A 67,046-nucleotide genomic window follows, 5' to 3' on the forward strand; every position below is an offset into this window, starting at 1 on the left:
CTGGGTGGCAGGGGCGGCCGGGGAAGGCGCGGGGACAGTCCCCCCACAGGCTCCCCGTCCCAGGGCCCGGGCGGTGCGCAGTGCTCCTGGAGCCTCTCCTCGCTGCGCGGGAAGCCGCAGGCCTCTTCCCGAGTCGGCCTGAACGCGAGAGGAAGAGGCCAGGCCCCGGCGAGCCCGGGAGAAGGCCGTCTGCGCAGAGGAGCCACCCCGGGCGACACACGCTGCTGCAAGGAGGAGGCCGCGGCTCCCGACATCGGCGAGGCCCTGGGAGCCCAGGGTCCGCACCTGGGCCCCGGGAAGCGAGGCCCCAGAAGCACCGACTCTCCCGCAACACTTCTCCCCTGTCGCGAGAGAGCGAACGCCCAAACCCGGAGCGAGGAAGCAGCAGCGAGGCGCGGTCCGCTTCGTGCGGAAAACCTAGGCGAAAGCTCTGCCTTCGCTGGGGAATCAGGGTCGGGTCTGTGAGCTGCTGCTGGGTGCCGCAGCCGAGTGCTCAGCAGCGCTCTGGCAGAAACTACCCCGGAGTGAACGCCTCCTTGCCGGGACATCCCGCCTGCCCCAGACAGGAGCCCGGTCGCGCCTGGGGGAACGGCCTTCAGAAAAGGGACACGCCTGTCCCCTCGGTCCCCAGGAGCATGTCTGGGGAGAGCGCAGCACGCCGCCCCGGGAGGGCAGCCGAGCCGTTGGCATTGCGCTGGGGCAAGTGAGGCCAAGCAGGAGAGCCTGCCGTCTGAGCCCGAGTGGGTCGGGGGGTGGGGACAAGTGTCACCCACTCACGGGGCCCGGCGCCGGAAGCCTGGCTGCTAAGGAGACACGGGGGGACGACGAGGGCAGGGGCGCGTGCTCCGGTCTGAGCCAGCAGTCTGGGCAGAAGGCAGGCCTGTCCTGGGCCTCGAGGCCCAGGTCGACAGCAGGGCCTCGGCCAGCAGTCCCTGGGGCAGCCTTGGGGGGGCTCCCAGGCGCCAGCCCCTGAACGCGCAGAAACCGCTCCCTGGAGCAGCGGGCCGTCGGCCCCCGTCTCCCTCCAGGGTGGGGCAGCGTTCTGGGTGGCAGGCGCGGCCGGGGACGGCGCGGGGACAGTCCCCCCACAGGCTCCCCGTCCCAGGGCCCGGGCGGTGCGCAGTGCTCCTGGAGCCTCTCCTCTCTGCGCGGGACGCCGCAGGCCTCTTCCCGAGTCGGCCTGAACGCGAGAGGAAGAGGCCAGGCCCCGGCGAGCCCGGGAGAAGGCCGTCTGCGCAGAGGGGCCACCCCGGGCGACACACGCTGCTGCAAGGAGGAGGCCGCGTCTCCCGACATCGGCGAGGCCCTGGGAGCCCAGGGTCTGCACCTGGGCCCCGGGAAGCGAGGCCCCAGAAGCACCGACTCTCCCGCAACACTTCTCCCCTGTCGCGAGAGAGCGAACGCCCAAAGCCGGAGCGAGGAAGCAGCAGCGAGGCGCGGTCGGCTTCGTGCGGAAAACCTAGGCGAAAGCTCTGCCTTCGCTGGGGAATCAGGGTCGGGTCTGTGGGCTGCTGCTGGGTGCCGCAGCCGAGTGCTCTGCAGCGCTCTGGCAGAAACTACCCCGGAGTGAACGCCTCCTTGCCGGGACATCCCGCCTGCCCCAGACAGGAGCCCGGTCGCGCCTGGGGGACCGGCCTTCAGAAAAGGGACACGCCTGTCCCCTCGGTCCCCAGGAGCATGTCTGGGGAGAGCGCAGCACGCCGCCCCGGCAGGGCAGCCGAGCCGTTGGCATTGCGCTGGTGCAAGTGAGGCCAAGCAGGAGAGCCTGCCGTCTGAGCCCGAGTGGGTCGGGGGGTGGGGACAAGTGTCACCCACTCACGGGGCCCGGCGCCGGAAGCCTGGCTGCTAAGGAGACACGGGGGGACGACGAGGGCAGGGGCGCGTGCTCCGGTCTGAGCCAGCAGTCTGGGCAGAAGGCAGGCCTGTCCTGGGCCTCGAGGCCCAGGGCGACAGCAGGGCCTCGGCCACCAGTCCCTGGGGCAGCCTTGGGGGGGCTCCCAGGCGCCAGCCCCTGAACGCGCAGAAACCGCTCCGTGGAGCAGCCGGCCGTCGGCCCCCGTCTCCCTCCAGGGTGGGGCAGCGTTCTGGGTGGCAGGGGCGGCCGGGGAAGGCGCGGGGACAGTCCCCCCACAGGCTCCCCGTCCCAGGGCCCGGGCGGTGCGCAGTGCTCCTGGAGCCTCTCCTCGCTGCGCGGGAAGCCGCAGGCCTCTTCCCGAGTCGGCCTGAACGCGAGAGGAAGAGGCCAGGCCCCGGCGAGCCCGGGAGAAGGCCGTCTGCGCAGAGGGGCCACCCCGGGCGACACACGCTGCTGCAAGGAGGAGGCCGCGTCTCCCGACATCGGCGAGGCCCTGGGAGCCCAGGGTCCGCACCTGGGCCCCGGGAAGCGAGGCCCCAGAAGCACCGACTCTCCCGCAGCACTTCTCCCCTGAAGCGAGAGAGCGAACGCCCAAAGCCGGAGCGGGGAAGCAGCAGCGAGGCGCGGTCCGCTTCGTGCGGAAAACCTAGGCGAAAGCTCTGCCTTCGCTGGGGAATCAGGGTCGGGTCTGTGGGCTGCTGCTGGGTGCCGCAGCCGAGTGCTCTGCAGCGCTCTGGCAGAAACTACCCCGGAGTGAACGCCTCCTTGCCGGGACATCCCGCCTGCCCCAGACAGGAGCCCGGTCGCGCCTGGGGGACCGGCCTTCAGAAAAGGGACACGCCTGTCCCCTCGGTCCCCAGGAGCATGTCTGGGGAGAGCGCAGCACGCCAACCCGGCAGGGCAGCCGAGCCATTGGCATTGCGCTGGGGCAAGTGAGGCCAAGCAGGAGAGCCTGCCGTCTGAGCCCGAGTGGGTCGGGGGGTGGGGACAAGTGTCACCCACTCACGGGGCCCGGCGCCGGAAGCCTGGCTGCCAAGGAGACACGGGGGGATGATGAGGGCAGGGGCGCGTGCTCCGGTCTGAGCCAGCAGTCTGGGCAGAAGGCAGGCCCGTCCTGGGCCTCGAGGCCCAGGGCGACAGCAGGGCCTCGGCCAGCAGTCCCTGGGGCAGCCTTGGGGGGGCTCCCAGGCGCCAGCACCTGAAAGCGCAGAAACCACTCCCTGGAGCAGCGGGCCGTCGGCCCCCGTCTCCCTCCAGGGTGGGGCAGCGTTCTGGGTGGCAGGGGCGGCCGGGGAAGGCGCGGGGACAGTCCCCCCACAGGCTCCCCGTCCCAGGGCCCGGGCGGTGCGCAGTGCTCCTGGAGCCTCTCCTCGCTGCGCGGGAAGCCGCAGGCCTCTTCCCGAGTCGGCCTGAACGCGAGAGGAAGAGGCCAGGCCCCGGCGAGCCCGGGAGAAGGCCGTCTGCGCAGAGGGGCCACCCCGGGCGACACACGCTGCTGCACGGAGGAGGCCACGTCTCCCGACATCGGCGAGGCCCTGGGAGCCCAGGGTCCGCACCTGGGCCCCGGGAAGCGAGGCCCCAGAAGCACCGACTCTCCCGCAACACTTCTCCCCTGTCGCGAGAGAGCGAACGCCCAAACCCGGAGCGAGGAAGCAGCAGCGAGGCGCGGTCCGCTTCGTGCGGAAAACCTAGGCGAAAGCTCTGCCTTCGCTGGGGAATCAGGGTCGTGTCTGTGAGCTACTGCTGGGTGCCGCAGCCGAGTGCTCAGCAGCGCTCTGGCAGAAACTACCCCGGAGTGAACGCCTCCTTGCCGTGACATCCCGCCTGCCCCAGACAGGAGCCCGGTCGCGCCTGGGGGACCGGCCTTCAGAAAAGGGACACGCCTGTCCCCTCGGTCCCCAGGAGCATGTCTGGGGAGAGGGCAGCACGCCAACCCGGCAGGGCAGCCGAGCCGTTGGCATTGCGCTGGGGCAAGTGAGGCCAAGCAGGAGAGCCTGCCGTCTGAGCCCGAGTGGGTCGGGGGGTGGGGACAAGTGTCAACAACTCATGGGGCCCGGCGCCGGAAGCCTGGCTGCCAAGGAGACACGGGGGGATGATGAGGGCAGGGGAGCGTGCTCCGGTCTGAGCCAGCAGTCTGGGCAGAAGGCAGGCCTGTCCTGGGCCTCGAGGCCCAGGGCGACAGCAGGGCCTCGGCCAGCAGTCCCTGGGGCAGCCTTGGGGGGGGCTCCCAGGCGCCAGCCCCTGAACGCGCAGAAACCGCTCCCTGGAGCAGCCGGCCGTCGGCCCCCGTCTCCCTCCAGGGTGGGGCAGCGTTCTGGGTGGCAGGGGCGGCCGGGGAAGGCGCGGGGACAGTCCCCCCACAGGCTCCCCGTCCCAGGGCCCGGGCGGTGCGCAGTGCTCCTGGAGCCTCTCCTCGCTGCGCGGGACGCCGCAGGCCTCTTCCCGAGTCGGCCTGAACGCGAGAGGAAGAGGCCAGGCCCCGGCGAGCCCGGGAGAAGGCCGTCTGCGCAGAGGGGCCACCCCGGGCGACACACGCTGCTGCAAGGAGGAGGCCGCGTCTCCCGACATCGGCGAGGCCCTGGGAGCCCAGGGTCCGCACCTGGGCCCCGGGAAGCGAGGCCCCAGAAGCACCGACTCTCCCGCAACACTTCTCCCCTGTCGCGAGAGAGCGAACGCCCAAAGCCGGAGCGAGGAAGCAGCAGCGAGGCGCGGTCCGCTTCGTGCGGAAAACCTAGGCGAAAGCTCTGCCTTCGCTGGGGAATCAGGGTCGGGTCTGTGGGCTGCTGCTGGGTGCCGCAGCCGAGTGCTCTGCAGCGCTCTGGCAGAAACTACCCCGGAGTGAACGCCTCCTTGCTGGGACATCCCGCCTGCCCCAGACAGGAGCCCGGTCGCGCCTGGGGGACCGGCCTTCAGAAAAGGGACACGCCTGTCCCCTCGGTCCCCAGGAGCATGTCTGGGGAGAGCGCAGCACGCCAACCCGGCAGGGCAGCCGAGCCGTTGGCATTGCGCTGGGGCAAGTGAGGCCAAGCAGGAGAGCCTGCCGTCTGAGCCCGAGTGGGTCGGGGGGTGGGGACAAGTGTCACCCACTCACGGGGCCCGGCGCCGGAAGCCTGGCTGCTAAGGAGACACGGGGGGACGACGAGGGCAGGGGCGCGTGCTCCGGTCTGAGCCAGCAGTCTGGGCAGAAGGCAGGCCCGTCCTGGTCCTCGAGGCCCAGGGCGACAGCAGGGCCTCGGCCACCAGTCCCTGGGGCAGCCTTGGGGGGGCTCCCAGGCGCCAGCCCCTGAACGCGCAGAAACCGCTCCCTGGAGCAGCCGGCCGTCGGCCCCCGTCTCCCTCCAGGGTGGGGCAGCGTTCTGGGTGGCAGGGGCGGCCGGGGAAGGCGCGGGGACAGTCCCCCCACAGGCTCCCCGTCCCAGGGCCCGGGCGGTGCGCAGTGCTCCTGGAGCCTCTCCTCGCTGCGCGGGAAGCCGCAGGCCTCTTCCCGAGTCGGCCTGAACGCGAGAGGAAGAGGCCAGGCCCCGGCGAGCCCGGGAGAAGGCCGTCTGCGCAGAGGGGCCACCCCGGGCGACACACGCTGCTGCAAGGAGGAGGCCGCGTCTCCCGACATCGGCGAGGCCCTGGGAGCCCAGGGTCCGCACCTGGGCCCCGGGAAGCGAGGCCCCAGAAGCACCGACTCTCCCGCAACACTTCTCCCCTGTCGCGAGAGAGCGAACGCCCAAACCCGGAGCGAGGAAGCAGCAGCGAGGCGCGGTCCGCTTCGTGCGGAAAACCTAGGCGAAAGCTCTGCCTTCGCTGGGGAATTAGGGTCGTGTATGTGAGCTACTGCTGGGTACCGCAGCCGAGTGCTCAGCAGCGCTCTGGCAGAAACTACCCCGGAGTGAACGCCTCCTTGCCGGGACATCCCGCCTGCCCCAGACAGGAGCCCGGTCGCGCCTGGGGGACCGGCCTTCAGAAAAGGGACACGCCTGTCCCCTCGGTCCCCAGGAGCATGTCTGGGGAGAGCGCAGCACGCCGCCCCGGCAGGGCAGCCGAGCCGTTGGCATTGCGCTGGGGCAAGTGAGGCCAAGCAGGAGAGCCTGCCGTCTGAGCCCGAGTGGGTCGGGGGGTGGGGACAAGTGTCACCCACTCATGGTGCCCGGTGCCGGAAGCCTGGCTGCCAAGGAGACACGGGGGGATGATGAGGGCAGGGGCGCGTGCTCCGGTCTGAGCCAGCAGTCTGGGCAGAAGGCAGGCCTGTCCTGGGCCTCGAGGCCCAGGGCGACAGCAGGGCCTCGGCCACCAGTCCCTGGGGCAGCCTTGGGGGGGCTCCCAGGCGCCAGCCCCGAACGCGCAGAAACCGCTCCCTGGAGCAGCGGGCCGTCGGCCCCCGTCTCCCTCCAGGGTGGGGCAGCGTTCTGGGTGGCAGGCGCGGCCGGGGACGGCGCGGGGACAGTCCCCCCACAGGCTCCCCGTCCCAGGGCCCGGGCGGTGCGCAGTGCTCCTGGAGCCTCTCCTCTCTGCGCGGGACGCCGCAGGCCTCTTCCCGAGTCGGCCTGAACGCGAGAGGAAGAGGCCAGGCCCCGGCGAGCCCGGGAGAAGGCCGTCTGCGCAGAGGGGCCACCCCGGGCGACACACGCTGCTGCAAGGAGGAGGCCGCGTCTCCCGACATCGGCGAGGCCCTGGGAGCCCAGGGTCCGCACCTGGGCCCCGGGAAGCGAGGCCCCAGAAGCACCGACTCTCCCGCAACACTTCTCCCCTGTCGCGAGAGAGCGAACGCCCAAAGCCGGAGCGCAAGTAGCAGCGAGGCGCGGTCCGCTTCGTGCGGAAAACCTAGGCGAAAGCTCTGCCTTCGCTGGGGAATCAGGGTCGGGTCTGTGGGCTGCTGCTGGGTGCCGCAGCCGAGTGCTCTGCAGCGCTCTGGCAGAAACTACCCCGGAGTGAACGCCTCCTTGCCGGGACATCCCGCCTGCCCCAGACAGGAGCCCGGTCGCGCCTGGGGGACCGGCCTTCAGAAAAGGGACACGCCTGTCCCCTCGGTCCCCAGGAGCATGTCTGGGGAGAGCGCAGCACGCCGCCCCGGCAGGGCAGCCGAGCCGTTGGCATTGCGCTGGGGCAAGTGAGGCCAAGCAGGAGAGCCTGCCGTCTGAGCCCGAGTGGGTCGGGGGGTGGGGACAAGTGTCACCCACTCACGGGGCCCGGCGCCGGAAGCCTGGCTGCTAAGGAGACACGGGGGGACGACGAGGGCAGGGGCGCGTGCTCCGGTCTGAGCCAGCAGTCTGGGCAGAAGGCAGGCCTGTCCTGGGCCTCGAGGCCCAGGGCGACAGCAGGGCCTCGGCCAGCAGTCCCTGGGGCAGCCTTGGGGGGGCTCCCAGGCGCCAGCCCCTGAACGCGCAGAAACCGCTCCCTGGAGCAGCGGGCCGTCGGCCCCCGTCTCCCTCCAGGGTGGGGCAGCGTTCTGGGTGGCAGGCGCGGCCGGGGACGGCGCGGGGACAGTCCCCCCACAGGCTCCCCGTCCCAGGGCCCGGGCGGTGCGCAGTGCTCCTGGAGCCTCTCCTCTCTGCGCGGGACGCCGCAGGCCTCTTCCCGAGTCGGCCTGAACGCGAGAGGAAGAGGCCAGGCCCCGGCGAGCCCGGGAGAAGGCCGTCTGCGCAGAGGGGCCACCCCGGGCGACACACGCTGCTGCAAGGAGGAGGCCGCGTCTCCCGACATCGGCGAGGCCCTGGGAGCCCAGGGTCCGCACCTGGGCCCCGGGAAGCGAGGCCCCAGAAGCACCGATCTCCCGCAACACTTCTCCCCTGTCGCGAGAGAGCGAACGCCCAAAGCCGGAGCGAGGAAGCAGCAGCGAGGCGCGGTCCGCTTCGTGCGGAAAACCTAGGCGAAAGCTCTGCCTTCGCTGGGGAATCAGGGTCGGGTCTGTGGGCTGCTGCTGGGTGCCGCAGCCGAGTGCTCTGCAGCGCTCTGGCAGAAACTACCCCGGAGTGAACGCCTCCTTGCCGGGACATCCCGCCTGCCCCAGACAGGAGCCCGGTCGCGCCTGGGGGACCGGCCTTCAGAAAAGGGACACGCCTGTCCCCTCGGTCCCCAGGAGCATGTCTGGGGAGAGCGCAGCACGCCAACCCGGCAGGGCAGCCGAGCCGTTGGCATTGCGCTGGGGCAAGTGAGGCCAAGCAGGAGAGCCTGCCGTCTGAGCCCGAGTGGGTCGGGGGGTGGGGACAAGTGTCACCCACTCATGGGGCCCGGCGCCGGAAGCCTGGCTGCCAAGGAGACACGGGGGGATGATGAGGACAGGGGCGCGTGCTCCGGTCTGAGCCAGCAGTCTGGGCAGAAGGCAGGCCTGTCCTGGGCCTCGAGGCCCAGGGCGACAGCAGGGCCTCGGCCACCAGTCCCTGGGGCAGCCTTGGGGGGGGCTCCCAGGCGCCAGCCCCTGAACGCGCAGAAACCGCTCCCTGGAGCAGCCGGCCGTCGGCCCCCGTCTCCCTCCAGGGTGGGGCAGCGTTCTGGGTGGCAGGGGCGGCCGGGGAAGGCGCGGGGACAGTCCCCCCACAGGCTCCCCGTCCCAGGGCCCGGGCGGTGCGCAGTGCTCCTGGAGCCTCTCCTCGCTGCGCGGGAAGCCGCAGGCCTCTTCCCGAGTCGGCCTGAACGCGAGAGGAAGAGGCCAGGCCCCGGCGAGCCCGGGAGAAGGCCGTCTGCGCAGAGGAGCCACCCCGGGCGACACACGCTGCTGCAAGGAGGAGGCCGCGGCTCCCGACATCGGCGAGGCCCTGGGAGCCCAGGGTCCGCACCTGGGCCCCGGGAAGCGAGGCCCCAGAAGCACCGACTCTCCCGCAACACTTCTCCCCTGTCGCGAGAGAGCGAACGCCCAAACCCGGAGCGAGGAAGCAGCAGCGAGGCGCGGTCCGCTTCGTGCGGAAAACCTAGGCGAAAGCTCTGCCTTCGCTGGGGAATCAGGGTCGGGTCTGTGAGCTGCTGCTGGGTGCCGCAGCCGAGTGCTCAGCAGCGCTCTGGCAGAAACTACCCCGGAGTGAACGCCTCCTTGCCGGGACATCCCGCCTGCCCCAGACAGGAGCCCGGTCGCGCCTGGGGGAACGGCCTTCAGAAAAGGGACACGCCTGTCCCCTCGGTCCCCAGGAGCATGTCTGGGTAGAGCGCAGCACGCCGCCCCGGGAGGGCAGCCGAGCCGTTGGCATTGCGCTGGGGCAAGTGAGGCCAAGCAGGAGAGCCTGCCGTCTGAGCCCGAGTGGGTCGGGGGGTGGGGACAAGTGTCACCCACTCACGGGGCCCGGCGCCGGAAGCCTGGCTGCTAAGGAGACACGGGGGGACGACGAGGGCAGGGGCGCGTGCTCCGGTCTGAGCCAGCAGTCTGGGCAGAAGGCAGGCCTGTCCTGGGCCTCGAGGCCCAGGGCGACAGCAGGGCCTCGGCCAGCAGTCCCTGGGGCAGCCTTGGGGGGGCTCCCAGGCGCCAGCCCCTGAACGCGCAGAAACCGCTCCCTGGAGCAGCGGGCCGTCGGCCCCCGTCTCCCTCCAGGGTGGGGCAGCGTTCTGGGTGGCAGGCGCGGCCGGGGACGGCGCGGGGACAGTCCCCCCACAGGCTCCCCGTCCCAGGGCCCGGGCGGTGCGCAGTGCTCCTGGAGCCTCTCCTCTCTGCGCGGGACGCCGCAGGCCTCTTCCCGAGTCGGCCTGAACGCGAGAGGAAGAGGCCAGGCCCCGGCGAGCCCGGGAGAAGGCCGTCTGCGCAGAGGGGCCACCCCGGGCGACACACGCTGCTGCAAGGAGGAGGCCGCGTCTCCCGACATCGGCGAGGCCCTGGGAGCCCAGGGTCTGCACCTGGGCCCCGGGAAGCGAGGCCCCAGAAGCACCGACTCTCCCGCAACACTTCTCCCCTGTCGCGAGAGAGCGAACGCCCAAAGCCGGAGCGAGGAAGCAGCAGCGAGGCGCGGTCGGCTTCGTGCGGAAAACCTAGGCGAAAGCTCTGCCTTCGCTGGGGAATCAGGGTCGGGTCTGTGGGCTGCTGCTGGGTGCCGCAGCCGAGTGCTCTGCAGCGCTCTGGCAGAAACTACCCCGGAGTGAACGCCTCCTTGCCGGGACATCCCGCCTGCCCCAGACAGGAGCCCGGTCGCGCCTGGGGGACCGGCCTTCAGAAAAGGGACACGCCTGTCCCCTCGGTCCCCAGGAGCATGTCTGGGGAGAGCGCAGCACGCCAACCCGGCAGGGCAGCCGAGCCATTGGCATTGCGCTGGGGCAAGTGAGGCCAAGCAGGAGAGCCTGCCGTCTGAGCCCGAGTGGGTCGGGGGGTGGGGACAAGTGTCACCCACTCACGGGGCCCGGCGCCGGAAGCCTGGCTGCCAAGGAGACACGGGGGGATGATGAGGGCAGGGGCGCGTGCTCCGGTCTGAGCCAGCAGTCTGGGCAGAAGGCAGGCCCGTCCTGGGCCTCGAGGCCCAGGGCGACAGCAGGGCCTCGGCCAGCAGTCCCTGGGGCAGCCTTGGGGGGGCTCCCAGGCGCCAGCACCTGAAAGCGCAGAAACCACTCCCTGGAGCAGCGGGCCGTCGGCCCCCGTCTCCCTCCAGGGTGGGGCAGCGTTCTGGGTGGCAGGGGCGGCCGGGGAAGGCGCGGGGACAGTCCCCCCACAGGCTCCCCGTCCCAGGGCCCGGGCGGTGCGCAGTGCTCCTGGAGCCTCTCCTCGCTGCGCGGGAAGCCGCAGGCCTCTTCCCGAGTCGGCCTGAACGAGAGAGGAAGAGGCCAGGCCCCGGTGAGCCCAGGAGAAGGCCGTCTGCGCAGAGGGGCCACCCCGGGCGACACACGCTGCTGCACGGAGGAGGCCACGTCTCCCGACATCGGCGAGGCCCTGGGAGCCCAGGGTCCGCACCTGGGCCCCGGGAAGCGAGGCCCCAGAAGCACCGACTCTCCCGCAACACTTCTCCCCTGTCGCGAGAGAGCGAACGCCCAAACCCGGAGCGAGGAAGCAGCAGCGAGGCGCGGTCCGCTTCGTGCGGAAAACCTAGGCGAAAGCTCTGCCTTCGCTGGGGAATCAGGGTCGTGTCTGTGAGCTACTGCTGGGTGCCGCAGCCGAGTGCTCAGCAGCGCTCTGGCAGAAACTACCCCGGAGTGAACGCCTCCTTGCCGTGACATCCCGCCTGCCCCAGACAGGAGCCCGGTCGCGCCTGGGGGACCGGCCTTCAGAAAAGGGACACGCCTGTCCCCTCGGTCCGCAGGAGCATGTCTGGGGAGAGGGCAGCACGCCAACCCGGCAGGGCAGCCGAGCCGTTGGCATTGCGCTGGGGCAAGTGAGGCCAAGCAGGAGAGCCTGCCGTCTGAGCCCGAGTGGGTCGGGGGGTGGGGACAAGTGTCAACCACTCATGGGGCCCGGCGCCGGAAGCCTGGCTGCCAAGGAGACACGGGGGGATGATGAGGGCAGGGGAGCGTGCTCCGGTCTGAGCCAGCAGTCTGGGCAGAAGGCAGGCCTGTCCTTGGCCTCGAGGCCCAGGGCGACAGCAGGGCCTCGGCCAGCAGTCCCTGGGGCAGCCTTGGGGGGGGCTCCCAGGCGCCAGCCCCTGAACGCGCAGAAACCGCTCCCTGGAGCAGCCGGCAGTCGGCCCCCGTCTCCCTCCAGGGTGGGGCAGCGTTCTGGGTGGCAGGGGCGGCCGGGGAAGGCGCGGGGACAGTCCCCCCACAGGCTCCCCGTCCCAGGGCCCGGGCGGTGCGCAGTGCTCCTGGAGCCTCTCCTCGCTGCGCGGGAAGCCGCAGGCCTCTTCCCGAGTCGGCCTGAACGCGAGAGGAAGAGGCCAGGCCCCGGCGAGCCCGGGAGAAGGCCGTCTGCGCAGAGGGGCCACCCCGGGCGACACACGCTGCTGCAAGGAGGAGGCCGCGTCTCCCGACATCGGCGAGGCCCTGGGAGCCCAGGGTCCGCACCTGGGCCCCGGGAAGCGAGGCCCCAGAAGCACCGACTCTCCCGCAACACTTCTCCCCTGTCGCGAGAGAGCGAACGCCCAAAGCCGGAGCGAGGAAGCAGCAGCGAGGCGCGATCCGCTTCGTGCGGAAAACCTAGGCGAAAGCTCTGCCTTCGCTGGGGAATCAGGGTCGGGTCTGTGGGCTGCTGCTGGGTGCCGCAGCCGAGTGCTCTGCAGCGCTCTGGCAGAAACTACCCCGGAGTGAACGCCTCCTTGCCGGGACATCCCGCCTGCCCCAGACAGGAGCCCGGTCGCGCCTGGGGGACCGGCCTTCAGAAAAGGGACACGCCTGTCCCCTCGGTCCCCAGGAGCATGTCTGGGGAGAGCGCAGCACGCCAACCCGGCAGGGCAGCCGAGCCGTTGGCATTGCGCTGGGGCAAGTGAGGCCAAGCAGGAGAGCCTGCCGTCTGAGCCCGAGTGGGTCGGGGGGTGGGGACAAGTGTCACCCACTCACGGGGCCCGGCGCCGGAAGCCTGGCTGCTAAGGAGACACGGGGGGACGACGAGGGCAGGGGCGCGTGCTCCGGTCTGAGCCAGCAGTCTGGGCAGAAGGCAGGCCCGTCCTGGTCCTCGAGGCCCAGGGCGACAGCAGGGCCTCGGCCACCAGTCCCTGGGGCAGCCTTGGGGGGGCTCCCAGGCGCCAGCCCCTGAACGCGCAGAAACCGCTCCCTGGAGCAGCCGGCCGTCGGCCCCCGTCTCCCTCCAGGGTGGGGCAGCGTTCTGGGTGGCAGGGGCGGCCGGGGAAGGCGCGGGGACAGTCCCCCCACAGGCTCCCCGTCCCAGGGCCCGGGCGGTGCGCAGTGCTCCTGGAGCCTCTCCTCGCTGCGCGGGAAGCCGCAGGCCTCTTCCCGAGTCGGCCTGAACGCGAGAGGAAGAGGCCAGGCCCCGGCGAGCCCGGGAGAAGGCCGTCTGCGCAGAGGAGCCACCCCGGGCGACACACGCTGCTGCAAGGAGGAGGCCGCGGCTCCCGACATCGGCGAGGCCCTGGGAGCCCAGGGTCCGCACCTGGGCCCCGGGAAGCGAGGCCCCAGAAGCACCGACTCTCCCGCAACACTTCTCCCCTGTCGCGAGAGAGCGAACGCCCAAACCCGGAGCGAGGAAGCAGCAGCGAGGCGCGGTCCGCTTCGTGCGGAAAACCTAGGCGAAAGCTCTGCCTTCGCTGGGGAATCAGGGTCGGGTCTGTGAGCTGCTGCTGGGTGCCGCAGCCGAGTGCTCAGCAGCGCTCTGGCAGAAACTACCCCGGAGTGAACGCCTCCTTGCCGGGACATCCCGCCTGCCCCAGACAGGAGCCCGGTCGCGCCTGGGGGAACGGCCTTCAGAAAAGGGACACGCCTGTCCCCTCGGTCCCCAGGAGCATGTCTGGGTAGAGCGCAGCACGCCGCCCCGGGAGGGCAGCCGAGCCGTTGGCATTGCGCTGGGGCAAGTGAGGCCAAGCAGGAGAGCCTGCCGTCTGAGCCCGAGTGGGTCGGGGGGTGGGGACAAGTGTCACCCACTCACGGGGCCCGGCGCCGGAAGCCTGGCTGCTAAGGAGACACGGGGGGACGACGAGGGCAGGGGCGCGTGCTCCGGTCTGAGCCAGCAGTCTGGGCAGAAGGCAGGCCTGTCCTGGGCCTCGAGGCCCAGGGCGACAGCAGGGCCTCGGCCAGCAGTCCCTGGGGCAGCCTTGGGGGGGCTCCCAGGCGCCAGCCCCTGAACGCGCAGAAACCGCTCCCTGGAGCAGCGGGCCGTCGGCCCCCGTCTCCCTCCAGGGTGGGGCAGCGTTCTGGGTGGCAGGCGCGGCCGGGGACGGCGCGGGGACAGTCCCCCCACAGGCTCCCCGTCCCAGGGCCCGGGCGGTGCGCAGTGCTCCTGGAGCCTCTCCTCTCTGCGCGGGACGCCGCAGGCCTCTTCCCGAGTCGGCCTGAACGCGAGAGGAAGAGGCCAGGCCCCGGCGAGCCCGGGAGAAGGCCGTCTGCGCAGAGGGGCCACCCCGGGCGACACACGCTGCTGCAAGGAGGAGGCCGCGTCTCCCGACATCGGCGAGGCCCTGGGAGCCCAGGGTCTGCACCTGGGCCCCGGGAAGCGAGGCCCCAGAAGCACCGACTCTCCCGCAACACTTCTCCCCTGTCGCGAGAGAGCGAACGCCCAAAGCCGGAGCGAGGAAGCAGCAGCGAGGCGCGGTCGGCTTCGTGCGGAAAACCTAGGCGAAAGCTCTGCCTTCGCTGGGGAATCAGGGTCGGGTCTGTGGGCTGCTGCTGGGTGCCGCAGCCGAGTGCTCTGCAGCGCTCTGGCAGAAACTACCCCGGAGTGAACGCCTCCTTGCCGGGACATCCCGCCTGCCCCAGACAGGAGCCCGGTCGCGCCTGGGGGACCGGCCTTCAGAAAAGGGACACGCCTGTCCCCTCGGTCCCCAGGAGCATGTCTGGGGAGAGCGCAGCACGCCAACCCGGCAGGGCAGCCGAGCCATTGGCATTGCGCTGGGGCAAGTGAGGCCAAGCAGGAGAGCCTGCCGTCTGAGCCCGAGTGGGTCGGGGGGTGGGGACAAGTGTCACCCACTCACGGGGCCCGGCGCCGGAAGCCTGGCTGCCAAGGAGACACGGGGGGATGATGAGGGCAGGGGCGCGTGCTCCGGTCTGAGCCAGCAGTCTGGGCAGAAGGCAGGCCCGTCCTGGGCCTCGAGGCCCAGGGCGACAGCAGGGCCTCGGCCAGCAGTCCCTGGGGCAGCCTTGGGGGGGCTCCCAGGCGCCAGCACCTGAAAGCGCAGAAACCACTCCCTGGAGCAGCGGGCCGTCGGCCCCCGTCTCCCTCCAGGGTGGGGCAGCGTTCTGGGTGGCAGGGGCGGCCGGGGAAGGCGCGGGGACAGTCCCCCCACAGGCTCCCCGTCCCAGGGCCCGGGCGGTGCGCAGTGCTCCTGGAGCCTCTCCTCGCTGCGCGGGAAGCCGCAGGCCTCTTCCCGAGTCGGCCTGAACGAGAGAGGAAGAGGCCAGGCCCCGGTGAGCCCAGGAGAAGGCCGTCTGCGCAGAGGGGCCACCCCGGGCGACACACGCTGCTGCACGGAGGAGGCCACGTCTCCCGACATCGGCGAGGCCCTGGGAGCCCAGGGTCCGCACCTGGGCCCCGGGAAGCGAGGCCCCAGAAGCACCGACTCTCCCGCAACACTTCTCCCCTGTCGCGAGAGAGCGAACGCCCAAACCCGGAGCGAGGAAGCAGCAGCGAGGCGCGGTCCGCTTCGTGCGGAAAACCTAGGCGAAAGCTCTGCCTTCGCTGGGGAATCAGGGTCGTGTCTGTGAGCTACTGCTGGGTGCCGCAGCCGAGTGCTCAGCAGCGCTCTGGCAGAAACTACCCCGGAGTGAACGCCTCCTTGCCGTGACATCCCGCCTGCCCCAGACAGGAGCCCGGTCGCGCCTGGGGGACCGGCCTTCAGAAAAGGGACACGCCTGTCCCCTCGGTCCGCAGGAGCATGTCTGGGGAGAGGGCAGCACGCCAACCCGGCAGGGCAGCCGAGCCGTTGGCATTGCGCTGGGGCAAGTGAGGCCAAGCAGGAGAGCCTGCCGTCTGAGCCCGAGTGGGTCGGGGGGTGGGGACAAGTGTCAACCACTCATGGGGCCCGGCGCCGGAAGCCTGGCTGCCAAGGAGACACGGGGGGATGATGAGGGCAGGGGAGCGTGCTCCGGTCTGAGCCAGCAGTCTGGGCAGAAGGCAGGCCTGTCCTTGGCCTCGAGGCCCAGGGCGACAGCAGGGCCTCGGCCAGCAGTCCCTGGGGCAGCCTTGGGGGGGGCTCCCAGGCGCCAGCCCCTGAACGCGCAGAAACCGCTCCCTGGAGCAGCCGGCAGTCGGCCCCCGTCTCCCTCCAGGGTGGGGCAGCGTTCTGGGTGGCAGGGGCGGCCGGGGAAGGCGCGGGGACAGTCCCCCCACAGGCTCCCCGTCCCAGGGCCCGGGCGGTGCGCAGTGCTCCTGGAGCCTCTCCTCGCTGCGCGGGAAGCCGCAGGCCTCTTCCCGAGTCGGCCTGAACGCGAGAGGAAGAGGCCAGGCCCCGGCGAGCCCGGGAGAAGGCCGTCTGCGCAGAGGGGCCACCCCGGGCGACACACGCTGCTGCAAGGAGGAGGCCGCGTCTCCCGACATCGGCGAGGCCCTGGGAGCCCAGGGTCCGCACCTGGGCCCCGGGAAGCGAGGCCCCAGAAGCACCGACTCTCCCGCAACACTTCTCCCCTGTCGCGAGAGAGCGAACGCCCAAAGCCGGAGCGAGGAAGCAGCAGCGAGGCGCGATCCGCTTCGTGCGGAAAACCTAGGCGAAAGCTTTGCCTTCGCTGGGGAATCAGGGTCGGGTCTGTGGGCTGCTGCTGGGTGCCGCAGCCGAGTGCTCTGCAGCGCTCTGGCAGAAACTACCCCGGAGTGAACGCCTCCTTGCCGGGACATCCCGCCTGCCCCAGACAGGAGCCCGGTCGCGCCTGGGGGACCGGCCTTCAGAAAAGGGACACGCCTGTCCCCTCGGTCCCCAGGAGCATGTCTGGGGAGAGCGCAGCACGCCAACCCGGCAGGGCAGCCGAGCCGTTGGCATTGCGCTGGGGCAAGTGAGGCCAAGCAGGAGAGCCTGCCGTCTGAGCCCGAGTGGGTCGGGGGGTGGGGACAAGTGTCACCCACTCACGGGGCCCGGCGCCGGAAGCCTGGCTGCTAAGGAGACACGGGGGGACGACGAGGGCAGGGGCGCGTGCTCCGGTCTGAGCCAGCAGTCTGGGCAGAAGGCAGGCCCGTCCTGGTCCTCGAGGCCCAGGGCGACAGCAGGGCCTCGGCCACCAGTCCCTGGGGCAGCCTTGGGGGGGCTCCCAGGCGCCAGCCCCTGAACGCGCAGAAACCGCTCCCTGGAGCAGCCGGCCGTCGGCCCCCGTCTCCCTCCAGGGTGGGGCAGCGTTCTGGGTGGCAGGGGCGGCCGGGGAAGGCGCGGGGACAGTCCCCCCACAGGCTCCCCGTCCCAGGGCCCGGGCGGTGCGCAGTGCTCCTGGAGCCTCTCCTCGCTGCGCGGGAAGCCGCAGGCCTCTTCCCGAGTCGGCCTGAACGCGAGAGGAAGAGGCCAGGCCCCGGCGAGCCCGGGAGAAGGCCGTCTGCGCAGAGGGGCCACCCCGGGCGACACACGCTGCTGCAAGGAGGAGGCCGCGTCTCCCGACATCGGCGAGGCCCTGGGAGCCCAGGGTCCGCACCTGGGCCCCGGGAAGCGAGGCCCCAGAAGCACCGACTCTCCCGCAACACTTCTCCCCTGTCGCGAGAGAGCGAACGCCCAAACCCGGAGCGAGGAAGCAGCAGCGAGGCGCGGTCCGCTTCGTGCGGAAAACCTAGGCGAAAGCTCTGCCTTCGCTGGGGAATTAGGGTCGTGTATGTGAGCTACTGCTGGGTGCCGCAGCCGAGTGCTCAGCAGCGCTCTGGCAGAAACTACCCCGGAGTGAACGCCTCCTTGCCGGGACATCCCGCCTGCCCCAGACAGGAGCCCGGTCGCGCCTGGGGGACCGGCCTTCAGAAAAGGGACACGCCTGTCCCCTCGGTCCCCAGGAGCATGTCTGGGGAGAGCGCAGCACGCCGCCCCGGCAGGGCAGCCGAGCCGTTGGCATTGCGCTGGGGCAAGTGAGGCCAAGCAGGAGAGCCTGCCGTCTGAGCCCGAGTGGGTCGGGGGGTGGGGACAAGTGTCACCCACTCACGGGGCCCGGCGCCGGAAGCCTGGATGCTAAGGAGACACGGGGGGACGACGAGGGCAGGGGCGCGTGCTCCGGTCTGAGCCAGCAGTCTGGGCAGAAGGCAGGCCTGTCCTGGGCCTCGAGGCCCAGGGCGACAGCAGGGCCTCGGCCACCAGTCCCTGGGGCAGCCTTGGGGGGGCTCCCAGGCGCCAGCCCCGAACGCGCAGAAACCGCTCCCTGGAGCAGCGGGCCGTCGGCCCCCGTCTCCCTCCAGGGTGGGGCAGCGTTCTGGGTGGCAGGCGCGGCCGGGGACGGCGCGGGGACAGTCCCCCCACAGGCTCCCCGTCCCAGGGCCCGGGCGGTGCGCAGTGCTCCTGGAGCCTCTCCTCTCTGCGCGGGACGCCGCAGGCCTCTTCCCGAGTCGGCCTGAACGCGAGAGGAAGAGGCCAGGCCCCGGCGAGCCCGGGAGAAGGCCGTCTGCGCAGAGGGGCCACCCCGGGCGACACACGCTGCTGCAAGGAGGAGGCCGCGTCTCCCGACATCGGCGAGGCCCTGGGAGCCCAGGGTCCGCACCTGGGCCCCGGGAAGCGAGGCCCCAGAAGCACCGACTCTCCCGCAACACTTCTCCCCTGTCGCGAGAGAGCGAACGCCCAAAGCCGGAGCGCAAGTAGCAGCGAGGCGCGGTCCGCTTCGTGCGGAAAACCTAGGCGAAAGCTCTGCCTTCGCTGGGGAATCAGGGTCGGCTCTGTGGGCTGCTGCTGGGTGCCGCAGCCGAGTGCTCTGCAGCGCTCTGGCAGAAACTACCCCGGAGTGAACGCCTCCTTGCCGGGACATCCCGCCTGCCCCAGACAGGAGCCCGGTCGCGCCTGGGGGACCGGCCTTCAGAAAAGGGACACGCCTGTCCCCTCGGTCCCCAGGAGCATGTCTGGGGAGAGCGCAGCACGCCGCCCCGGCAGGGCAGCCGAGCCGTTGGCATTGCGCTGGGGCAAGTGAGGCCAAGCAGGAGAGCCTGCCGTCTGAGCCCGAGTGGGTCGGGGGGTGGGGACAAGTGTCACCCACTCACGGGGCCCGGCGCCGGAAGCCTGGCTGCTAAGGAGACACGGGGGGACGACGAGGGCAGGGGCGCGTGCTCCGGTCTGAGCCAGCAGTCTGGGCAGAAGGCAGGCCTGTCCTGGGCCTCGAGGCCCAGGGCGACAGCAGGGCCTCGGCCAGCAGTCCCTGGGGCAGCCTTGGGGGGGCTCCCAGGCGCCAGCCCCTGAACGCGCAGAAACCGCTCCCTGGAGCAGCGGGCCGTCGGCCCCCGTCTCCCTCCAGGGTGGGGCAGCGTTCTGGGTGGCAGGCGCGGCCGGGGACGGCGCGGGGACAGTCCCCCCACAGGCTCCCCGTCCCAGGGCCCGGGCGGTGCGCAGTGCTCCTGGAGCCTCTCCTCTCTGCGCGGGACGCCGCAGGCCTCTTCCCGAGTCGGCCTGAACGCGAGAGGAAGAGGCCAGGCCCCGGCGAGCCCGGGAGAAGGCCGTCTGCGCAGAGGGGCCACCCCGGGCGACACACGCTGCTGCAAGGAGGAGGCCGCGTCTCCCGACATCGGCGAGGCCCTGGGAGCCCAGGGTCCGCACCTGGGCCCCGGGAAGCGAGGCCCCAGAAGCACCGATCTCCCGCAACACTTCTCCCCTGTCGCGAGAGAGCGAACGCCCAAAGCCGGAGCGAGGAAGCAGCAGCGAGGCGCGGTCCGCTTCGTGCGGAAAACCTAGGCGAAAGCTCTGCCTTCGCTGGGGAATCAGGGTCGGGTCTGTGGGCTGCTGCTGGGTGCCGCAGCCGAGTGCTCTGCAGCGCTAGGGCAGAAACTACCCCGGAGTGAACGCCTCCTTGCCGGGACATCCCGCCTGCCCCAGACAGGAGCCCGGTCGCGCCTGGGGGACCGGCCTTCAGAAAAGGGACACGCCTGTCCCCTCGGTCCCCAGGAGCATGTCTGGGGAGAGCGCAGCACGCCGCCCCGGCAGGGCAGCCGAGCCGTTGGCATTGCGCTGGGGCAAGTGAGGCCAAGCAGGAGAGCCTGCCGTCTGAGCCCGAGTGGGTCGGGGGGTGGGGACAAGTGTCACCCACTCACGGGGCCCGGCGCCGGAAGCCTGGATGCTAAGGAGACACGGGGGGACGACGAGGGCAGGGGCGCGTGCTCCGGTCTGAGCCAGCAGTCTGGGCAGAAGGCAGGCCTGTCCTGGGCCTCGAGGCCCAGGGCGACAGCAGGGCCTCGGCCACCAGTCCCTGGGGCAGCCTTGGGGGGGCTCCCAGGCGCCAGCCCCGAACGCGCAGAAACCGCTCCCTGGAGCAGCGGGCCGTCGGCCCCCGTCTCCCTCCAGGGTGGGGCAGCGTTCTGGGTGGCAGGCGCGGCCGGGGACGGCGCGGGGACAGTCCCCCCACAGGCTCCCCGTCCCAGGGCCCGGGCGGTGCGCAGTGCTCCTGGAGCCTCTCCTCTCTGCGCGGGACGCCGCAGGCCTCTTCCCGAGTCGGCCTGAACGCGAGAGGAAGAGGCCAGGCCCCGGCGAGCCCGGGAGAAGGCCGTCTGCGCAGAGGGGCCACCCCGGGCGACACACGCTGCTGCAAGGAGGAGGCCGCGTCTCCCGACATCGGCGAGGCCCTGGGAGCCCAGGGTCCGCACCTGGGCCCCGGGAAGCGAGGCCCCAGAAGCACCGACTCTCCCGCAACACTTCTCCCCTGTCGCGAGAGAGCGAACGCCCAAAGCCGGAGCGAGGAAGCAGCAGCGAGGCGCGGTCCGCTTCGTGCGGAAAACCTAGGCGAAAGCTCTGCCTTCGCTGGGGAATCAGGGTCGGCTCTGTGGGCTGCTGCTGGGTGCCGCAGCCGAGTGCTCTGCAGCGCTCTGGCAGAAACTACCCCGGAGTGAACGCCTCCTTGCCGGGACATCCCGCCTGCCCCAGACAGGAGCCCGGTCGCGCCTGGGGGACCGGCCTTCAGAAAAGGGACACGCCTGTCCCCTCGGTCCCCAGGAGCATGTCTGGGGAGAGCGCAGCACGCCGCCCCGGCAGGGCAGCCGAGCCGTTGGCATTGCGCTGGGGCAAGTGAGGCCAAGCAGGAGAGCCTGCCGTCTGAGCCCGAGTGGGTCGGGGGGTGGGGACAAGTGTCACCCACTCACGGGGCCCGGCGCCGGAAGCCTGGCTGCTAAGGAGACACGGGGGGACGACGAGGGCAGGGGCGCGTGCTCCGGTCTGAGCCAGCAGTCTGGGCAGAAGGCAGGCCTGTCCTGGGCCTCGAGGCCCAGGGCGACAGCAGGGCCTCGGCCAGCAGTCCCTGGGGCAGCCTTGGGGGGGCTCCCAGGCGCCAGCCCCTGAACGCGCAGAAACCGCTCCCTGGAGCAGCGGGCCGTCGGCCCCCGTCTCCCTCCAGGGTGGGGCAGCGTTCTGGGTGGCAGGCGCGGCCGGGGACGGCGCGGGGACAGTCCCCCCACAGGCTCCCCGTCCCAGGGCCCGGGCGGTGCGCAGTGCTCCTGGAGCCTCTCCTCTCTGCGCGGGACGCCGCAGGCCTCTTCCCGAGTCGGCCTGAACGCGAGAGGAAGAGGCCAGGCCCCGGCGAGCCCGGGAGAAGGCCGTCTGCGCAGAGGGGCCACCCCGGGCGACACACGCTGCTGCAAGGAGGAGGCCGCGTCTCCCGACATCGGCGAGGCCCTGGGAGCCCAGGGTCCGCACCTGGGCCCCGGGAAGCGAGGCCCCAGAAGCACCGACTCTCCCGCAACACTTCTCCCCTGTCGCGAGAGAGCGAACGCCCAAACCCGGAGCGAGGAAGCAGCAGCGAGGCGCGGTCCGCTTCGTGCGGAAAACCTAGGCGAAAGCTCTGCCTTCGCTGGGGAATCAGGGTCGTGTCTGTGAGCTGCTGCTGGGTGCCGCAGCCGAGTGCTCAGCAGCGCTCTGGCAGAAACTACCCCGGAGTGAACGCCTCCTTGCCGGGACATCCCGCCTGCCCCAGACAGGAGCCCGGTCGCGCCTGGGGGACCGGCCTTCAGAAAAGGGACACGCCTGTCCCCTCGGTCCCCAGGAGCATGTCTGGGGAGAGCGCAGCACGCCAACCCGGCAGGGCAGCCGAGCCATTGGCATTGCGCTGGGGCAAGTGAGGCCAAGCAGGAGAGCCTGCCGTCTGAGCCCGAGTGGGTCGGGGGGTGGGGACAAGTGTCACCCACTCACGGGGCCCGGCGCCGGAAGCCTGGCTGCCAAGGAGACACGGGGGGATGATGAGGGCAGGGGAGCGTGCTCCGGTCTGAGCCAGCAGTCTGGGCAGAAGGCAGGCCCGTCCTGGGCCTCGAGGCCCAGGGCGACAGCAGGGCCTCGGCCAGCAGTCCCTGGGGCAGCCTTGGGGGGGCTCCCAGGCGCCAGCCCCTGAAAGCGCAGAAACCGCTCCCTGGAGCAGCCGGCCGTCGGCCCCCGTCTCCCTCCAGGGTGGGGCAGCGTTCTGGGTGGCAGGGGCGGCCGGGGAAGGCGCGGGGACAGTCCCCCCACAGGCTCCCCGTCCCAGGGCCCGGGCGGTGCGCAGTGCTCCTGGAGCCTCTCCTCGCTGCGCGGGAAGCCGCAGGCCTCTTCCCGAGTCGGCCTGAACGCGAGAGGAAGAGGCCAGGCCCCGGCGAGCCCGGGAGAAGGCCGTCTGCGCAGAGGGGCCACCCCGGGCGACACACGCTGCTGCAAGGAGGAGGCCGCGTCTCCCGACATCGGCGAGGCCCTGGGAGCCCAGGGTCCGCACCTGGGCCCCGGGAAGCGAGGCCCCAGAAGCACCGACTCTCCCGCAGCACTTCTCCCCTGACGCGAGAGAGCGAACGCCCAAAGCCGGAGCGAGGAAGCAGCAGCGAGGCGCGGTCCGCTTCGTGCGGAAAACCTAGGCGAAAGCTCTGCCTTCGCTGGGGAATCAGGGTCGGGTCTGTGGGCTGCTGCTGGGTGCCGCAGCCGAGTGCTCTGCAGCGCTCTGGCAGAAACTACCCCGGAGTGAACGCCTCCTTGCCGGGACATCCCGCCTGCCCCAGACAGGAGCCCGGTCGCGCCTGGGGGACCGGCCTTCAGAAAAGGGACACGCCTGTCCCCTCGGTCCCCAGGAGCATGTCTGGGAGAGCGCAGCACGCCGCCCCGGCAGGGCAGCCGAGCCGTTGGCATTGCGCTGGGGCAAGTGAGGCCAAGCAGGAGAGCCTGCCGTCTGAGCCCGAGTGGGTCGGGGGGTGGGGACAAGTGTCACCCACTCACGGGGCCCGGCGCCGGAAGCCTGGCTGCTAAGGAGACACGGGGGGACGACGAGGGCAGGGGCGCGTGCTCCGGTCTGAGCCAGCAGTCTGGGCAGAAGGCAGGCCTGTCCTGGGCCTCGAGGCCCAGGGCGACAGCAGGGCCTCGGCCAGCAGTCCCTGGGGCAGCCTTGGGGGGGCTCCCAAGCGCCAGCCCCTGAACGCGCAGAAACCGCTCCCTGGAGCAGCGGGCCGTCGGCCCCCGTCTCCCTCCAGGGTGGGGCAGCGTTCTGGGTGGCAGGGGCGGCCGGGGAAGGCGCGGGGACAGTCCCCCCACAGGCTCCCCGTCCCAGGGCCCGGGCGGTGCGCAGTGCTCCTGGAGCCTCTCCTCGCTGCGCGGGAAGCCGCAGGCCTCTTCCCGAGTCGGCCTGAACGCGAGAGGGAGAGGCCAGGCCCCGGCGAGCCCGGGAGAAGGCCGTCTGCGCAGAGGGGCCACCCCGGGCGACACACGCTGCTGCACGGAGGAGGCCACGTCTCCCGACATCGTCGAGGCCCTGGGAGCCCAGGGTCTGCACCTGGGCCCCGGGAAGCGAGGCCCCAGAAGCACCGACTCTCCCGCAACTCTTCTCCCCTGTCGCGAGAGAGCGAACGCCCAAACCCGGAGCGAGGAAGCAGCAGCGAGGCGCGGTCCGCTTCGTGCGGAAAACCTAGGCGAAAGCTCTGCCTTCGCTGGGGAATCAGGGTCGTGTCTGTGAGCTGCTGCTGGGTGCCGCAGCCGAGTGCTCAGCAGCGCTCTGGCAGAAACTACCCCGGAGTGAACGCCTCCTTGCCGGGACATCCCGCCTGCCCCAGACAGGAGCCCGGTCGCGCCTGGGGGACCGGCCTTCAGAAAAGGGACACGCCTGTCCCCTCGGTCCCCAGGAGCATGTCTGGGGAGAGCGCAGCACGCCAACCCGGCAGGGCAGCCGAGCCGTTGGCATTGCGCTGGGGCAAGTGAGGCCAAGCAGGAGAGCCTGCCGTCTGAGCCCGAGTGGGTCGGGGGGTGGGGACAAGTGTCACCCACTCATGGGGCCCGGCGCCGGAAGCCTGGCTGCCAAGGAGACACGGGGGGATGATGAGGGCAGGGGCGCGTGCTCCGGTCTGAGCCAGCAGTCTGGGCAGAAGGCAGGCCTGTCCTGGGCCTCGAGGCCCAGGGCGACAGCAGGGCCTCAGCCACCAGTCCCTGGGGCAGCCTTGGGGGGGCTCCCAGGCGCCAGCCCCTGAACGCGCAGAAACCGCTCCCTGGAGCAGCGGGCCGTCGGCCCCCGTCTCCCTCCAGGGTGGGGCAGCGTTCTGGGTGGCAGGCGCGGCCGGGGACGGCGCGGGGACAGTCCCCCCACAGGCTCCCCGTCCCAGGGCCCGGGCGGTGCGCAGTGCTCCTGGAGCCTCTCCTCTCTGCGCGGGACGCCGCAGGCCTCTTCCCGAGTCGGCCTGAACGCGAGAGGAAGAGGCCAGGCCCCGGCGAGCCCGGGAGAAGGCCGTCTGCGCAGAGGGGCCACCCCGGGCGACACACGCTGCTGCAAGGAGGAGGCCGCGTCTCCCGACATCGGCGAGGCCCTGGGAGCCCAGGGTCCGCACCTGGGCCCCGGGAAGCGAGGCCCCAGAAGCACCGACTCTCCCGCAGCACTTCTCCCCTGACGCGAGAGAGCGAACGCCCAAAGCCGGAGCGGGGAAGCAGCAGCGAGGCGCGGTCCGCTTCGTGCGGAAAACCTAGGCGAAAGCTCTGCCTTCGCTGGGGAATCAGGGTCGGGTCTGTGGGCTGCTGCTGGGTGCCGCAGCCGAGTGCTCTGCAGCGCTCTGGCAGAAACTACCCCGGAGTGAACGCCTCCTTGCCGGGACATCCCGCCTGCCCCAGACAGGAGCCCGGTCGCGCCTGGGGGACCGGCCTTCAGAAAAGGGACACGCCTGTCCCCTCGGTCCCCAGGAGCATGTCTGGGAGAGCGCAGCACGCCGCCCCGGCAGGGCAGCCGAGCCGTTGGCATTGCGCTGGGGCAAGTGAGGCCAAGCAGGAGAGCCTGCCGTCTGAGCCCGAGTGGGTCGGGGGGTGGGGACAAGTGTCACCCACTCACGGGGCCCGGCGCCGGAAGCCTGGCTGCTAAGGAGACACGGGGGGACGACGAGGGCAGGGGCGCGTGCTCCGGTCTGAGCCAGCAGTCTGGGCAGAAGGCAGGCCTGTCCTGGGCCTCGAGGCCCAGGGCGACAGCAGGGCCTCGGCCAGCAGTCCCTGGGGCAGCCTTGGGGGGGCTCCCAGGCGCCAGCCCCTGAACGCGCAGAAACCGCTCCCTGGAGCAGCGGGCCGTCGGCCCCCGTCTCCCTCCAGGGTGGGGCAGCGTTCTGGGTGGCAGGGGCGGCCGGGGACGGCGCGGGGACAGTCCCCCCACAGGCTCCCCGTCCCAGGGCCCGGGCGGTGCGCAGTGCTCCTGGAGCCTCTCCTCGCTGCGCGGGAAGCCGCAGGCCTCTTCCCGAGTCGGCCTGAACGCGAGAGGAAGAGGCCAGGCCCGGGCGAGCCCGGGAGAAGGCCATCTCTGCAGAGGGGCCACCACGGGCGACACACGCTGCTGCACGGAGGAGGCCGCGTCTCCCGACATCGGCGAGGCCCTGGGAGCCCAGGGTCCGCACCTGGGCCCCAGGAAGCGAGGCCCCAGAAGCACCGACTCTCCCGCAACACTTCTCCCCTGACGCGAGAGAGCGAACGCCCAAAGCCGGAGCGAGGAAGCAGCAGCGAGGCGCGGTCCGCTTCGTGCGGAAAACCTAGGCGAAGGCTCTGCCTTCGCTGGGGAATCAGGGTCGGGTCTGTGGGCTGCTGCTGGGTGCCGCAGCCGAGTGCTCTGCAGCGCTCTGGCAGAAACTACCCCGGAGTGAACGCCTCCTTGCCGGGACATCCCGCCGGCCGCAGACAGGAGCCCGGTCGCGCCTGGGGGACCGGCCTTCAGAAAAGGGACACGCCTGTCCCCTCGGTCCCCAGGAGCATGTCTGGGGAGAGCGCAGCACGCCAACCCGGCAGGGCAGCCGAGCCGTTGGCATTGCGCTGGGGCAAGTGAGGCCAAGCAGGAGAGCCTGCCGTCTGAGCCCGAGTGGGTCGGGGGGTGGGGACAAGTGTCACCCACTCACGGGGCCCGGCGCCGGAAGCCTGGCTGCTAAGGAGACACGGGGGGACGACGAGGGCAGGGTCGCGTGCTCCGGTCTGAGCCAGCAGTCTGGGCAGAAGGCAGGCCTGTCCTGGGCCTCGAGGCCCAGGGCGACAGCAGGGCCTCGGCCACCAGTCCCTGGGGCAGCCTTGGGGGGGCTCCCAGGCGCCAGCCCCTGAACGCGCAGAAACCGCTCCCTGGAGCAGCGGGCCGTCGGCCCCCGTCTCCCTCCAGGGTGGGGCAGCGTTCTGGGTGGCAGGCGCGGCCGGGGCGGCGCGGGGACAGTCCCCCCACAGGCTCCCCGTCCCAGGGCCCGGGCGGTGCGCAGTGCTCCTGGAGCCTCTCCTCTCTGCGCGGGACGCCGCAGGCCTCTTCCCGAGTCGGCCTGAACGCGAGAGGAAGAGGCCAGGCCCCGGCGAGCCCGGGAGAAGGCCGTCTGCGCAGAGGGGCCACCCCGGGCGACACACGCTGCTGCAAGGAGGAGGCCGCGTCTCCCGACATCAGCGAGGCCCTGGGAGCCCAGGGTCCGCACCTGGGCCCCGGGAAGCGAGGCCCCAGAAGCACCGACTCTCCCGCAACACTTCTCCCCTGACGCGAGAGAGCGAACGCCCAAAGCCGGAGCGAGGAAGCAGCAGCGAGGCGCGGTCCGCTTCGTGCGGAAAACCTAGGCGAAAGCTCTGCCTTCGCTGGGGAATCAGGGTCGTGTCTGTGCGCTGCTGCTGGGTGCCGCAGCCGAGTGCTCAGCAGCGCTCTGGCAGAAACTACCCCGGAGTGAACGCCTCCTTGCCGGGACATCCCGCCTGCCCCAGACAGGAGCCCGGTCGCGCCTGGGGGACCGGCCTTCAGAAAAGGGACACGCCTGTCCCCTCGGTCCCCAGGAGCATGTCTGGGGAGAGCGCAGCACGCCGCCCCGGCAGGGCAGCCGAGCCGTTGGCATTGCGCTGGGGCAAGTGAGGCCAAGCAGGAGAGCCTGCCGTCTGAGCCCGAGTGGGTCGGGGGGTGGGGACAAGTGTCACCCACTCACGGGGCCCGGCGCCGGAAGCCTGGCTGCTAAGGAGACACGGGGGGACGACGAGGGCAGGGTCGCGTGCTCCGGTCTGAGCCAGCAGTCTGGGCAGAAGGCAGCCCTGTCCTGGGCCTCGAGGCCCAGGGCGACAGCAGGGCCTCGGCCAGCAGTCCCTGGGGCAGCCTTGGGGGGGCTCCCAGGCGCCAGGCCCTGAACGCGCAGAAACCGCTCCCTGGAGCAGCGGGCCGTCGGCCCCCGTCTCCCTCCAGGGTGGGGCAGCGTTCTGGGTGGCAGGCGCGGCCGGGGACGGCGCGGGGACAGTCCCCCCACAGGCTCCCCGTCCCAGGGCCCGGGCGGTGCGCAGTGCTCCTGGAGCCTCTCCTCGCTGCGCGGGAAGCCGCAGGCCTCTTCCCGAGTCGGCCTGAACGCGAGAGGAAGAGGCCAGGCCCCGGCGAGCCCGGGAGAAGGCCGTCTGCGCACAGGGGCCACCCCGGGCGACACACGCTGCTGCAAGGAGGAGGCCGCGTCTCCCGACATCGGCGAGGCCCTGGGAGCCCAGGGTCCGCACCTGGGCCCCGGGAAGCGAGGCCCCAGAAGCACCGACTCTCCCGCAACTCTTCTCCCCTGTCGCGAGAGAGCGAACGCCCAAACCCGGAGCGAGGAAGCAGCAGCGAGGCGCGGTCCGCTTCGTGCGGAAAACCTAGGCGAAAGCTCTGCCTTCGCTGGGGAATCAGGGTCGGGTCTGTGGGCTGCTGCTGGGTGCCGCAGCCGAGTGCTCTGCAGCGCTCTGGCAGAAACTACCCCGGAGTGAACGCCTCCTTGCCGGGACATCCCGCCTGCCCCAGACAGGAGCCCGGTCGCGCCTGGGGGACCGGCCTTCAGAAAAGGGACACGCCTGTCCCCTCGGTCCCCAGGAGCATGTCTGGGGAGAGCGCAGCACGCCGCCCCGGCAGGGCAGCCGAGCCGTTGGCATTGCGCTGGGGCAAGTGAGGCCAAGCAGGAGAGCCTGCCGTCTGAGCCCGAGTGGGTCGGGGGGTGGGGACAAGTGTCACCCACTCACGGGGCCCGGCGCCGGAAGCCTGGCTGCTAAGGAGACACGGGGGGACGACGAGGGCAGGGTCGCGTGCTCCGGTCTGAGCCAGCAGTCTGGGCAGAAGGCAGGCCTGTCCTGGGCCTCGAGGCCCAGGGCGACAGCAGGGCCTCGGCCACCAGTCCCTGGGGCAGCCTTGGGGGGGCTCCCAGGCGCCAGCCCCTGAACGCGCAGAAACCGCTCCCTGGAGCAGCGGGCCGTCGGCCCCCGTCTCCCTCCAGGGTGGGGCAGCGTTCTGGGTGGCAGGCGCGGCCGGGGCGGCGCGGGGACAGTCCCCCCACAGGCTCCCCGTCCCAGGGCCCGGGCGGTGCGCAGTGCTCCTGGAGCCTCTCCTCTCTGCGCGGGACGCCGCAGGCCTCTTCCCGAGTCGGCCTGAACGCGAGAGGAAGAGGCCAGGCCCCGGCGAGCCCGGGAGAAGGCCGTCTGCGCAGAGGGGCCACCCCGGGCGACACACGCTGCTGCAAGGAGGAGGCCGCGTCTCCCGACATCGGCGAGGCCCTGGGAGCCCAGGGTCCGCACCTGGGCCCCGGGAAGCGAGGCCCCAGAAGCACCGACTCTCCCGCAACACTTCTCCCCTGACGCGAGAGAGCGAACGCCCAAAGCCGGAGCGAGGAAGCAGCAGCGAGGCGCGGTCCGCTTCGTGCGGAAAACCTAGGCGAAAGCTCTGCCTTCGCTGGGGAATCAGGGTCGTGTCTGTGCGCTGCTGCTGGGTGCCGCAGCCGAGTGCTCAGCAGCGCTCTGGCAGAAACTACCCCGGAGTGAACGCCTCCTTGCCGGGACATCCCGCCTGCCCCAGACAGGAGCCCGGTCGCGCCTGGGGGACCGGCCTTCAGAAAAGGGACACGCCTGTCCCCTCGGTCCCCAGGAGCATGTCTGGGGAGAGCGCAGCACGCCGCCCCGGCAGGGCAGCCGAGCCGTTGGCATTGCGCTGGGGCAAGTGAGGCCAAGCAGGAGAGCCTGCCGTCTGAGCCCGAGTGGGTCGGGGGGTGGGGACAAGTGTCACCCACTCACGGGGCCCGGCGCCGGAAGCCTGGCTGCTAAGGAGACACGGGGGGACGACGAGGGCAGGGTCGCGTGCTCCGGTCTGAGCCAGCAGTCTGGGCAGAAGGCAGCCCTGTCCTGGGCCTCGAGGCCCAGGGCGACAGCAGGGCCTCGGCCAGCAGTCCCTGGGGCAGCCTTGGGGGGGCTCCCAGGCGCCAGGCCCTGAACGCGCAGAAACCGCTCCCTGGAGCAGCGGGCCGTCGGCCCCCGTCTCCCTCCAGGGTGGGGCAGCGTTCTGGGTGGCAGGCGCGGCCGGGGACGGCGCGGGGACAGTCCCCCCACAGGCTCCCCGTCCCAGGGCCCGGGCGGTGCGCAGTGCTCCTGGAGCCTCTCCTCGCTGCGCGGGAAGCCGCAGGCCTCTTCCCGAGTCGGCCTGAACGCGAGAGGAAGAGGCCAGGCCCCGGCGAGCCCGGGAGAAGGCCGTCTGCGCACAGGGGCCACCCCGGGCGACACACGCTGCTGCAAGGAGGAGGCCGCGTCTCCCGACATCGGCGAGGCCCTGGGAGCCCAGGGTCCGCACCTGGGCCCCGGGAAGCGAGGCCCCAGAAGCACCGACTCTCCCGCAACTCTTCTCCCCTGTCGCGAGAGAGCGAACGCCCAAACCCGGAGCGAGGAAGCAGCAGCGAGGCGCGGTCCGCTTCGTGCGGAAAACCTAGGCGAAAGCTCTGCCTTCGCTGGGGAATCAGGGTCGGGTCTGTGGGCTGCTGCTGGGTGCCGCAGCCGAGTGCTCTGCAGCGCTCTGGCAGAAACTACCCCGGAGTGAACGCCTCCTTGCCGGGACATCCCGCCTGCCCCAGACAGGAGCCCGGTCGCGCCTGGGGGACCGGCCTTCAGAAAAGGGACACGCCTGTCCCCTCGGTCCCCAGGAGCATGTCTGGGGAGAGCGCAGCACGCCGCCCCGGCAGGGCAGCCGAGCCGTTGGCATTGCGCTGGGGCAAGTGAGGCCAAGCAGGAGAGCCTGCCGTCTGAGCCCGAGTGGGTCGGGGGGTGGGGACAAGTGTCACCCACTCACGGGGCCCGGCGCCGGAAGCCTGGCTGCTAAGGAGACACGGGGGGACGACGAGGGCAGGGTCGCGTGCTCCGGTCTGAGCCAGCAGTCTGGGCAGAAGGCAGGCCTGTCCTGGGCCTCGAGGCCCAGGGCGACAGCAGGGCCTCGGCCACCAGTCCCTGGGGCAGCATTGGGGGGGCTCCCAGGCGCCAGCCCCTGAACGCGCAGAAACCGCTCCCTGGAGCAGCGGGCCGTCGGCCCCCGTCTCCCTCCAGGGTGGGGCAGCGTTCTGGGTGGCAGGCGCGGCCGGGGCGGCGCGGGGACAGTCCCCCCACAGGCTCCCCGTCCCAGGGCCCGGGCGGTGCGCAGTGCTCCTGGAGCCTCTCCTCTCTGCGCGGGACGCCGCAGGCCTCTTCCCGAGTCGGCCTGAACGCGAGAGGAAGAGGCCAGGCCCCGGCGAGCCCGGGAGAAGGCCGTCTGCGCAGAGGGGCCACCCCGGGCGACACACGCTGCTGCAAGGAGGAGGCCGCGTCTCCCGACATCGGCGAGGCCCTGGGAGCCCAGGGTCCGCACCTGGGCCCCGGGAAGCGAGGCCCCAGAAGCACCGACTCTCCCGCAACACTTCTCCCCTGACGCGAGAGAGCGAACGCCCAAAGCCGGAGCGAGGAAGCAGCAGCGAGGCGCGGTCCGCTTCGTGCGGAAAACCTAGGCGAAAGCTCTGCCTTCGCTGGGGAATCAGGGTCGTGTCTGTGGGCTGCTGCTGGGTGCCGCAGCCGAGTGCTCTGCAGCGCTCTGGCAGAAACTACCCCGGAGTGAACGCCTCCTTGCCGGGACATCCCGCCTGCCCCAGACAGGAGCCCGGTCGCGCCTGGGGGACCGGCCTTCAGAAAAGGGACACGCCTGTCCCCTTGGTCCCCAGGAGCATGTCTGGGGAGAGCGCAGCACGCCGCCCCGGCAGGGCAGCCGAGCCGTTGGCATTGCGCTGGGGCAAGTGAGGCCAAGCAGGAGAGCCTGCCGTCTGAGCCCGAGTGGGTCGGGGGGTGGGGACAAGTGTCACCCACTCACGGGGCCCGGCGCCGGAAGCCTGGATGCTAAGGAGACACGGGGGGACGACGAGGGCAGGGGCGCGTGCTCCGGTCTGAGCCAGCAGTCTGGGCAGAAGGCAGGCCTGTCCTGGGCCTCGAGGCCCAGGGCGACAGCAGGGCCTCGGCCAGCAGTCCCTGGGGCAGCCTTGGGGGGGCTCCCAGGCGCCAGCCCCTGAACGCGCAGAAACCGCTCCCTGGAGCAGCGGGCCGTCGGCCCCCGTCTCCCTCCTGGGTGGGGCAGCGTTCTGGGTGGCAGGGGCGGCCGGGGACGGCGCGGGGACAGTCCCCCCACAGGCTCCCCGTCCCAGGGCCCGGGCGGTGCGCAGTGCTCCTGGAGCCTCTCCTCGCTGCGCGGGAAGCCGCAGGCCTCTTCCCGAGTCGGCCTGAACGCGAGAGGAAGAGGCCAGGCCCCGGCGAGCCCGGGAGAAGGCCGTCTGCGCACAGGGGCCACCCCGGGCGACACACGCTGCTGCAAGGAGGAGGCCGCGTCTCCCGACATCGGCGAGGCCCTGGGAGCCCAGGGTCCGCACCTGGGCCCCGGGAAGCGAGGCCCCAGAAGCACCGACTCTCCCGCAACACTTCTCCCCTGTCGCGAGAGAGCGAACGCCCAAAGCCGGAGCGAGGAAGCAGCAGCGAGGCGCGGTCCGCTTCGTGCGGAAAACCTCGGGGAAAGCTCTGCCTTCGCTGGGGAATCAGGGTCGGGTCTGTGGGCTGCTGCTGGGTGCCGCAGCCGAGTGCTCTGCAGCGCTCTGGCAGAAACTACCCCGGAGTGAACGCCTCCTTGCCGGGACATCCCGCCTGCCCCAGACAGGAGCCCGGTCGCGCCTGGGGGACCGGCCTTCAGAAAAGGGACACGCCTGTCCCCTCGGTCCCCAGGAGCATGTCTGGGGAGAGCGCAGCACGCCGCCCCGGCAGGGCAGCCGAGCCGTTGGCATTGCGCTGGGGCAAGTGAGGCCAAGCAGGAGAGCCTGCCGTCTGAGCCCGAGTGGGTCGGGGGGTGGGGACAAGTGTCACCCACTCACGGGGCCCGGCGCCGGAAGCCTGGCTGCTAAGGAGACACGGGGGGACGACGAGGGCAGGGTCGCGTGCTCCGGTCTGAGCCAGCAGTCTGGGCAGAAGGCAGGCCTGTCCTGGGCCTCGAGGCCCAGGGCGACAGCAGGGCCTCGGCCACCAGTCCCTGGGGCAGCCTTGGGGGGGCTCCCAGGCGCCAGCCCCTGAACGCGCAGAAACCGCTCCCTGGAGCAGCGGGCCGTCGGCCCCCGTCTCCCTCCAGGGTGGGGCAGCGTTCTGGGTGGCAGGCGCGGCCGGGGCGGCGCGGGGACAGTCCCCCCACAGGCTCCCCGTCCCAGGGCCCGGGCGGTGCGCAGTGCTCCTGGAGCCTCTCCTCGCTGCGCGGGAAGCCGCAGGCCTCTTCCCGAGTCGGCCTGAACGCGAGAGGAAGAGGCCAGGCCCCGGCGAGCCCGGGAGAAGGCCGTCTGCGCAGAGGGGCCACCCCGGGCGACACACGCTGCTGCAAGGAGGAGGCCGCGTCTCCCGACATCGGCGAGGCTCTGGGAGCCCAGGGTCCGCACCTGGGCCCCGGGAAGCGAGGCCCCAGAAGCACCGACTCTCCCGCAACTCTTCTCCCCTGTCGCGAGAGAGCGAACGCCCAAACCCGGAGCGAGGAAGCAGCAGCGAGGCGCGGTCCGCTTCGTGCGGAAAACCTAGGCGAAAGCTCTGCCTTCGCTGGGGAATCAGGGTCGGGTCTGTGGGCTGCTGCTGGGTGCCGCAGCCGAGTGCTCTGCAGCGCTCTGGCAGAAACTACCCCGGAGTGAACGCCTCCTTGCCGGGACATCCCGCCTGCCCCAGACAGGAGCCCGGTCGCGCCTGGGGGACCGGCCTTCAGAAAAGGGACACGCCTGTCCCCTCGGTCCCCAGGAGCATGTCTGGGGAGAGCGCAGCACGCCGCCCCGGCAGGGCAGCCGAGCCGTTGGCATTGCGCTGGGGCAAGTGAGGCCAAGCAGGAGAGCCTGCCGTCTGAGCCCGAGTGGGTCGGGGGGTGGGGACAAGTGTCACCCACTCACGGGGCCCGGCGCCGGAAGCCTGGCTGCTAAGGAGACACGGGGGGACGACGAGGGCAGGGTCGCGTGCTCCGGTCTGAGCCAGCAGTCTGGGCAGAAGGCAGGCCTGTCCTGGGCCTCGAGGCCCAGGGCGACAGCAGGGCCTCGGCCACCAGTCCCTGGGGCAGCCTTGGGGGGGCTCCCAGGCGCCAGCCCCTGAACGCGCAGAAACCGCTCCCTGGAGCAGCGGGCCGTCGGCCCCCGTCTCCCTCCAGGGTGGGGCAGCGTTCTGGGTGGCAGGCGCGGCCGGGGCGGCGCGGGGACAGTCCCCCCACAGGCTCCCCGTCCCAGGGCCCGGGCGGTGCGCAGTGCTCCTGGAGCCTCTCCTCTCTGCGCGGGACGCCGCAGGCCTCTTCCCGAGTCGGCCTGAACGCGAGAGGAAGAGGCCAGGCCCCGGCGAGCCCGGGAGAAGGCCGTCTGCGCAGAGGGGCCACCCCGGGCGACACACGCTGCTGCAAGGAGGAGGCCGCGTCTCCCGACATCGGCGAGGCCCTGGGAGCCCAGGGTCCGCACCTGGGCCCCGGGAAGCGAGGCCCCAGAAGCACCGACTCTCCCGCAACACTTCTCCCCTGACGCGAGAGAGCGAACGCCCAAAGCCGGAGCGAGGAAGCAGCAGCGAGGCGCGGTCCGCTTCGTGCGGAAAACCTAGGCGAAAGCTCTGCCTTCGCTGGGGAATCAGGGTCGTGTCTGTGGGCTGCTGCTGGGTGCCGCAGCCGAGTGCTCTGCAGCGCTCTGGCAGAAACTACCCCGGAGTGAACGCCTCCTTGCCGGGACATCCCGCCTGCCCCAGACAGGAGCCCGGTCGCGCCTGGGGGACCGGCCTTCAGAAAAGGGACACGCCTGTCCCCTTGGTCCCCAGGAGCATGTCTGGGGAGAGCGCAGCACGCCGCCCCGGCAGGGCAGCCGAGCCGTTGGCATTGCGCTGGGGCAAGTGAGGCCAAGCAGGAGAGCCTGCCGTCTGAGCCCGAGTGGGTCGGGGGGTGGGGACAAGTGTCACCCACTCACGGGGCCCGGCGCCGGAAGCCTGGATGCTAAGGAGACACGGGGGGACGACGAGGGCAGGGGCGCGTGCTCCGGTCTGAGCCAGCAGTCTGGGCAGAAGGCAGGCCTGTCCTGGGCCTCGAGGCCCAGGGTGACAGCAGGGCCTCGGCCAGCAGTCCCTGGGGCAGCCTTGGGGGGGCTCCCAGGCGCCAGCCCCTGAACGCGCAGAAACCGCTCCCTGGAGCAGCGGGCCGTCGGCCCCCGTCTCCCTCCTGGGTGGGGCAGCGTTCTGGGTGGCAGGGGCGGCCGGGGACGGCGCGGGGACAGTCCCCCCACAGGCTCCCCGTCCCAGGGCCCGGGCGGTGCGCAGTGCTCCTGGAGCCTCTCCTCGCTGCGCGGGAAGCCGCAGGCCTCTTCCCGAGTCGGCCTGAACGCGAGAGGAAGAGGCCAGGCCCCGGCGAGCCCGGGAGAAGGCCGTCTGCGCACAGGGGCCACCCCGGGCGACACACGCTGCTGCAAGGAGGAGGCCGCGTCTCCCGACATCGGCGAGGCCCTGGGAGCCCAGGGTCCGCACCTGGGCCCCGGGAAGCGAGGCCCCAGAAGCACCGACTCTCCCGCAACACTTCTCCCCTGTCGCGAGAGAGCGAACGCCCAAAGCCGGAGCGAGGAAGCAGCAGCGAGGCGCGGTCCGCTTCGTGCGGAAAACCTCGGGGAAAGCTCTGCCTTCGCTGGGGAATCAGGGTCGGGTCTGTGGGCTGCTGCTGGGTGCCGCAGCCGAGTGCTCTGCAGCGCTCTGGCAGAAACTACCCCGGAGTGAACGCCTCCTTGCCGGGACATCCCGCCTGCCCCAGACAGGAGCCCGGTCGCGCCTGGGGGACCGGCCTTCAGAAAAGGGACACGCCTGTCCCCTCGGTCCCCAGGAGCATGTCTGGGGAGAGCGCAGCACGCCGCCCCGGCAGGGCAGCCGAGCCGTTGGCATTGCGCTGGGGCAAGTGAGGCCAAGCAGGAGAGCCTGCCGTCTGAGCCCGAGTGGGTCGGGAGGTGGGGACAAGTGTCACCCACTCACGGGGCCCGGCGCCGGAAGCCTGGCTGCTAAGGAGACACGGGGGGACGACGAGGGCAGGGTCGCGTGCTCCGGTCTGAGCCAGCAGTCTGGGCAGAAGGCAGGCCTGTCCTGGGCCTCGAGGCCCAGGGCGACAGCAGGGCCTCGGCCACCAGTCCCTGGGGCAGCCTTGGGGGGGCTCCCAGGCGCCAGCCCCTGAACGCGCAGAAACCGCTCCCTGGAGCAGCGGGCCGTCGGCCCCCGTCTCCCTCCAGGGTGGGGCAGCGTTCTGGGTGGCAGGCGCGGCCGGGGCGGCGCGGGGACAGTCCCCCCACAGGCTCCCCGTCCCAGGGCCCGGGCGGTGCGCAGTGCTCCTGGAGCCTCTCCTCTCTGCGCGGGACGCCGCAGGCCTCTTCCCGAGTCGGCCTGAACGCGAGAGGAAGAGGCCAGGCCCCGGCGAGCCCGGGAGAAGGCCGTCTGCGCAGAGGGGCCACCCCGGGCGACACACGCTGCTGCAAGGAGGAGGCCGCGTCTCCCGACATCGGCGAGGCCCTGGGAGCCCAGGGTCCGCACCTGGGCCCCGGGAAGCGAGGCCCCAGAAGCACCGACTCTCCCGCAACACTTCTCCCCTGACGCGAGAGAGCGAACACCCAAAGCCGGAGCGAGGAAGCAGCAGCGAGGCGCGGTCCGCTTCGTGCGGAAAACCTAGGCGAAAGCTCTGCCTTCGCTGGGGAATCAGGGTCGTGTCTGTGCGCTGCTGCTGGGTGCCGCAGCCGAGTGCTCAGCAGCGCTCTGGCAGAAACTACCCCGGAGTGAACGCCTCCTTGCCGGGACATCCCGCCTGCCCCAGACAGGAGCCCGGTCGCGCCTGGGGGACCGGCCTTCAGAAAAGGGACACGCCTGTCCCCTCGGTCCCCAGGAGCATGTCTGGGGAGAGCGCAGCACGCCGCCCCGGCAGGGCAGCCGAGCCGTTGGCATTGCGCTGGGGCAAGTGAGGCCAAGCAGGAGAGCCTGCCGTCTGAGCCCGAGTGGGTCGGGGGGTGGGGACAAGTGTCACCCACTCACGGGGCCCGGCGCCGGAAGCCTGGCTGCTAAGGAGACACGGGGGGACGACGAGGGCAGGGTCGCGTGCTCCGGTCTGAGCCAGCAGTCTGGGCAGAAGGCAGCCCTGTCCTGGGCCTCGAGGCCCAGGGCGACAGCAGGGCCTCGGCCAGCAGTCCCTGGGGCAGCCTTGGGGGGGCTCCCAGGCGCCAGGCCCTGAACGCGCAGAAACCGCTCCCTGGAGCAGCGGGCCGTCGGCCCCCGTCTCCCTCCAGGGTGGGGCAGCGTTCTGGGTGGCAGGCGCGGCCGGGGACGGCGCGGGGACAGTCCCCCCACAGGCTCCCCGTCCCAGGGCCCGGGCGGTGCGCAGTGCTCCTGGAGCCTCTCCTCGCTGCGCGGGAAGCCGCAGGCCTCTTCCCGAGTCGGCCTGAACGCGAGAGGAAGAGGCCAGGCCCCGGCGAGCCCGGGAGAAGGCCGTCTGCGCACAGGGGCCACCCCGGGCGACACACGCTGCTGCAAGGAGGAGGCCGCGTCTCCCGACATCGGCGAGGCCCTGGGAGCCCAGGGTCCGCACCTGGGCCCCGGGAAGCGAGGCCCCAGAAGCACCGACTCTCCCGCAACTCTTCTCCCCTGTCGCGAGAGAGCGAACGCCCAAACCCGGAGCGAGGAAGCAGCAGCGAGGCGCGGTCCGCTTCGTGCGGAAAACCTAGGCGAAAGCTCTGCCTTCGCTGGGGAATCAGGGTCGGGTCTGTGGGCTGCTGCTGGGTGCCGCAGCCGAGTGCTCTGCAGCGCTCTGGCAGAAACTACCCCGGAGTGAACGCCTCCTTGCCGGGACATCCCGCCTGCCCCAGACAGGAGCCCGGTCGCGCCTGGGGGACCGGCCTTCAGAAAAGGGACACGCCTGTCCCCTCGGTCCCCAGGAGCATGTCTGGGGAGAGCGCAGCACGCCGCCCCGGCAGGGCAGCCGAGCCGTTGGCATTGCGCTGGGGCAAGTGAGGCCAAGCAGGAGAGCCTGCCGTCTGAGCCCGAGTGGGTCGGGGGGTGGGGACAAGTGTCACCCACTCACGGGGCCCGGCGCCGGAAGCCTGGCTGCTAAGGAGACACGGGGGGACGACGAGGGCAGGGTCGCGTGCTCCGGTCTGAGCCAGCAGTCTGGGCAGAAGGCAGGCCTGTCCTGGGCCTCGAGGCCCAGGGCGACAGCAGGGCCTCGGCCACCAGTCCCTGGGGCAGCCTTGGGGGGGCTCCCAGGCGCCAGCCCCTGAACGCGCAGAAACCGCTCCCTGGAGCAGCGGGCCGTCGGCCCCCGTCTCCCTCCAGGGTGGGGCAGCGTTCTGGGTGGCAGGCGCGGCCGGGGCGGCGCGGGGACAGTCCCCCCACAGGCTCCCCGTCCCAGGGCCCGGGCGGTGCGCAGTGCTCCTGGAGCCTCTCCTCTCTGCGCGGGACGCCGCAGGCCTCTTCCCGAGTCGGCCTGAACGCGAGAGGAAGAGGCCAGGCCCCGGCGAGCCCGGGAGAAGGCCGTCTGCGCAGAGGGGCCACCCCGGGCGACACACGCTGCTGCAAGGAGGAGGCCGCGTCTCCCGACATCGGCGAGGCCCTGGGAGCCCAGGGTCCGCACCTGGGCCCCGGGAAGCGAGGCCCCAGAAGCACCGACTCTCCCGCAACACTTCTCCCCTGACGCGAGAGAGCGAACGCCCAAAGCCGGAGCGAGGAAGCAGCAGCGAGGCGCGGTCCGCTTCGTGCGGAAAACCTAGGCGAAAGCTCTGCCTTCGCTGGGGAATCAGGGTCGTGTCTGTGCGCTGCTGCTGGGTGCCGCAGCCGAGTGCTCAGCAGCGCTCTGGCAGAAACTACCCCGGAGTGAACGCCTCCTTGCCGGGACATCCCGCCTGCCCCAGACAGGAGCCCGGTCGCGCCTGGGGGACCGGCCTTCAGAAAAGGGACACGCCTGTCCCCTCGGTCCCCAGGAGCATGTCTGGGGAGAGCGCAGCACGCCGCCCCGGCAGGGCAGCCGAGCCGTTGGCATTGCGCTGGGGCAAGTGAGGCCAAGCAGGAGAGCCTGCCGTCTGAGCCCGAGTGGGTCGGGGGGTGGGGACAAGTGTCACCCACTCACGGGGCCCGGCGCCGGAAGCCTGGATGCTAAGGAGACACGGGGGGACGACGAGGGCAGGGGCGCGTGCTCCGGTCTGAGCCAGCAGTCTGGGCAGAAGGCAGGCCTGTCCTGGGCCTCGAGGCCCAGGGCGACAGCAGGGCCTCGGCCAGCAGTCCCTGGGGCAGCCTTGGGGGGGCTCCCAGGCGCCAGGCCCTGAACGCGCAGAAACCGCTCCCTGGAGCAGCGGGCCGTCGGCCCCCGTCTCCCTCCAGGGTGGGGCAGCGTTCTGGGTGGCAGGCGCGGCCGGGGATGGCGCGGGGACAGTCCCCCCACAGGCTCCCCGTCCCAGGGCCCGGGCGGTGCGCAGTGCTCCTGGAGCCTCTCCTCGCTGCGCGGGAAGCCGCAGGCCTCTTCCCGAGTCGGCCTGAACGCGAGAGGAAGAGGCCAGGCCCCGGCGAGCCCGGGAGAAGGCCGTCTGCGCACAGGGGCCACCCCGGGCGACACACGCTGCTGCAAGGAGGAGGCCGCGTCTCCCGACATCGGCGAGGCCCTGGGAGCCCAGGGTCCGCACCTGGGCCCCGGGAAGCGAGGCCCCAGAAGCACCGACTCTCCCGCAACTCTTCTCCCCTGTCGCGAGAGAGCGAACGCCCAAACCCGGAGCGAGGAAGCAGCAGCGAGGCGCGGTCCGCTTCGTGCGGAAAACCTAGGCGAAAGCTCTGCCTTCGCTGGGGAATCAGGGTCGGGTCTGTGGGCTGCTGCTGGGTGCCGCAGCCGAGTGCTCTGCAGCGCTCTGGCAGAAACTACCCCGGAGTGAACGCCTCCTTGCCGGGACATCCCGCCTGCCCCAGACAGGAGCCCGGTCGCGCCTGGGGGACCGGCCTTCAGAAAAGGGACACGCCTGTCCCCTCGGTCCCCAGGAGCATGTCTGGGGAGAGCGCAGCACGCCGCCCCGGCAGGGCAGCCGAGCCGTTGGCATTGCGCTGGGGCAAGTGAGGCCAAGCAGGAGAGCCTGCCGTCTGAGCCCGAGTGGGTCGGGGGGTGGGGACAAGTGTCACCCACTCACGGGGCCCGGCGCCGGAAGCCTGGCTGCTAAGGAGACACGGGGGGACGACGAGGGCAGGGTCGCGTGCTCCGGTCTGAGCCAGCAGTCTGGGCAGAAGGCAGGCCTGTCCTGGGCCTCGAGGCCCAGGGCGACAGCAGGGCCTCGGCCACCAGTCCCTGGGGCAGCCTTGGGGGGGCTCCCAGGCGCCAGCCCCGAACGCGCAGAAACCGCTCCCTGGAGCAGCGGGCCGTCGGCCCCCGTCTCCCTCCAGGGTGGGGCAGCGTTCTGGGTGGCAGGCGCGGCCGGGGACGGCGCGGGGACAGTCCCCCCACAGGCTCCCCGTCCCAGGGCCCGGGCGGTGCGCAGTGCTCCTGGAGCCTCTCCTCTCTGCGCGGGACGCCGCAGGCCTCTTCCCGAGTCGGCCTGAACGCGAGAGGAAGAGGCCAGGCCCCGGCGAGCCCGGGAGAAGGCCGTCTGCGCAGAGGGGCCACCCCGGGCGACACACGCTGCTGCAAGGAGGAGGCCGCGTCTCCCGACATCGGCGAGGCCCTGGGAGCCCAGGGTCCGCACCTGGGCCCCGGGAAGCGAGGCCCCAGAAGCACCGACTCTCCCGCAACACTTCTCCCCTGTCGCGAGAGAGCGAACGCCCAAAGCCGGAGCGAGGAAGCAGCAGCGAGGCGCGGTCCGCTTCGTGCGGAAAACCTAGGCGAAAGCTCTGCCTTCGCTGGGGAATCAGGGTCGGCTCTGTGGGCTGCTGCTGGGTGCCGCAGCCGAGTGCTCTGCAGCGCTCTGGCAGAAACTACCCCGGAGTGAACGCCTCCTTGCCGGGACATCCCGCCTGCCCCAGACAGGAGCCCGGTCGCGCCTGGGGGACCGGCCTTCAGAAAAGGGACACGCCTGTCCCCTCGGTCCCCAGGAGCATGTCTGGGGAGAGCGCAGCACGCCGCCCCGGCAGGGCAGCCGAGCCGTTGGCATTGCGCTGGGGCAAGTGAGGCCAAGCAGGAGAGCCTGCCGTCTGAGCCCGAGTGGGTCGGGGGGTGGGGACAAGTGTCACCCACTCACGGGGCCCGGCGCCGGAAGCCTGGCTGCTAAGGAGACACGGGGGGACGACGAGGGCAGGGGCGCGTGCTCCGGTCTGAGCCAGCAGTCTGGGCAGAAGGCAGGCCTGTCCTGGGCCTCGAGGCCCAGGGCGACAGCAGGGCCTCGGCCAGCAGTCCCTGGGGCAGCCTTGGGGGGGCTCCCAGGCGCCAGCCCCTGAACGCGCAGAAACCGCTCCCTGGAGCAGCGGGCCGTCGGCCCCCGTCTCCCTCCAGGGTGGGGCAGCGTTCTGGGTGGCAGGCGCGGCCGGGGACGGCGCGGGGACAGTCCCCCCACAGGCTCCCCGTCCCAGGGCCCGGGCGGTGCGCAGTGCTCCTGGAGCCTCTCCTCTCTGCGCGGGACGCCGCAGGCCTCTTCCCGAGTCGGCCTGAACGCGAGAGGAAGAGGCCAGGCCCCGGCGAGCCCGGGAGAAGGCCGTCTGCGCAGAGGGGCCACCCCGGGCGACACACGCTGCTGCAAGGAGGAGGCCGCGTCTCCCGACATCGGCGAGGCCCTGGGAGCCCAGGGTCCGCACCTGGGCCCCGGGAAGCGAGGCCCCAGAAGCACCGACTCTCCCGCAACACTTCTCCCCTGTCGCGAGAGAGCGAACGCCCAAAGCCGGAGCGAGGAAGCAGCAGCGAGGCGCGGTCCGCTTCGTGCGGAAAACCTAGGCGAAAGCTCTGCCTTCGCTGGGGAATCAGGGTCGGGTCTGTGGGCTGCTGCTGGGTGCCGCAGCCGAGTGCTCTGCAGCGCTCTGGCAGAAACTACCCCGGAGTGAACGCCTCCTTGCCGGGACATCCCGCCTGCCCCAGACAGGAGCCCGGTCGCGCCTGGGGGACCGGCCTTCAGAAAAGGGACACGCCTGTCCCCTCGGTCCCCAGGAGCATGTCTGGGGAGAGCGCAGCACGCCGCCCCGGCAGGGCAGCCGAGCCGTTGGCATTGCGCTGGGGCAAGTGAGGCCAAGCAGGAGAGCCTGCCGTCTGAGCCCGAGTGGGTCGGGGGGTGGGGACAAGTGTCACCCACTCACGGGGCCCGGCGCCGGAAGCCTGGCTGCTAAGGAGACACGGGGGGACGACGAGGGCAGGGGCGCGTGCTCCGGTCTGAGCCAGCAGTCTGGGCAGAAGGCAGGCCTGTCCTGGGCCTCGAGGCCCAGGGCGACAGCAGGGCCTCGGCCAGCAGTCCCTGGGGCAGCCTTGGGGGGGCTCCCAGGCGCCAGCCCCTGAACGCGCAGAAACCGCTCCCTGGAGCAGCGGGCCGTCGGCCCCCGTCTCCCTCCTGGGTGGGGCAGCGTTCTGGGTGGCAGGGGCGGCCGGGGACGGCGCGGGGACAGTCCCCCCACAGGCTCCCCGTCCCAGGGCCCGGGCGGTGCGCAGTGCTCCTGGAGCCTCTCCTCGCTGCGCGGGAAGCCGCAGGCCTCTTCCCGAGTCGGCCTGAACGCGAGAGGAAGAGGCCAGGCCCCGGCGAGCCCGGGAGAAGGCCATCTCTGCAGAGGGGCCACCACGGGCGACACACGCTGCTGCACGGAGGAGGCCGCGTCTCCCGACATCGGCGAGGCCCTGGGAGCCCAGGGTCCACACCTGGGCCCCAGGAAGCGAGGCCCCAGAAGCACCGACTCTCCCGCAACACTTCTCCCCTGACGCGAGAGAGCGAACGCCCAAAGCCGGAGCGAGGAAGCAGCAGCGAGGCGCGGTCCGCTTCGTGCGGAAAACCTAGGCGAAGGCTCTGCCTTCGCTGGGGAATCAGGGTCGGGTCTGTGGGCTGCTGCTGGGTGCCGCAGCCGAGTGCTCTGCAGCGCTCTGGCAGAAACTACCCCGGAGTGAACGCCTCCTTGCCGGGACATCCCGCCGGCCGCAGACAGGAGCCCGGTCGCGCCTGGGGGACCGGCCTTCAGAAAAGGGACACGCCTGTCCCCTCGGTCCCCAGGAGCATGTCTGCGGAGAGCGTAGCACGCCAACCCGGCAGGGCAGCCGAGCCGTTGGCATTGCGCTGGGGCAAGTGAGGCCAAGCAGGAGAGCCTGCCGTCTGAGCCCGAGTGGGTCGGGGGGTGGGGACAAGTGTCACCCACTCACGGGGCCCGGCGCCGGAAGCCTGGCTGCCAAGGAGACACGGGGGGATGATGAAGGCAGGGGCGCGTGCTCCGGTCTGAGCCAGCAGTCTGGGCAGAAGGCAGGCCTGTCCTGGGCCTCGAGGCCCAGGGCGACAGCAGGGCCTCGGCCAGCAGTCCCTGGGGCAGCCTTGGGGGGGCTCCCAGGCGCCAGCCCCTGAAAGCGCAGAAACCGCTCCCTGGAGCAGCGGGCCGTCGGCCCCCGTCTCCCTCCTGGGTGGGGCAGCGTTCTGGGTGGCAGGGGCGGCCGGGGAAGGCGCGGGGACAGTCCCCCCACAGGCTCCCCGTCCCAGGGCCCGGGCGGTGCGCAGTGCTCCTGGAGCCTCTCCTCGCTGCGCGGGAAGCCGCAGGCCTCTTCCCGAGTCGGCCTGAACGCGAGAGGAAGAGGCCAGGCCCCGGCGAGCCCGGGAGAAGGCCGTCTGCGCAGAGGGGCCACCCCGGGCGACACACGCTGCTGCAAGGAGGAGGCCGCGTCTCCCGACATCGGCGAGGCCCTGGGAGCCCAGGGTCCGCACCTGGGCCCCGGGAAGCGAGGCCCCAGAAGCACCGACTCTCCCGCAACACTTCTCCCCTGTCGCGAGAGAGCGAACGCCCAAAGCCGGAGCGAGGAAGCAGCAGCGAGGCGCGGTCCGCTTCGTGCGGAAAACCTAGGCGAAAGCTCTGCCTTCGCTGGGGAATCAGGGTCGGCTCTGTGGGCTGCTGCTGGGTGCCGCAGCCGAGTGCTCTGCAGCGCTCTGGCAGAAACTACCCCGGAGTGAACGCCTCCTTGCCGGGACATCCCGCCTGCCCCAGACAGGAGCCCGGTCGCGCCTGGGGGACCGGCCTTCAGAAAAGGGACACGCCTGTCCCCTCGGTCCCCAGGAGCATGTCTGGGGAGAGCGCAGCACGCCGCCCCGGCAGGGCAGCCGAGCCGTTGGCATTGCGCTGGGGCAAGTGAGGCCAAGCAGGAGAGCCTGCCGTCTGAGCCCGAGTGGGTCGGGGGGTGGGGACAAGTGTCACCCACTCACGGGGCCCGGCGCCGGAAGCCTGGCTGCTAAGGAGACACGGGGGGACGACGAGGGCAGGGGCGCGTGCTCCGGTCTGAGCCAGCAGTCTGGGCAGAAGGCAGGCCTGTCCTGGGCCTCGAGGCCCAGGGCGACAGCAGGGCCTCGGCCAGCAGTCCCTGGGGCAGCCTTGGGGGGGCTCCCAGGCGCCAGCCCCTGAACGCGCAGAAACCGCTCCCTGGAGCAGCGGGCCGTCGGCCCCCGTCTCCCTCCAGGGTGGGGCAGCGTTCTGGGTGGCAGGCGCGGCCGGGGACGGCGCGGGGACAGTCCCCCCACAGGCTCCCCGTCCCAGGGCCCGGGCGGTGCGCAGTGCTCCTGGAGCCTCTCCTCGCTGCGCGGGAAGCCGCAGGCCTCTTCCCGAGTCGGCCTGAACGCGAGAGGAAGAGGCCAGGCCCCGGCGAGCCCGGGAGAAGGCCGTCTGCGCACAGGGGCCACCCCGGGCGACACACGCTGCTGCAAGGAGGAGGCCGCGTCTCCCGACATCGGCGAGGCCCTGGGAGCCCAGGGTCCGCACCTGGGCCCCGGGAAGCGAGGCCCCAGAAGCACCGACTCTCCCGCAACTCTTCTCCCCTGTCGCGAGAGAGCGAACGCCCAAACCCGGAGCGAGGAAGCAGCAGCGAGGCGCGGTCCGCTTCGTGCGGAAAACCTAGGCGAAAGCTCTGCCTTCGCTGGGGAATCAGGGTCGGGTCTGTGGGCTGCTGCTGGGTGCCGCAGCCGAGTGCTCTGCAGCGCTCTGGCAGAAACTACCCCGGAGTGAACGCCTCCTTGCCGGGACATCCCGCCTGCCCCAGACAGGAGCCCGGTCGCGCCTGGGGGACCGGCCTTCAGAAAAGGGACACGCCTGTCCCCTCGGTCCCCAGGAGCATGTCTGGGGAGAGCGCAGCACGCCGCCCCGGCAGGGCAGCCGAGCCGTTGGCATTGCGCTGGGGCAAGTGAGGCCAAGCAGGAGAGCCTGCCGTCTGAGCCCGAGTGGGTCGGGGGGTGGGGACAAGTGTCACCCACTCACGGGGCCCGGCGCCGGAAGCCTGGCTGCTAAGGAGACACGGGGGGACGACGAGGGCAGGGTCGCGTGCTCCGGTCTGAGCCAGCAGTCTGGGCAGAAGGCAGGCCTGTCCTGGGCCTCGAGGCCCAGGGCGACAGCAGGGCCTCGGCCACCAGTCCCTGGGGCAGCCTTGGGGGGGCTCCCAGGCGCCAGCCCCTGAACGCGCAGAAACCGCTCCCTGGAGCAGCGGGCCGTCGGCCCCCGTCTCCCTCCAGGGTGGGGCAGCGTTCTGGGTGGCAGGCGCGGCCGGGGCGGCGCGGGGACAGTCCCCCCACAGGCTCCCCGTCCCAGGGCCCGGGCGGTGCGCAGTGCTCCTGGAGCCTCTCCTCTCTGCGCGGGACGCCGCAGGCCTCTTCCCGAGTCGGCCTGAACGCGAGAGGAAGAGGCCAGGCCCCGGCGAGCCCGGGAGAAGGCCGTCTGCGCAGAGGGGCCACCCCGGGCGACACACGCTGCTGCAAGGAGGAGGCCGCGTCTCCCGACATCGGCGAGGCCCTGGGAGCCCAGGGTCCGCACCTGGGCCCCGGGAAGCGAGGCCCCAGAAGCACCGACTCTCCCGCAACACTTCTCCCCTGACGCGAGAGAGCGAACGCCCAAAGCCGGAGCGAGGAAGCAGCAGCGAGGCGCGGTCCGCTTCGTGCGGAAAACCTAGGCGAAAGCTCTGCCTTCGCTGGGGAATCAGGGTCGTGTCTGTGCGCTGCTGCTGGGTGCCGCAGCCGAGTGCTCAGCAGCGCTCTGGCAGAAACTACCCCGGAGTGAACGCCTCCTTGCCGGGACATCCCGCCTGCCCCAGACAGGAGCCCGGTCGCGCCTGGGGGACCGGCCTTCAGAAAAGGGACACGCCTGTCCCCTCGGTCCCCAGGAGCATGTCTGGGGAGAGCGCAGCACGCCGCCCCGGCAGGGCAGCCGAGCCGTTGGCATTGCGCTGGGGCAAGTGAGGCCAAGCAGGAGAGCCTGCCGTCTGAGCCCGAGTGGGTCGGGGGGTGGGGACAAGTGTCACCCACTCACGGGGCCCGGCGCCGGAAGCCTGGATGCTAAGGAGACACGGGGGGACGACGAGGGCAGGGGCGCGTGCTCCGGTCTGAGCCAGCAGTCTGGGCAGAAGGCAGGCCTGTCCTGGGCCTCGAGGCCCAGGGCGACAGCAGGGCCTCGGCCAGCAGTCCCTGGGGCAGCCTTGGGGGGGCTCCCAGGCGCCAGGCCCTGAACGCGCAGAAACCGCTCCCTGGAGCAGCGGGCCGTCGGCCCCCGTCTCCCTCCAGGGTGGGGCAGCGTTCTGGGTGGCAGGCGCGGCCGGGGATGGCGCGGGGACAGTCCCCCCACAGGCTCCCCGTCCCAGGGCCCGGGCGGTGCGCAGTGCTCCTGGAGCCTCTCCTCGCTGCGCGGGAAGCCGCAGGCCTCTTCCCGAGTCGGCCTGAACGCGAGAGGAAGAGGCCAGGCCCCGGCGAGCCCGGGAGAAGGCCGTCTGCGCACAGGGGCCACCCCGGGCGACACACGCTGCTGCAAGGAGGAGGCCGCGTCTCCCGACATCGGCGAGGCCCTGGGAGCCCAGGGTCCGCACCTGGGCCCCGGGAAGCGAGGCCCCAGAAGCACCGACTCTCCCGCAACTCTTCTCCCCTGTCGCGAGAGAGCGAACGCCCAAACCCGGAGCGAGGAAGCAGCAGCGAGGCGCGGTCCGCTTCGTGCGGAAAACCTAGGCGAAAGCTCTGCCTTCGCTGGGGAATCAGGGTCGGGTCTGTGGGCTGCTGCTGGGTGCCGCAGCCGAGTGCTCTGCAGCGCTCTGGCAGAAACTACCCCGGAGTGAACGCCTCCTTGCCGGGACATCCCGCCTGCCCCAGACAGGAGCCCGGTCGCGCCTGGGGGACCGGCCTTCAGAAAAGGGACACGCCTGTCCCCTCGGTCCCCAGGAGCATGTCTGGGGAGAGCGCAGCACGCCGCCCCGGCAGGGCAGCCGAGCCGTTGGCATTGCGCTGGGGCAAGTGAGGCCAAGCAGGAGAGCCTGCCGTCTGAGCCCGAGTGGGTCGGGGGGTGGGGACAAGTGTCACCCACTCACGGGGCCCGGCGCCGGAAGCCTGGCTGCTAAGGAGACACGGGGGGACGACGAGGGCAGGGTCGCGTGCTCCGGTCTGAGCCAGCAGTCTGGGCAGAAGGCAGGCCTGTCCTGGGCCTCGAGGCCCAGGGCGACAGCAGGGCCTCGGCCACCAGTCCCTGGGGCAGCCTTGGGGGGGCTCCCAGGCGCCAGCCCCGAACGCGCAGAAACCGCTCCCTGGAGCAGCGGGCCGTCGGCCCCCGTCTCCCTCCAGGGTGGGGCAGCGTTCTGGGTGGCAGGCGCGGCCGGGGACGGCGCGGGGACAGTCCCCCCACAGGCTCCCCGTCCCAGGGCCCGGGCGGTGCGCAGTGCTCCTGGAGCCTCTCCTCTCTGCGCGGGACGCCGCAGGCCTCTTCCCGAGTCGGCCTGAACGCGAGAGGAAGAGGCCAGGCCCCGGCGAGCCCGGGAGAAGGCCGTCTGCGCAGAGGGGCCACCCCGGGCGACACACGCTGCTGCAAGGAGGAGGCCGCGTCTCCCGACATCGGCGAGGCCCTGGGAGCCCAGGGTCCGCACCTGGGCCCCGGGAAGCGAGGCCCCAGAAGCACCGACTCTCCCGCAACACTTCTCCCCTGTCGCGAGAGAGCGAACGCCCAAAGCCGGAGCGAGGAAGCAGCAGCGAGGCGCGGTCCGCTTCGTGCGGAAAACCTAGGCGAAAGCTCTGCCTTCGCTGGGGAATCAGGGTCGGCTCTGTGGGCTGCTGCTGGGTGCCGCAGCCGAGTGCTCTGCAGCGCTCTGGCAGAAACTACCCCGGAGTGAACGCCTCCTTGCCGGGACATCCCGCCTGCCCCAGACAGGAGCCCGGTCGCGCCTGGGGGACCGGCCTTCAGAAAAGGGACACGCCTGTCCCCTCGGTCCCCAGGAGCATGTCTGGGGAGAGCGCAGCACGCCGCCCCGGCAGGGCAGCCGAGCCGTTGGCATTGCGCTGGGGCAAGTGAGGCCAAGCAGGAGAGCCTGCCGTCTGAGCCCGAGTGGGTCGGGGGGTGGGGACAAGTGTCACCCACTCACGGGGCCCGGCGCCGGAAGCCTGGCTGCTAAGGAGACACGGGGGGACGACGAGGGCAGGGGCGCGTGCTCCGGTCTGAGCCAGCAGTCTGGGCAGAAGGCAGGCCTGTCCTGGGCCTCGAGGCCCAGGGCGACAGCAGGGCCTCGGCCAGCAGTCCCTGGGGCAGCCTTGGGGGGGCTCCCAGGCGCCAGCCCCTGAACGCGCAGAAACCGCTCCCTGGAGCAGCGGGCCGTCGGCCCCCGTCTCCCTCCAGGGTGGGGCAGCGTTCTGGGTGGCAGGCGCGGCCGGGGACGGCGCGGGGACAGTCCCCCCACAGGCTCCCCGTCCCAGGGCCCGGGCGGTGCGCAGTGCTCCTGGAGCCTCTCCTCTCTGCGCGGGACGCCGCAGGCCTCTTCCCGAGTCGGCCTGAACGCGAGAGGAAGAGGCCAGGCCCCGGCGAGCCCGGGAGAAGGCCGTCTGCGCAGAGGGGCCACCCCGGGCGACACACGCTGCTGCAAGGAGGAGGCCGCGTCTCCCGACATCGGCGAGGCCCTGGGAGCCCAGGGTCCGCACCTGGGCCCCGGGAAGCGAGGCCCCAGAAGCACCGATCTCCCGCAACACTTCTCCCCTGTCGCGAGAGAGCGAACGCCCAAAGCCGGAGCGAGGAAGCAGCAGCGAGGCGCGGTCCGCTTCGTGCGGAAAACCTAGGCGAAAGCTCTGCCTTCGCTGGGGAATCAGGGTCGGGTCTGTGGGCTGCTGCTGGGTGCCGCAGCCGAGTGCTCTGCAGCGCTCTGGCAGAAACTACCCCGGAGTGAACGCCTCCTTGCCGGGACATCCCGCCTGCCCCAGACAGGAGCCCGGTCGCGCCTGGGGGACCGGCCTTCAGAAAAGGGACACGCCTGTCCCCTCGGTCCCCAGGAGCATGTCTGGGGAGAGCGCAGCACGCCGCCCCGGCAGGGCAGCCGAGCCGTTGGCATTGCGCTGGGGCAAGTGAGGCCAAGCAGGAGAGCCTGCCGTCTGAGCCCGAGTGGGTCGGGGGGTGGGGACAAGTGTCACCCACTCACGGGGCCCGGCGCCGGAAGCCTGGCTGCTAAGGAGACACGGGGGGACGACGAGGGCAGGGGCGCGTGCTCCGGTCTGAGCCAGCAGTCTGGGCAGAAGGCAGGCCTGTCCTGGGCCTCGAGGCCCAGGGCGACAGCAGGGCCTCGGCCAGCAGTCCCTGGGGCAGCCTTGGGGGGGCTCCCAGGCGCCAGCCCCTGAACGCGCAGAAACCGCTCCCTGGAGCAGCGGGCCGTCGGCCCCCGTCTCCCTCCTGGGTGGGGCAGCGTTCTGGGTGGCAGGGGCGGCCGGGGACGGCGCGGGGACAGTCCCCCCACAGGCTCCCCGTCCCAGGGCCCGGGCGGTGCGCAGTGCTCCTGGAGCCTCTCCTCGCTGCGCGGGAAGCCGCAGGCCTCTTCCCGAGTCGGCCTGAACGCGAGAGGAAGAGGCCAGGCCCCGGCGAGCCCGGGAGAAGGCCATCTCTGCAGAGGGGCCACCACGGGCGACACACGCTGCTGCACGGAGGAGGCCGCGTCTCCCGACATCGGCGAGGCCCTGGGAGCCCAGGGTCCACACCTGGGCCCCAGGAAGCGAGGCCCCAGAAGCACCGACTCTCCCGCAACACTTCTCCCCTGACGCGAGAGAGCGAACGCCCAAAGCCGGAGCGAGGAAGCAGCAGCGAGGCGCGGTCCGCTTCGTGCGGAAAACCTAGGCGAAGGCTCTGCCTTCGCTGGGGAATCAGGGTCGGGTCTGTGGGCTGCTGCTGGGTGCCGCAGCCGAGTGCTCTGCAGCGCTCTGGCAGAAACTACCCCGGAGTGAACGCCTCCTTGCCGGGACATCCCGCCGGCCGCAGACAGGAGCCCGGTCGCGCCTGGGGGACCGGCCTTCAGAAAAGGGACACGCCTGTCCCCTCGGTCCCCAGGAGCATGTCTGCGGAGAGCGTAGCACGCCAACCCGGCAGGGCAGCCGAGCCGTTGGCATTGCGCTGGGGCAAGTGAGGCCAAGCAGGAGAGCCTGCCGTCTGAGCCCGAGTGGGTCGGGGGGTGGGGACAAGTGTCACCCACTCACGGGGCCCGGCGCCGGAAGCCTGGCTGCCAAGGAGACACGGGGGGATGATGAAGGCAGGGGCGCGTGCTCCGGTCTGAGCCAGCAGTCTGGGCAGAAGGCAGGCCTGTCCTGGGCCTCGAGGCCCAGGGCGACAGCAGGGCCTCGGCCAGCAGTCCCTGGGGCAGCCTTGGGGGGGCTCCCAGGCGCCAGCCCCTGAAAGCGCAGAAACCGCTCCCTGGAGCAGCGGGCCGTCGGCCCCCGTCTCCCTCCTGGGTGGGGCAGCGTTCTGGGTGGCAGGGGCGGCCGGGGAAGGCGCGGGGACAGTCCCCCCACAGGCTCCCCGTCCCAGGGCCCGGGCGGTGCGCAGTGCTCCTGGAGCCTCTCCTCGCTGCGCGGGAAGCCGCAGGCCTCTTCCCGAGTCGGCCTGAACGCGAGAGGAAGAGGCCAGGCCCCGGCGAGCCCGGGAGAAGGCCGTCTGCGCAGAGGGGCCACCCCGGGCGACACACGCTGCTGCAAGGAGGAGGCCGCGTCTCCCGACATCGGCGAGGCCCTGGGAGCCCAGGGTCCGCACCTGGGCCCCGGGAAGCGAGGCCCCAGAAGCACCGACTCTCCCGCAACACTTCTCCCCTGTCGCGAGAGAGCGAACGCCCAAAGCCGGAGCGAGGAAGCAGCAGCGAGGCGCGGTCCGCTTCGTGCGGAAAACCTAGGCGAAAGCTCTGCCTTCGCTGGGGAATCAGGGTCGGCTCTGTGGGCTGCTGCTGGGTGCCGCAGCCGAGTGCTCTGCAGCGCTCTGGCAGAAACTACCCCGGAGTGAACGCCTCCTTGCCGGGACATCCCGCCTGCCCCAGACAGGAGCCCGGTCGCGCCTGGGGGACCGGCCTTCAGAAAAGGGACACGCCTGTCCCCTCGGTCCCCAGGAGCATGTCTGGGGAGAGCGCAGCACGCCGCCCCGGCAGGGCAGCCGAGCCGTTGGCATTGCGCTGGGGCAAGTGAGGCCAAGCAGGAGAGCCTGCCGTCTGAGCCCGAGTGGGTCGGGGGGTGGGGACAAGTGTCACCCACTCACGGGGCCCGGCGCCGGAAGCCTGGCTGCTAAGGAGACACGGGGGGACGACGAGGGCAGGGGCGCGTGCTCCGGTCTGAGCCAGCAGTCTGGGCAGAAGGCAGGCCTGTCCTGGGCCTCGAGGCCCAGGGCGACAGCAGGGCCTCGGCCAGCAGTCCCTGGGGCAGCCTTGGGGGGGCTCCCAGGCGCCAGCCCCTGAACGCGCAGAAACCGCTCCCTGGAGCAGCGGGCCGTCGGCCCCCGTCTCCCTCCAGGGTGGGGCAGCGTTCTGGGTGGCAGGCGCGGCCGGGGACGGCGCGGGGACAGTCCCCCCACAGGCTCCCCGTCCCAGGGCCCGGGCGGTGCGCAGTGCTCCTGGAGCCTCTCCTCTCTGCGCGGGACGCCGCAGGCCTCTTCCCGAGTCGGCCTGAACGCGAGAGGAAGAGGCCAGGCCCCGGCGAGCCCGGGAGAAGGCCGTCTGCGCAGAGGGGCCACCCCGGGCGACACACGCTGCTGCAAGGAGGAGGCCGCGTCTCCCGACATCGGCGAGGCCCTGGGAGCCCAGGGTCCGCACCTGGGCCCCGGGAAGCGAGGCCCCAGAAGCACCGACTCTCCCGCAACACTTCTCCCCTGTCGCGAGAGAGCGAACGCCCAAACCCGGAGCGAGGAAGCAGCAGCGAGGCGCGGTCCGCTTCGTGCGGAAAACCTAGGCGAAAGCTCTGCCTTCGCTGGGGAATCAGGGTCGTGTCTGTGAGCTGCTGCTGGGTGCCGCAGCCGAGTGCTCAGCAGCGCTCTGGCAGAAACTACCCCGGAGTGAACGCCTCCTTGCCGGGACATCCCGCCTGCCCCAGACAGGAGCCCGGTCGCGCCTGGGGGACCGGCCTTCAGAAAAGGGACACGCCTGTCCCCTCGGTCCCCAGGAGCATGTCTGGGGAGAGCGCAGCACGCCAACCCGGCAGGGCAGCCGAGCCATTGGCATTGCGCTGGGGCAAGTGAGGCCAAGCAGGAGAGCCTGCCGTCTGAGCCCGAGTGGGTCGGGGGGTGGGGACAAGTGTCACCCACTCACGGGGCCCGGCGCCGGAAGCCTGGCTGCCAAGGAGACACGGGGGGATGATGAGGGCAGGGGAGCGTGCTCCGGTCTGAGCCAGCAGTCTGGGCAGAAGGCAGGCCCGTCCTGGGCCTCGAGGCCCAGGGCGACAGCAGGGCCTCGGCCAGCAGTCCCTGGGGCAGCCTTGGGGGGGCTCCCAGGCGCCAGCCCCTGAAAGCGCAGAAACCGCTCCCTGGAGCAGCCGGCCGTCGGCCCCCGTCTCCCTCCAGGGTGGGGCAGCGTTCTGGGTGGCAGGGGCGGCCGGGGAAGGCGCGGGGACAGTCCCCCCACAGGCTCCCCGTCCCAGGGCCCGGGCGGTGCGCAGTGCTCCTGGAGCCTCTCCTCGCTGCGCGGGAAGCCGCAGGCCTCTTCCCGAGTCGGCCTGAACGCGAGAGGAAGAGGCCAGGCCCCGGCGAGCCCGGGAGAAGGCCGTCTGCGCACAGGGGCCACCCCGGGCGACACACGCTGCTGCAAGGAGGAGGCCGCGTCTCCCGACATCGGCGAGGCCCTGGGAGCCCAGGGTCCGCACCTGGGCCCCGGGAAGCGAGGCCCCAGAAGCACCGACTCTCCCGCAGCACTTCTCCCCTGACGCGAGAGAGCGAACGCCCAAAGCCGGAGCGGGGAAGCAGCAGCGAGGCGCGGTCCGCTTCGTGCGGAAAACCTAGGCGAAAGCTCTGCCTTCGCTGGGGAATCAGGGTCGGGTCTGTGGGCTGCTGCTGGGTGCCGCAGCCGAGTGCTCTGCAGCGCTCTGGCAGAAACTACCCCGGAGTGAACGCCTCCTTGCCGGGACATCCCGCCTGCCCCAGACAGGAGCCCGGTCGCGCCTGGGGGACCGGCCTTCAGAAAAGGGACACGCCTGTCCCCTCGGTCCCCAGGAGCATGTCTGGGAGAGCGCAGCACGCCGCCCCGGCAGGGCAGCCGAGCCGTTGGCATTGCGCTGGGGCAAGTGAGGCCAAGCAGGAGAGCCTGCCGTCTGAGCCCGAGTGGGTCGGGGGGTGGGGACAAGTGTCACCCACTCACGGGGCCCGGCGCCGGAAGCCTGGCTGCTAAGGAGACACGGGGGGACGACGAGGGCAGGGGCGCGTGCTCCGGTCTGAGCCAGCAGTCTGGGCAGAAGGCAGGCCTGTCCTGGGCCTCGAGGCCCAGGGCGACAGCAGGGCCTCGGCCAGCAGTCCCTGGGGCAGCCTTGGGGGGGCTCCCAGGCGCCAGCCCCTGAACGCGCAGAAACCGCTCCCTGGAGCAGCGGGCCGTCGGCCCCCGTCTCCCTCCTGGGTGGGGCAGCGTTCTGGGTGGCAGGGGCGGCCGGGGACGGCGCGGGGACAGTCCGCCCACAGGCTCCCCGTCCCAGGGCCCGGGCGGTGCGCAGTGCTCCTGGAGCCTCTCCTCGCTGCGCGGGAAGCCGCAGGCCTCTTCCCGAGTCGGCCTGAACGCGAGAGGAAGAGGCCAGGCCCGGGCGAGCCCGGGAGAAGGCCATCTCTGCAGAGGGGCCACCACGGGCGACACACGCTGCTGCACGGAGGAGGCCGCGTCTCCCGACATCGGCGAGGCCCTGGGAGCCCAGGGTCCGCACCTGGGCCCCAGGAAGCGAGGCCCCAGAAGCACCGACTCTCCCGCAACACTTCTCCCCTGACGCGAGAGAGCGAACGCCCAAAGCCGGAGCGAGGAAGCAGCAGCGAGGCGCGGTCCGCTTCGTGCGGAAAACCTAGGCGAAGGCTCTGCCTTCGCTGGGGAATCAGGGTCGGGTCTGTGGGCTGCTGCTGGGTGCCGCAGCCGAGTGCTCTGCAGCGCTCTGGCAGAAACTACCCCGGAGTGAACGCCTCCTTGCCGGGACATCCCGCCGGCCGCAGACAGGAGCCCGGTCGCGCCTGGGGGACCGGCCTTCAGAAAAGGGACACGCCTGTCCCCTCGGTCCCCAGGAGCATGTCTGGGGAGAGCGCAGCACGCCAACCCGGCAGGGCAGCCGAGCCGTTGGCATTGCGCTGGGGCAAGTGAGGCCAAGCAGGAGAGCCTGCCGTCTGAGCCCGAGTGGGTCGGGGGGTGGGGACAAGTGTCACCCACTCACGGGGCCCGGCGCCGGAAGCCTGGCTGCCAAGGAGACACGGGGGGATGATGAGGGCAGGGGCGCGTGCTCCGGTCTGAGCCAGCAGTCTGGGCAGAAGGCAGGCCCGTCCTGGGCCTCGAGGCCCAGGGCGACAGCAGGGCCTCGGCCAGCAGTCCCTGGGGCAGCCTTGGGGGGGCTCCCAGGCGCCAGCCCCTGAAAGCGCAGAAACCGCTCCCTGGAGCAGCGGGCCGTCGGCCCCCGTCTCCCTCCTGGGTGGGGCAGCGTTCTGGGTGGCAGGGGCGGCCGGGGAAGGCGCGGGGACAGTCCCCCCACAGGCTCCCCGTCCCAGGGCCCGGGCGGTGCGCAGTGCTCCTGGAGCCTCTCCTCGCTGCGCGGGAAGCCGCAGGCCTCTTCCCGAGTCGGCCTGAACGCGAGAGGAAGAGGCCAGGCCCCGGCGAGCCCGGGAGAAGGCCGTCTGCGCAGAGGGGCCACCCCGGGCGACACACGCTGCTGCAAGGAGGAGGCCGCGTCTCCCGACATCGGCGAGGCCCTGGGAGCCCAGGGTCCGCACCTGGGCCCCGGGAAGCGAGGCCCCAGAAGCACCGACTCTCCCGCAACACTTCTCCCCTGACGCGAGAGAGCGAACGCCCAAAGCCGGAGCGAGGAAGCAGCAGCGAGGCGCGGTCCGCTTCGTGCGGAAAACCTAGGCGAAAGCTCTGCCTTCGCTGGGGAATCAGGGTCGGGTCTGTGGGCTGCTGCTGGGTGCCGCAGCCGAGTGCTCAGCAGCGCTCTGGCAGAAACTACCCCGGAGTGAACGCCTCCTTGCCGGGACATCCCGCCTGCCCCAGACAGGAGCCCGGTCGCGCCTGGGGGACCGGCCTTCAGAAAAGGGACACGCCTGTCCCCTCGGTCCCCAGGAGCATGTCTGGGGAGAGCGCAGCACGCCAACCCGGCAGGGCAGCCGAGCCATTGGCATTGCGCTGGGGCAAGTGAGGCCAAGCAGGAGAGCCTGCCGTCTGAGCCCGAGTGGGTCGGGGGGTGGGGACAAGTGTCACCCACTCACGGGGCCCGGCGCCGGAAGCCTGGCTGCCAAGGAGACACGGGGGGATGATGAGGGCAGGGGAGCGTGCTCCGGTCTGAGCCAGCAGTCTGGGCAGAAGGCAGGCCCGTCCTGGGCCTCGAGGCCCAGGGCGACAGCAGGGCCTCGTCCAGCAGTCCCTGGGGCAGCCTTGGGGGGGCTCCCAGGCGCCAGCACCTGAAAGCGCAGAAACCACTCCCTGGAGCAGCGGGCCGTCGGCCCCCGTCTCCCTCCAGGGTGGGGCAGCGTTCTGGGTGGCAGGGGCGGCCGGGGAAGGCGCGGGGACAGTCCCCCCACAGGCTCCCCGTCCCAGGGCCCGGGCGGTGCGCAGTGCTCCTGGAGCCTCTCCTCGCTGCGCGGGAAGCCGCAGGCCTCTTCCCGAGTCGGCCTGAACGCGAGAGGAAGAGGCCAGGCCCGGGCGAGCCCGGGAGAAGGCCATCTCTGCAGAGGGGCCACCACGGGCGACACACGCTGCTGCACGGAGGAGGCCGCGTCTCCCGACATCGGCGAGGCCCTGGGAGCCCAGGGTCCGCACCTGGGCCCCAGGAAGCGAGGCCCCAGAAGCACCGACTCTCCCGCAACACTTCTCCCCTGACGCGAGAGAGCGAACGCCCAAAGCCGGAGCGAGGAAGCAGCAGCGAGGCGCGGTCCGCTTCGTGCGGAAAACCTAGGCGAAGGCTCTGCCTTCGCTGGGGAATCAGGGTCGGGTCTGTGGGCTGCTGCTGGGTGCCGCAGCCGAGTGCTCTGCAGCGCTCTGGCAGAAACTACCCCGGAGTGAACGCCTCCTTGCCGGGACATCCCGCCGGCCGCAGACAGGAGCCCGGTCGCGCCTGGGGGACCGGCCTTCAGAAAAGGGACACGCCTGTCCCCTCGGTCCCCAGGAGCATGTCTGGGGAGAGCGCAGCACGCCAACCCGGCAGGGCAGCCGAGCCGTTGGCATTGCGCTGGGGCAAGTGAGGCCAAGCAGGAGAGCCTGCCGTCTGAGCCCGAGTGGGTCGGGGGGTGGGGACAAGTGTCACCCACTCACGGGGCCCGGCGCCGGAAGCCTGGCTGCCAAGGAGACACGGGGGGATGATGAGGGCAGGGGCGCGTGCTCCGGTCTGAGCCAGCAGTCTGGGCAGAAGGCAGGCCCGTCCTGGGCCTCGAGGCCCAGGGCGACAGCAGGGCCTCGGCCAGCAGTCCCTGGGGCAGCCTTGGGGGGGCTCCCAGGCGCCAGCCCCTGAAAGCGCAGAAACCGCTCCCTGGAGCAGCCGGCCGTCGGCCCCCGTCTCCCTCCAGGGTGGGGCAGCGTTCTGGGTGGCAGGGGCGGCCGGGGAAGGCGCGGGGACAGTCCCCCCACAGGCTCCCCGTCCCAGGGCCCGGGCGGTGCGCAGTGCTCCTGGAGCCTCTCCTCGCTGCGCGGGAAGCCGCAGGCCTCTTCCCGAGTCGGCCTGAACGCGAGAGGAAGAGGCCAGGCCCCGGCGAGCCCGGGAGAAGGCCGTCTGCGCAGAGGGGCCACCCCGGGCGACACACGCTGCTGCAAGGAGGAGGCCGCGTCTCCCGACATCGGCGAGGCCCTGGGAGCCCAGGGTCCGCACCTGGGCCCCGGGAAGCGAGGCCCCAGAAGCACCGACTCTCCCGCAACACTTCTCCCCTGACGCGAGAGAGCGAACGCCCAAAGCCGGAGCGAGGAAGCAGCAGCGAGGCGCGGTCCGCTTCGTGCGGAAAACCTAGGCGAAAGCTCTGCCTTCGCTGGGGAATCAGGGTCGGGTCTGTGGGCTGCTGCTGGGTGCCGCAGCCGAGTGCTCAGCAGCGCTCTGGCAGAAACTACCCCGGAGTGAACGCCTCCTTGCCGGGACATCCCGCCTGCCCCAGACAGGAGCCCGGTCGCGCCTGGGGGACCGGCCTTCAGAAAAGGGACACGCCTGTCCCCTCAGTCCCCAGGAGCATGTCTGGGGAGAGCGCAGCACGCCAACCCGGCAGGGCAGCCGAGCCATTGGCATTGCGCTGGGGCAAGTGAGGCCAAGCAGGAGAGCCTGCCGTCTGAGCCCGAGTGGGTCGGGGGGTGGGGACAAGTGTCACCCACTCACGGGGCCCGGCGCCGGAAGCCTGGCTGCCAAGGAGACACGGGGGGATGATGAGGGCAGGGGAGCGTGCTCCGGTCTGAGCCAGCAGTCTGGGCAGAAGGCAGGCCCGTCCTGGGCCTCGAGGCCCAGGGCGACAGCAGGGCCTCGCCAGCAGTCCCTGGGGCAGCCTTGGGGGGGCTCCCAGGCGCCAGCACCTGAAAGCGCAGAAACCACTCCCTGGAGCAGCGGGCCGTCGGCCCCCGTCTCCCTCCAGGGTGGGGCAGCGTTCTGGGTGGCAGGGGCGGCCGGGGAAGGCGCGGGGACAGTCCCCCCACAGGCTCCCCGTCCCAGGGCCCGGGCGGTGCGCAGTGCTCCTGGAGCCTCTCCTCGCTGCGCGGGAAGCCGCAGGCCTCTTCCCGAGTCGGCCTGAACGCGAGAGGGAGAGGCCAGGCCCCGGCGAGCCCGGGAGAAGGCCGTCTGCGCAGAGGGGCCACCCCGGGCGACACACGCTGCTGCACGGAGGAGGCCACGTCTCCCGACATCGTCGAGGCCCTGGGAGCCCAGGGTCTGCACCTGGGCCCCGGGAAGCGAGGCCCCAGAAGCACCGACTCTCCCGCAACTCTTCTCCCCTGTCGCGAGAGAGCGAACGCCCAAACCCGGAGCGAGGAAGCAGCAGCGAGGCGCGGTCCGCTTCGTGCGGAAAACCTAGGCGAAAGCTCTGCCTTCGCTGGGGAATCAGGGTCGTGTCTGTGAGCTGCTGCTGGGTGCCGCAGCCGAGTGCTCAGCAGCGCTCTGGCAGAAACTACCCCGGAGTGAACGCCTCCTTGCCGGGACATCCCGCCTGCCCCAGACAGGAGCCCGGTCGCGCCTGGGGGACCGGCCTTCAGAAAAGGGACACGCCTGTCCCCTCGGTCCCCAGGAGCATGTCTGGGGAGAGCGCAGCACGCCAACCCGGCAGGGCAGCCGAGCCGTTGGCATTGCGCTGGGGCAAGTGAGGCCAAGCAGGAGAGCCTGCCGTCTGAGCCCGAGTGGGTCGGGGGGTGGGGACAAGTGTCACCCACTCATGGGGCCCGGCGCCGGAAGCCTGGCTGCCAAGGAGACACGGGGGGATGATGAGGGCAGGGGCGCGTGCTCCGGTCTGAGCCAGCAGTCTGGGCAGAAGGCAGGCCTGTCCTGGGCCTCGAGGCCCAGGGCGACAGCAGGGCCTCAGCCACCAGTCCCTGGGGCAGCCTTGGGGGGGCTCCCAGGCGCCAGCCCCTGAACGCGCAGAAACCGCTCCCTGGAGCAGCGGGCCGTCGGCCCCCGTCTCCCTCCAGGGTGGGGCAGCGTTCTGGGTGGCAGGCGCGGCCGGGGACGGCGCGGGGACAGTCCCCCCACAGGCTCCCCGTCCCAGGGCCCGGGCGGTGCGCAGTGCTCCTGGAGCCTCTCCTCTCTGCGCGGGACGCCGCAGGCCTCTTCCCGAGTCGGCCTGAACGCGAGAGGAAGAGGCCAGGCCCCGGCGAGCCCGGGAGAAGGCCGTCTGCGCAGAGGGGCCACCCCGGGCGACACACGCTGCTGCAAGGAGGAGGCCGCGTCTCCCGACATCGGCGAGGCCCTGGGAGCCCAGGGTCCGCACCTGGGCCCCGGGAAGCGAGGCCCCAGAAGCACCGACTCTCCCGCAACACTTCTCCCCTGACGCGAGAGAGCGAACGCCCAAAGCCGGAGCGAGGAAGCAGCAGCGAGGCGCGGTCCGCTTCGTGCGGAAAACCTAGGCGAAAGCTCTGCCTTCGCTGGGGAATCAGGGTCGTGTCTGTGCGCTGCTGCTGGGTGCCGCAGCCGAGTGCTCAGCAGCGCTCTGGCAGAAACTACCCCGGAGTGAACGCCTCCTTGCCGGGACATCCCGCCTGCCCCAGACAGGAGCCCGGTCGCGCCTGGGGGACCGGCCTTCAGAAAAGGGACACGCCTGTTCCCTCGGTCCCCAGGAGCATGTCTGGGGAGAGCGCAGCACGCCGCCCCGGCAGGGCAGCCGAGCCGTTGGCATTGCGCTGGGGCAAGTGAGGCCAAGCAGGAGAGCCTGCCGTCTGAGCCCGAGTGGGTCGGGGGGTGGGGACAAGTGTCACCCACTCACGGGGCCCGGCGCCGGAAGCCTGGCTGCCAAGGAGACACGGGGGGATGATGAGGGCAGGGGCGCATGCTCCGGTCTGAGCCAGCAGTCTGGGCAGAAGGCAGGCCTGTCCTGGGCCTCGAGGCCCAGGGCGACAGCAGGGCCTCGGCCAGCAGTCCCTGGGGCACCCTTGGGGGGGCTCCCAGGCGCCAGCCCCTGAACGCGCAGAAACCGCTCCCTGGAGCAGCCGGCCGTCGGCCCCCGTCTCCCTCAAGGGTGGGGCAGCGTTCTGGGTGGCAGGGGCGGCCGGGGAAGGCGCGGGGACAGTCCCCCCACAGGCTCCCCGTCCCAGGGCCCGGGCGGTGCGCAGTGCTCCTGGAGCCTCTCCTCGCTGCGCGGGAAGCCGCAGGCCTCTTCCCGAGTCGGCCTGAACGCGAGAGGAAGAGGCCAGGCCCCGGCGAGCCCGGGAGAAGGCCGTCTGCGCAGAGGGGCCACCCCGGGCAACACACGCTGCTGCAAGGAGGAGGCCGCGTCTCCCGACATCGGCGAGGCCCTGGGAGCCCAGGGTCCGCACCTGGGCCCCGGGAAGCGAGGCCCCAGAAGCACCGACTCTCCCGCAGCACTTCTCCCCTGACGCGAGAGAGCGAACGCCCAAAGCCGGAGCGGGGAAGCAGCAGCGAGGCGCGGTCCGCTTCGTGCGGAAAACCTAGGCGAAAGCTCTGCCTTCGCTGGGGAATCAGGGTCGGGTCTGTGGGCTGCTGCTGGGTGCCGCAGCCGAGTGCTCTGCAGCGCTCTGGCAGAAACTACCCCGGAGTGAACGCCTCCTTGCCGGGACATCCCGCCTGCCCCAGACAGGAGCCCGGTCGCGCCTGGGGGACCGGCCTTCAGAAAAGGGACACGCCTGTCCCCTCGGTCCCCAGGAGCATGTCTGGGAGAGCGCAGCACGCCGCCCCGGCAGGGCAGCCGAGCCGTTGGCATTGCGCTGGGGCAAGTGAGGCCAAGCAGGAGAGCCTGCCGTCTGAGCCCGAGTGGGTCGGGGGGTGGGGACAAGTGTCACCCACTCACGGGGCCCGGCGCCGGAAGCCTGGCTGCTAAGGAGACACGGGGGGACGACGAGGGCAGGGGCGCGTGCTCCGGTCTGAGCCAGCAGTCTGGGCAGAAGGCAGGCCTGTCCTGGGCCTCGAGGCCCAGGGCGACAGCAGGGCCTCGGCCAGCAGTCCCTGGGGCAGCCTTGGGGGGGCTCCCAGGCGCCAGCCCCTGAACGCGCAGAAACCGCTCCCTGGAGCAGCGGGCCGTCGGCCCCCGTCTCCCTCCAGGGTGGGGCAGCGTTCTGGGTGGCAGGGGCGGCCGGGGACGGCGCGGGGACAGTCCCCCCACAGGCTCCCCGTCCCAGGGCCCGGGCGGTGCGCAGTGCTCCTGGAGCCTCTCCTCGCTGCGCGGGAAGCCGCAGGCCTCTTCCCGAGTCGGCCTGAACGCGAGAGGAAGAGGCCAGGCCCGGGCGAGCCCGGGAGAAGGCCATCTCTGCAGAGGGGCCACCACGGGCGACACACGCTGCTGCACGGAGGAGGCCGCGTCTCCCGACATCGGCGAGGCCCTGGGAGCCCAGGGTCCGCACCTGGGCCCCAGGAAGCGAGGCCCCAGAAGCACCGACTCTCCCGCAACACTTCTCCCCTGACGCGAGAGAGCGAACGCCCAAAGCCGGAGCGAGGAAGCAGCAGCGAGGCGCGGTCCGCTTCGTGCGGAAAACCTAGGCGAAGGCTCTGCCTTCGCTGGGGAATCAGGGTCGGGTCTGTGGGCTGCTGCTGGGTGCCGCAGCCGAGTGCTCTGCAGCGCTCTGGCAGAAACTACCCCGGAGTGAACGCCTCCTTGCCGGGACATCCCGCCGGCCGCAGACAGGAGCCCGGTCGCGCCTGGGGGACCGGCCTTCAGAAAAGGGACACGCCTGTCCCCTCGGTCCCCAGGAGCATGTCTGGGGAGAGCGCAGCACGCCGCCCCGGCAGGGCAGCCGAGCCGTTGGCATTGCGCTGGGGCAAGTGAGGCCAAGCAGGAGAGCCTGCCGTCTGAGCCCGAGTGGGTCGGGGGGTGGGGACAAGTGTCACCCACTCACGGGGCCCGGCGCCGGAAGCCTGGCTGCCAAGGAGACACGGGGGGATGATGAGGGCAGGGGCGCGTGCTCCGGTCTGAGCCAGCAGTCTGGGCAGAAGGCAGGCCCGTCCTGGGCCTCGAGGCCCAGGGCGACAGCAGGGCCTCGGCCAGCAGTCCCTGGGGCAGCCTTGGGGGGGCTCCCAGGCGCCAGCCCCTGAAAGCGCAGAAACCGCTCCCTGGAGCAGCCGGCCGTCGGCCCCCGTCTCCCTCCAGGGTGGGGCAGCGTTCTGGGTGGCAGGGGCGGCCGGGGAAGGCGCGGGGACAGTCCCCCCACAGGCTCCCCGTCCCAGGGCCCGGGCGGTGCGCAGTGCTCCTGGAGCCTCTCCTCGCTGCGCGGGAAGCCGCAGGCCTCTTCCCGAGTCGGCCTGAACGCGAGAGGAAGAGGCCAGGCCCCGGCGAGCCCGGGAGAAGGCCGTCTGCGCAGAGGGGCCACCCCGGGCGACACACGCTGCTGCAAGGAGGAGGCCGCGTCTCCCGACATCGGCGAGGCCCTGGGAGCCCAGGGTCCGCACCTGGGCCCCGGGAAGCGAGGCCCCAGAAGCACCGACTCTCCCGCAACACTTCTCCCCTGACGCGAGAGAGCGAACGCCCAAAGCCGGAGCGAGGAAGCAGCAGCGAGGCGCGGTCCGCTTCGTGCGGAAAACCTAGGCGAAAGCTCTGCCTTCGCTGGGGAATCAGGGTCGGGTCTGTGGGCTGCTGCTGGGTGCCGCAGCCGAGTGCTCAGCAGCGCTCTGGCAGAAACTACCCCGGAGTGAACGCCTCCTTGCCGGGACATCCCGCCTGCCCCAGACAGGAGCCCGGTCGCGCCTGGGGGACCGGCCTTCAGAAAAGGGACACGCCTGTCCCCTCAGTCCCCAGGAGCATGTCTGGGGAGAGCGCAGCACGCCAACCCGGCAGGGCAGCCGAGCCATTGGCATTGCGCTGGGGCAAGTGAGGCCAAGCAGGAGAGCCTGCCGTCTGAGCCCGAGTGGGTCGGGGGGTGGGGACAAGTGTCACCCACTCACGGGGCCCGGCGCCGGAAGCCTGGCTGCCAAGGAGACACGGGGGGATGATGAGGGCAGGGGAGCGTGCTCCGGTCTGAGCCAGCAGTCTGGGCAGAAGGCAGGCCCGTCCTGGGCCTCGAGGCCCAGGGCGACAGCAGGGCCTCGCCAGCAGTCCCTGGGGCAGCCTTGGGGGGGCTCCCAGGCGCCAGCACCTGAAAGCGCAGAAACCACTCCCTGGAGCAGCGGGCCGTCGGCCCCCGTCTCCCTCCAGGGTGGGGCAGCGTTCTGGGTGGCAGGGGCGGCCGGGGAAGGCGCGGGGACAGTCCCCCCACAGGCTCCCCGTCCCAGGGCCCGGGCGGTGCGCAGTGCTCCTGGAGCCTCTCCTCGCTGCGCGGGAAGCCGCAGGCCTCTTCCCGAGTCGGCCTGAACGCGAGAGGGAGAGGCCAGGCCCCGGCGAGCCCGGGAGAAGGCCGTCTGCGCAGAGGGGCCACCCCGGGCGACACACGCTGCTGCACGGAGGAGGCCACGTCTCCCGACATCGTCGAGGCCCTGGGAGCCCAGGGTCTGCACCTGGGCCCCGGGAAGCGAGGCCCCAGAAGCACCGACTCTCCCGCAACTCTTCTCCCCTGTCGCGAGAGAGCGAACGCCCAAACCCGGAGCGAGGAAGCAGCAGCGAGGCGCGGTCCGCTTCGTGCGGAAAACCTAGGCGAAAGCTCTGCCTTCGCTGGGGAATCAGGGTCGTGTCTGTGAGCTGCTGCTGGGTGCCGCAGCCGAGTGCTCAGCAGCGCTCTGGCAGAAACTACCCCGGAGTGAACGCCTCCTTGCCGGGACATCCCGCCTGCCCCAGACAGGAGCCCGGTCGCGCCTGGGGGACCGGCCTTCAGAAAAGGGACACGCCTGTCCCCTCGGTCCCCAGGAGCATGTCTGGGGAGAGCGCAGCACGCCAACCCGGCAGGGCAGCCGAGCCGTTGGCATTGCGCTGGGGCAAGTGAGGCCAAGCAGGAGAGCCTGCCGTCTGAGCCCGAGTGGGTCGGGGGGTGGGGACAAGTGTCACCCACTCATGGGGCCCGGCGCCGGAAGCCTGGCTGCCAAGGAGACACGGGGGGATGATGAGGGCAGGGGCGCGTGCTCCGGTCTGAGCCAGCAGTCTGGGCAGAAGGCAGGCCTGTCCTGGGCCTCGAGGCCCAGGGCGACAGCAGGGCCTCAGCCACCAGTCCCTGGGGCAGCCTTGGGGGGGCTCCCAGGCGCCAGCCCCTGAACGCGCAGAAACCGCTCCCTGGAGCAGCGGGCCGTCGGCCCCCGTCTCCCTCCAGGGTGGGGCAGCGTTCTGGGTGGCAGGCGCGGCCGGGGACGGCGCGGGGACAGTCCCCCCACAGGCTCCCCGTCCCAGGGCCCGGGCGGTGCGCAGTGCTCCTGGAGCCTCTCCTCTCTGCGCGGGACGCCGCAGGCCTCTTCCCGAGTCGGCCTGAACGCGAGAGGAAGAGGCCAGGCCCCGGCGAGCCCGGGAGAAGGCCGTCTGCGCAGAGGGGCCACCCCGGGCGACACACGCTGCTGCAAGGAGGAGGCCGCGTCTCCCGACATCGGCGAGGCCCTGGGAGCCCAGGGTCCGCACCTGGGCCCCGGGAAGCGAGGCCCCAGAAGCACCGACTCTCCCGCAACACTTCTCCCCTGACGCGAGAGAGCGAACGCCCAAAGCCGGAGCGAGGAAGCAGCAGCGAGGCGCGGTCCGCTTCGTGCGGAAAACCTAGGCGAAAGCTCTGCCTTCGCTGGGGAATCAGGGTCGTGTCTGTGCGCTGCTGCTGGGTGCCGCAGCCGAGTGCTCAGCAGCGCTCTGGCAGAAACTACCCCGGAGTGAACGCCTCCTTGCCGGGACATCCCGCCTGCCCCAGACAGGAGCCCGGTCGCGCCTGGGGGACCGGCCTTCAGAAAAGGGACACGCCTGTTCCCTCGGTCCCCAGGAGCATGTCTGGGGAGAGCGCAGCACGCCGCCCCGGCAGGGCAGCCGAGCCGTTGGCATTGCGCTGGGGCAAGTGAGGCCAAGCAGGAGAGCCTGCCGTCTGAGCCCGAGTGGGTCGGGGGGTGGGGACAAGTGTCACCCACTCACGGGGCCCGGCGCCGGAAGCCTGGCTGCCAAGGAGACACGGGGGGATGATGAGGGCAGGGGCGCATGCTCCGGTCTGAGCCAGCAGTCTGGGCAGAAGGCAGGCCTGTCCTGGGCCTCGAGGCCCAGGGCGACAGCAGGGCCTCGGCCAGCAGTCCCTGGGGCACCCTTGGGGGGGCTCCCAGGCGCCAGCCCCTGAACGCGCAGAAACCGCTCCCTGGAGCAGCCGGCCGTCGGCCCCCGTCTCCCTCAAGGGTGGGGCAGCGTTCTGGGTGGCAGGGGCGGCCGGGGAAGGCGCGGGGACAGTCCCCCCACAGGCTCCCCGTCCCAGGGCCCGGGCGGTGCGCAGTGCTCCTGGAGCCTCTCCTCGCTGCGCGGGAAGCCGCAGGCCTCTTCCCGAGTCGGCCTGAACGCGAGAGGAAGAGGCCAGGCCCCGGCGAGCCCGGGAGAAGGCCGTCTGCGCAGAGGGGCCACCCCGGGCAACACACGCTGCTGCAAGGAGGAGGCCGCGTCTCCCGACATCGGCGAGGCCCTGGGAGCCCAGGGTCCGCACCTGGGCCCCGGGAAGCGAGGCCCCAGAAGCACCGACTCTCCCGCAGCACTTCTCCCCTGACGCGAGAGAGCGAACGCCCAAAGCCGGAGCGGGGAAGCAGCAGCGAGGCGCGGTCCGCTTCGTGCGGAAAACCTAGGCGAAAGCTCTGCCTTCGCTGGGGAATCAGGGTCGGGTCTGTGGGCTGCTGCTGGGTGCCGCAGCCGAGTGCTCTGCAGCGCTCTGGCAGAAACTACCCCGGAGTGAACGCCTCCTTGCCGGGACATCCCGCCTGCCCCAGACAGGAGCCCGGTCGCGCCTGGGGGACCGGCCTTCAGAAAAGGGACACGCCTGTCCCCTCGGTCCCCAGGAGCATGTCTGGGAGAGCGCAGCACGCCGCCCCGGCAGGGCAGCCGAGCCGTTGGCATTGCGCTGGGGCAAGTGAGGCCAAGCAGGAGAGCCTGCCGTCTGAGCCCGAGTGGGTCGGGGGGTGGGGACAAGTGTCACCCACTCACGGGGCCCGGCGCCGGAAGCCTGGCTGCTAAGGAGACACGGGGGGACGACGAGGGCAGGGGCGCGTGCTCCGGTCTGAGCCAGCAGTCTGGGCAGAAGGCAGGCCTGTCCTGGGCCTCGAGGCCCAGGGCGACAGCAGGGCCTCGGCCAGCAGTCCCTGGGGCAGCCTTGGGGGGGCTCCCAGGCGCCAGCCCCTGAACGCGCAGAAACCGCTCCCTGGAGCAGCGGGCCGTCGGCCCCCGTCTCCCTCCAGGGTGGGGCAGCGTTCTGGGTGGCAGGGGCGGCCGGGGACGGCGCGGGGACAGTCCCCCCACAGGCTCCCCGTCCCAGGGCCCGGGCGGTGCGCAGTGCTCCTGGAGCCTCTCCTCGCTGCGCGGGAAGCCGCAGGCCTCTTCCCGAGTCGGCCTGAACGCGAGAGGAAGAGGCCAGGCCCGGGCGAGCCCGGGAGAAGGCCATCTCTGCAGAGGGGCCACCACGGGCGACACACGCTGCTGCACGGAGGAGGCCGCGTCTCCCGACATCGGCGAGGCCCTGGGAGCCCAGGGTCCGCACCTGGGCCCCAGGAAGCGAGGCCCCAGAAGCACCGACTCTCCCGCAACACTTCTCCCCTGACGCGAGAGAGCGAACGCCCAAAGCCGGAGCGAGGAAGCAGCAGCGAGGCGCGGTCCGCTTCGTGCGGAAAACCTAGGCGAAGGCTCTGCCTTCGCTGGGGAATCAGGGTCGGGTCTGTGGGCTGCTGCTGGGTGCCGCAGCCGAGTGCTCTGCAGCGCTCTGGCAGAAACTACCCCGGAGTGAACGCCTCCTTGCCGGGACATCCCGCCGGCCGCAGACAGGAGCCCGGTCGCGCCTGGGGGACCGGCCTTCAGAAAAGGGACACGCCTGTCCCCTCGGTCCCCAGGAGCATGTCTGGGGAGAGCGCAGCACGCCGCCCCGGCAGGGCAGCCGAGCCGTTGGCATTGCGCTGGGGCAAGTGAGGCCAAGCAGGAGAGCCTGCCGTCTGAGCCCGAGTGGGTCGGGGGGTGGGGACAAGTGTCACCCACTCACGGGGCCCGGCGCCGGAAGCCTGGCTGCTAAGGAGACACGGGGGGACGACGAGGGCAGGGTCGCGTGCTCCGGTCTGAGCCAGCAGTCTGGGCAGAAGGCAGGCCTGTCCTGGGCCTCGAGGCCCAGGGCGACAGCAGGGCCTCGGCCACCAGTCCCTGGGGCAGCCTTGGGGGGGCTCCCAGGCGCCAGCCCCTGAACGCGCAGAAACCGCTCCCTGGAGCAGCGGGCCGTCGGCCCCCGTCTCCCTCCAGGGTGGGGCAGCGTTCTGGGTGGCAGGCGCGGCCGGGGCGGCGCGGGGACAGTCCCCCCACAGGCTCCCCGTCCCAGGGCCCGGGCGGTGCGCAGTGCTCCTGGAGCCTCTCCTCTCTGCGCGGGACGCCGCAGGCCTCTTCCCGAGTCGGCCTGAACGCGAGAGGAAGAGGCCAGGCCCCGGCGAGCCCGGGAGAAGGCCGTCTGCGCAGAGGGGCCACCCCGGGCGACACACGCTGCTGCAAGGAGGAGGCCGCGTCTCCCGACATCAGCGAGGCCCTGGGAGCCCAGGGTCCGCACCTGGGCCCCGGGAAGCGAGGCCCCAGAAGCACCGACTCTCCCGCAACACTTCTCCCCTGACGTGAGAGAGCGAACGCCCAAAGCCGGAGCGAGGAAG

This window comes from Martes martes, assembly GCF_963455335.1.
Source record: "Martes martes genome assembly, chromosome: 11".
NCBI classification, from domain to species: Eukaryota; Metazoa; Chordata; class Mammalia; order Carnivora; family Mustelidae; genus Martes; species Martes martes.